Genomic DNA, 72,089 nt, shown 5'->3' on the forward strand with positions numbered 1-72,089 from the left:
AGTGTGCTTCAAACCTGTCAAGAAGAAAGAGCAACACTTTTAGCACCGAGATCAAAAGACACACCTCCAGTAAGCTATGAGCACCCCTATCAGTTGCAACCCTATGAAGGGAGAACCAAGAGACTTGAGGTGTATGTCTGTGAATGACCCATTTAGGACACTCCTGGGCCATGCCCAGCGATGTCATGCCTTCATACATGCACAGGTGATCTGACCCCAGACACGAGGTTAGACACAGAATAATAAAAAGTGGAGCGAACCTACTTGCACAGACAAATGCAGCAGTCAGCAAGCCAACACCAGTGTCCCATGTGCAATATTGCTAGTGCTGCGCAAGTGCTGCACCACTATAAACACCACACGAACAACACCAGTTACATTAATAGTTCAGTATTAACGCTTACATAACACACCACGAGTGGAGTTAATGAGCTGTGCTCACTCATAGACACAGGTACAACCTCATATGCAAAACAGTAAACACACAAAAGGTGATGGAAGGCTGCTTGCAATAAGATTAATCACTGGCAATAGCACGGGGTAGACCTCCAACCATCGTTCTTTTGCTCACTGTGCCACCTCTGCTTGTGCCAAGTCTCATCCAAATCAGTATTGACCCTGCTCCTCATGAGAACAGTCCAGCCCGAACTGCCAAGCCACGTCTTCCCTGAACGGGAACACAAGCAACCCAGGACAGGTTTCGTCCTATTTATGGGTTCATCAGCTGGGTACAGCTTGGTTCCAGTGGCACAGTGAGCATGGGACAGACGTCTGGGCATACCCATGCCACTTAGGGCGGTAAACGAAACACACAAAAGGTGAGGGGAGGCTCCTTGCAATAAGTCTGTCCACTGGCAATAGGTCGGGTAGCACTCCAACTCGCTGTTCTTTTGCTCACCATGCCACCTCAGATTGTGCACAGCCATGAGGCAAGATTTGACCCTGAAAGGCCTTCTTTTCTTTTGTCTCTCTGGGCAAACTGAAATGGGGGCCGCTCACTCCACGCCTACAGTGCCCTGTCTAAGCGGATCATATGGGCATCTTCCAGCCCATAAAAGGCATCCACTAGGTTTATCCCGGGCATCAACATCCCCAGGGCTCGGGCTTCAACACAGCCTGTCACCCTTTAAAGGTTGCCACTTCCCACTGTTTCTCACCAAATCACCATCAGGCATGCATGACCCCTTGGCTCTGCCATCGCTACCAAAGCAGGTAGTCCCCAGGCCCAAGGGTAGCAGGCATTAGCACTGCTTTCCAACAGCATTGCCTCATCACTCCTACCCATCTAGTTGTGCCCAGGTTCCTCGCCAGAGGCACAGAGAACCGCTCATCAGTAATCACAATGGCCGGGAGGGGTGTTCTGCAAGGACAGCGCAAGGGGTATGGCAGAGTCTCTCAAATTGCCCCTGGGTATGGCGCTAATAATTATAGCTCACATCCAGGGCTGCCAGCTGAGGCCCCTGCCCATGGTACCAGCCACCAGCCTCGGGCCTCCTCTCAACGCAAGCTGACCTTTCAGGGTTCGCCGTATCTTATTTTTTGTTAAAAGTTCCTCCAAGCCAACAACAGGTGCACATAGAGTCCAGGCCTCTTGGAGATCTCGGCCCCAGCATTCAGCCACCAGTCGTCAGGGCCAAGGCAGAACATGCAAGCTCCGCTTACTGCGAGCAGTGTTGCTCCATCTCAGTGGTCTGCCTCCCCGCATCCTGGCTCCTCCTCAAAGGAAGTGGACTCTCTGGCCAGTATGTACAGCATCTCAGAGGGACAAGATGCATCAGCAGGGGCATCGGAAGACTCTCCCAGTCTCAGCAGGCCCCATGTCCCACTGGCCATCTGAAGTCTCCAGGGCCCCCAGCCCTGCCTGCCGCCAGCAGACCCCTGGCACCAATCCAGGCCGCAATCTCAGCTGACACCCGAGGCCATGCACAAGTACGGGCCCACCACTGGCCCATCAGAAACATCCCACCATGCAGTACAGTGTTCGCCTGCTTTTATTGGAGTCTCCAGGACACTCTGTCTCCCAGGAGAGCTGTCTTGTGGCTGGCCGCATCGCAGGTGGGCCGGCACAGGAGCCCTTTCAACCACTTATAGCAGTGGGGGCATAGTTTTTGGGATTTTTGCGGGGTCCCCAGGTGCCAGAGCATGTGCACTATCATCAATGGGATTGTAGATATGTCAGGATAGGGCAGGATTTTGCTCTCCTTAGCGAAAACTACTACAGGGCACGTCTAGTCTTCCAGAGTACATGGCAACACCGCCCTACACCATCCAGACTTATATGTATATGTAAATGCCAGCATTTGTAAAGCGCACAGCTACCTCTGTCGGAGGTGTCCCGGCGCTGTGGGCCATCGGGAAGATTAAGCAAGCTATTGCTCAGAGTCACATGGCGCTGGGCTAACCTGCCGCCGGAGCCAGGGATCGAACCGTGAACCCTGTTGTCCAGAGTCAGGCAACCTGGCCGCTGCGCCACACCTCTTCCACAATATATGTCAAGTGCCTGAAGCTCAAACCAGCCAAATCAGATTTTCTGTTAGTTTGCCAAGAACAAGAAACAGTACAAACCCAACTCAATAACATCAATCTTGACAGCTTTGAACCCCAACTTTCACTGACTACCGAGTCATTGGATTTACCCTGGACAGCAACCCACTCTCATGGAACATTTTGTCAAAAACAGCCTGGTACCAGCTCTATCTCCTAAACAAAGTGAAACCTTTTCTTTCAGGAAGTGACTTCAGAACTGTTGTTCAAGCTGTCATACTCTCACATCTGGTCGGTGGTAAAGTCCCATTCAATGGCTCCCAGACTCCACAGTGACACTCTTCAAGGGTATCTTAAATGCCACAGCACGTCTCATCCAGGGCCTGTAGAAATATGATCATGATCATAATGGAACTCCATTGGTGCACCTTGATGTTCCAAAACATGTTCAAAATCTGCTGCATCATTCTCACAGCCCTCTCAACCAGCACCCCATCATATCTTGAAGACAAGCTCACATCTCTGGAAGTATCAGAACACTGCATCCAGGGCACCACCAAACTGCAGACTGACAAGTGTAAAAAAGAAACAACAAGGCTGCATGCCTTTCCATCTATGCACAGAGGATCAGGAACAACAACACACATATTAGGGATCAAATAGGGCTCCCTCAGTGCTGCTCCAGTTTAGGAAATAGTTGAAGATGCATCTCTTTAAAGAACTTTACATAATAATGCATTAATAGTCTACAAACCAGCTACCTCTCCTATCACTCTATGACTTTATGCTTGTCTTTGATGCTGGCCTGCGCTCCACTGCCTTTTGGCTAGGTTCAATCTATGGAAATACAATATACATACATTCATACTTACTTAAATACATACTTACTTATATACATAGACATTTACATACATACAAGGGTTATACAAGTTAATGTAATGCTTATTTGATTAATTTTAAATGATTAAGTGTTAGGTAAGGTTTAATTATTTACATAATGTGCATTCAATTTCAAATACCTAAGGGTTTGGTAAAATGTGAAATTAGGATTATGTTAAGGCCACTTGTCTATTTATCTTTAATTAATTTAATGTAATATATTTCTTTTATATAAATTACTTAACATGTAAATAAATTTGGGAAAGGGGAATGGTTAGCATTAGGGTCGGGTTACGGACAATTATGCTATGTAATTTAATTTACTGTAAATAAATCAATGGTTTGGTATTCAATTTTAAATAACAAAATATTTAAGTAGTTGTGTATTCTTATTTTACAGTTAATTTTTTTAAATACAATTTTATTTGTAACTGGTTAAGGTTAGAGTTGATGATGCTTTATAATTAAAAATAAACCAAAGTAATTGAACTTTAACTTAAAAAGATCGATATAGTTGTCGATTTGGGTGGTGGGAATATGTATAGGTGAACCGTGCTAAAAATGTACCTTGACGGTCTGATTGCTGGTGAGGTAGAGGTACTGATGTAGTGGTACCTCAAGAAAGTGTTTCTCAAGGTAGCAACATATACATTTGATTGGACATTTACAAGGGGTCATAAACTCATGTGAATACCAGCCGCACTAGATATGTCACTGGCAAAAAAAAACTGGCAGACCTGGGAGCAGTGGCAGTTGTAGTACTTCTAATAGTGGGAAAGCGGTACAACCAGCAACAGCAATAGCCCTAATCTTAGTGCCAGTAGGAATGCTAAAGTGATAGCGGGAGTATGAGTCATACGTGGAATAATGGTGGAGGCAGGCAGCTCTGCCGGGTTTGTACTATGTATGTATATGGGGAGAAAGTAAACAATCACCAAGCCTATAAATACATGTGCAAGGACAGAATTTGGATTTATTGCTGGCAGAGGATCTACGATCTGGATTTACTGGAATGGCCAGAAAACTAGTCTTGATAATGGTGATAAAAAGTGATCATGCATTCACCGTTCATCCCCCTTTCATAATGATTTGCAGAAGGCACTCGCCCGTCTCTGATGTCTCTTTCTATTTAAAAGCTGCAGACATTTCACAAAATGGAATAAAGTTCTTAAACTGAAATGACATTGCATATAAAACATTATTAACTGTGAAACCGACAAAAGTTAAAACAATAATAGTAAGGAAGAAAATGTAAAACTTTAAAACAAGGGTATGTTCCCTGAACTCCCTGTGCTGCCAGTGATGTGCAGAAGGGCCTTCTTGTTCTTGTTCGGTGGAGAGCCGCACAGAAAGTCTAGAAGCAGATGTCAGTAAACTGCAAGGTAGAGAACAATCTCAAACTGCTATTATCGAAGACCTAATGATAAAGGTGGAGGACCTTGAGAATCGGGGAAGAAGAAATAACCTCCACTTCTTGGGAATTGCAGAAGGGGCAGAGGGAAGTGACGCCAAGGGATATATTGTCAACCTTTTGAAGTCTTCCATGCCCGAACTTTCAAAATGGGAATTGGAACGAGAAGTTCATCGGGCTCATCGCTTTCCTCTGACACCCCCTAAGAAACCTATAAAAGAAAATCAGTACCCAAGAGCTATTCTGGTCTGCTTCGGAAATTTTCTTTTACGAGAAGCAATTTATGACTTGGCTAGACCAACGAGCAGAAAAGAATATCAAGGAAATAAGTTCTTTGTCCGCCCGGATTTCGCCCACGCAACGGTTGAACGTCGATGGAGGCTGAGACAACTCTTTACCCCATTTGAGAAGATTGGAGCAACCGTCTATCTGCTAAATCCAGCACGCTTAAGAGTACTCTACGAAGGAACATCAAGGAACTTTACAAGTGAGATCCAAGCTGAAGCTTACCTGAATGAACTCTCTGAATTAAGAAAATAGGAGGGGGAAAGTTAACTAGCTGAACCGTTATATGTTTAAAGACTTTTGCTATCTCAGGCGATCAAGCAAGCGGTGATGCTCGGATCACTAAGTCGCCCATACCTGGGGCTCCTCGGTCCCAGGATGCCTCACGGATTGGCGGGGGGAGGGAGGTGCGAGAGGTGGGGGGGGAGAAGGGAGAGAGGGAAAGGGAGGGGGAAGGGTGGGTGAGAAGAAGGTCAAAAATGGAAAAAGGAGGGAATGGTGCAGAATAGGTAATGGTCAAAGGATGCCAGCAAGGAAAAAGATTTCTGAAAGGATTTTCGATATAGGCTGTTACACTCAATTTGATGACACGCATTAATATTTGTACAATGAATGTGGGATGATTAAACGATTGGAGGAAAAGACAGAAATTAGCATACGTGGTAAAACATAATAGAATAGATCTACTCTGTCTACAAGAGACCCATCTCCCTTGGTCTAAGAGAAATTTGCTCTCCATAAATGGATTTGAATTATTAGCCTGTACTACTCAAACATCAACTATTAGAGGGGTCGCCATTCTAGGAAGGAAAAGTCTAGGGAAAGCGAGGAAAGTGAAAGTAGACAGAAATGGAAGATGGGTTATTATTGAGATGGAATTGGGTCTAACTATCTGCACGGTATATGGCTCTAATGAGGACGACCCTGAAATTTACGATTTTCTAGAAACAGAGCTTGCAAATTGGCCCTCTCCTCTGGTTTTTACAGGAGATTTAAATATCTCATCCGAATGGGGGATGGGCATTTCATATCAGGGGAGAAAACCTAGAGTATTCTAGGCGGTTCAATCTATGTTAGCTTCTCATGGGCTTCAGGATCTATGGAGAGCTAAAGAACCCTTAAATGCAGGTTATACTTACTTTTCTAATCCAGCCCAGAGATATTCAAGATTGGATTACTTTTTTGTCTCTGTTTTAGAATCTGAAAAAGTTAAGATATGTAGACTCCCAAGGGTCATTTCAGATCACAGCCCTCTGTTGCTAAACTACGTTATGGGAGGGTTAGAGCGGTCTAAGACAAACTGGACTTTTGAAAGAAGGTTGTTGGCAGATAGCAGATTTGTTGATCATGTGAATATATGGGCTGGTGAATTTTTAGCGGCAAATAGATACAGCACATCTCGGAACGGGGTCTGGGAGGCTTTTAAAGCTGCTTTGAGAGGAGAAACAATCAGCTGCGCCGCCAAGCTTAGAAGAGAAGATAAGAGCGAAGTAGAGAAATTAATGGATAAACTGGTTGAGGCGGAAGAACAACATATAAAGGACATTGCTTCAGGTAGCAATAGTGAGGCTAGCCAGGGTGTTCTGCTGGCAGTAAAAGTGGCATTGCAGAAGGAGGTTACACAGAATGCAGTAGGGGAGTATCAATACTCAAGGGCAAAGAGGTACGAAACGGGAGAGCAAGCTGGCAGAGCACTTGCTCTTCGGATTAGACAGGAAAAATCAAAGAATGCGATTGTATGGATAGAAGAGGACGGGATAACATATACAGAGATAAAGGACATTCTGTCGGTGTTTAAAAAATACTATCAGAAATTATATGATGAGGATCCTTTTAATAATGATCAGGAGAAGGGATGTATTGACAATGGACCTTGTTTGGATGATTTAACAAGAACAGCCCTTGATAAGGATATCACGTTTGAGGAAGTTTTATCTGCCCTGCGAGAGTTAGCGCTAGGGAAAGCATCTGGCCCTGATATTCTCCCCTCGGAGGTATACAAAGCAATGGAAAAAGAGATCGTTCCTCTTTTAGTAGATCTATTTAATGGGATACTGTATTCGGGGGTGGTCCCCGATTCGTGGAAAGAAACTAATGTTATAGTCTTTCATAAGAAAGGGAAACCAGCTGAGAAACCGGGGTCATATCGGCCTATATCCATAATAAATGCCAATACTAAACTATACTCAAGGATCTGGGCGAAGAGGTTGGGCAGGATCATAGGCGGTCTCGTCTCTCCATGGCAACATGGTTTTGTTCCTGGGCGTGGTACGACAGATCATACCTGCAGAGCAATTACTTTGTTTGATGCCCAGGAAGCCGTGGGGGGAGAGATGGCCATGATCCTGCTCGACGCAGAAAAAGCTTTTGATCGGGTGGGGTGGAGCTTCCTCTGGAGCATTTTGGCCGGGAGAGGTTTTGGTGGTCCGAATATCATCAGGGCTATCAAAGCTATGTATATAGATCCAGTGGCAACAATTACGGTTATGGGGGAGAAATCAGATACGTTTAAGATAAGTAGAGGGACACGGCAGGGCTGCCCCTGTTCCCCCATATTATTCGCTCTGTACATTGACCCTCTTATTCAGAAAATTTTAGAGTGCCCAAGAATATCTCCAGTGATCTATAATGGCTACAAAAATAAGATCCTAGCCTACGCTGATGACCTGGCGGTTATCACAACAAACCTGCAGCAGGCACTCCCAGAACTGGTACAGATGGCTAAAGCTTTCGGTCAAGGCTCTGGATATCTTTTGAATGAATCCAAAACCCAGATAATTTGCTCTAGGAACATACCAAGACCCGATCTAAGGTATTTTGATTCTGCTACATATTTAGGGGTAAAGATTAATGCTACAGTGGGTAAGATAGTGGAAGAGAATTACCCCCCCTTATTAAATTCATAGAGATAGAACTGAAAAGGATGGATGTTCTTCATCTTTCTCTGGTCGGGAGGGTAAATGTCTTAAAAATGGTGATGTTTCCAAGGGTGCTGTACCTATTTAGAGCCATTCCCCTATATATTGAGGAGAAAATTCTGAAGAAATTAGAGTCTGCCTTTATTAGGTTTATATGGCAGTATGGTAAGGTTAGACGATCAACGACCCTTATGTCCCTTCCGTGGGAAATGGGTGGGATGGCACTTCCGAACCTGAGACTGTATCATTGGTCTTGTCTCCTGATCCAGATGTCAATTCTGTTTCAATGTGACACTGGCGCGACTAATATAGACAATCAGGGTCCCCCTCCAATCTTCAAACTACTGATGGGGGGGAAAGCAACTGGTCTACTGTTGACGGAACTGGAATATAGGTTCTATAGGAAGGCACGATTTAAGACTTTACTGGGGGCATGGCAAGTATGGAAATCTATTTTAAAATTCTTTCATGTCCCTAAAATTAACCCTTCTCTTCTTTTGGAAAATTCGAGCCTTTTTCCTCAGTTAAGTAATGATGGGAAACTACAAATCTGGAAGGGCTTAGGGGTTAAGACTATTGGAGACCTAATGGTAGGAGACAAGATAAGTGGGTTTGAGGACATGCAAAGGAGATATGGCCTCCCTCTAAATAAGTGGCTTATATATGGCCAAATCTCGGGTATCATACAGGCTTTTAGGCCAAAACTTAAAACCCTTGTAGACTTCCCTGTGGTTGAGGGCATTGGAAGAAGATGTAGGAAGATAAAAGAGGTTTATAATATGCTGGTATCCAGATTACAGGATGATGTAGGAAAAGTAGAAAGTGGCTGGGCAATCAAATTGGGAAACCAGGATGTAGATTTGGACCTAGCATTATGGTTAAATAAAAAGATCTTCCGGGTGTCCAATTTACGGGCACAACATTTTAAAACAGTTTTTAATCTGTATCATACACCGGCCAAACTATTTTCCTGGGGTGTTAGGAATGATGATTGCTGCCCGAGATGAAATAAGGGGCAAGCAGACTTATTACATATGTTTTTTACTTGTGAGAGACTGGCCCCTGTCCTGGATGGAATAACAACATTTTGGGAGGGGCTGCTAGGTCATAAGATCGATCTATCCCCAACACTGATGTTATTTGGCTCAGATTCTAAACTGGTTTTAACAGAGGATGAGGCTGCTTTGGTTTTATGTCGCTGTGCTTAGAATCTTAATCTCGGCCGGATGGAAGGATGTTACAGCCCCCTCTTTTCAGATGTGGGTCTCCAGATTTTTGGGTATTTATTATATTGAGTCTTGTCTCTATGAATTTAAAGGTATTAAAAAACGAGAAATGGGAAGACGATTATGGGCCCCTGTTAAGAAATGGCTGGAGGACAGAATAAGAACTTGAAATGTATTGTATTGTTATATTTATTGTTAGATCTTTTATATCTTTTTTATCCCCACGTCAAAATAATGTGTTTTTAGCTGTTTATATACGAGTGATCATGTAATTGTATCAGATGTTCTTATACCTTGCTTGTGGATAATTATGTATTTTCTCATTGCACCATGAACTCCAATAAAATAAAATAAAAATTTAAAAAAAAGAAGGGCCTTCTTGTTCTTCTCTGAAGTCTCTTTCAATTTTAGGGACTGAAGACATGACACAAAATGGAGGACAATTCTTAAAATGAAAACAGAAACAGATAACGATTTTTAACTGGGAAACCGACAGCAGTTACAAGAATAATAGTAGGGAAGAATATTTGAATGTTTACACCAAGCGTGTCACCTACTCGCCTTTAAGCTTATTGAGTGAGACATCTTTGAGATAGTATATGATCCGCTGCATTAATTTACGTCTCATTGAAAACTGAATGTACAGTGCATGTTTGATGAGGCGGTTTTAAAGTACAGGCCTATTCACTTTTATTACGTGGTTACTGTTTTTGTGGGATGGAAGTATTTTCACGGGCGAGGGTACCGTTTTTACGGTCTAAAAATACATTATGGTCAGTCTACTGTTAATCAACCTACCTCTGTAATGAATTCTTTGACAGGGAAATGATTTTGCGGTGAAAACGTTCTGCACTAGATAAATTCTTAATGACGGAATCTAGGCCAAAGCTTTTGAATGCTGCTGCCACAGGAGTTTTTCAGTTTCAAAAGGCTTTCAAAATAATTCACCGTGAGCCACACGATTAGCTGAAATACCCCGGCAGAGCTGATGTAAAATAGCCAGAATCCTGAATAAACAGTAATGTTAAACGTAAAAAAGAAAATGGTAAATTAGTATCAATTGCAAAAAAATATCTCTTTGCAGCCAGGGAGTTTTGACTTGTTTTAATAATTGCTGTGCGATGCCTGTGTCAGAATAATAAAATGATATTCTGGGTTTCTTTTTTTTCCCAACAGGGGATCCATTATGAGTTAAAATTAGGCAGTTTGCCTTCTACAGCTGTCAAATCTACACCTCTCTAAAGAGCACGTCCACAGCAAAGGTGAAAACACGAAGCAGCAGGCATTTAACATTACTAGTCCTGTTAGAGTTCAAACAGCTATTCCTCCAATCAAAGTCTCAATCGCCGCGGTAGCCTCTATGGTCCATAATGAAACACAGGCAAAACCAACAGGTCTAGCTTTAGTGGACTAATCCATGCAAGCAACATTTGTGCCTTTCTGTGTTTGAATGCAGTAGCAAATTAAAGTAAACCCTATTGGTTTTCCTGATGCTTGTTCAGCTCCCAGGTTGCCGGTGCCCTACATGGCCCTTACTTCTAGCTCTGTGCCCTGTGTCCCACTTACCTTCTGTGCCTCCATTAGATACCCCTTTGTCATGCAACCTCCTAATTCCCCATGCTCTCATCTCCCACTGACTCCTCTGCCTACTCACCCAATGCTGCTGCCCTCTACACCCTTTCAGTCACTTCCCAGAACCCTTCTGTACCTACCACACACACACAATACTGTGTTTCTCTTCTCTCGTACTACCTTCCTTGATATAGGACAATGGGCCCACTTTTGCAATGTGGATAATTGATTTGTCTCTGGAGAATATGGTCCCAATGATCAGCCTCAATATATGTATTTCTAGTCTTCCTACCATTGTTTCCATTCTTTTTATGTGATAGGATCTTATAGATAAATTACTTTGCCATCAACTGAGCTGTGGGCACCTTTACTAGTTTTTCAAAATCTGTTAATGACCTAGTACCCCAATCCTTGGTATTGGGCAGCATCAACCAATGTCACTTATGTAGCTATGTGAATCACTCTTCCTACTTAAGCGCTATGTGTCCCTAAATTGGGGAAAATAATAAACGTACCCCATCCCGAATAAATCTCTCACTACAACACATCAACTCTTTCACCAACCCTGAAATATTTGTCATTCCACCCCAAGTGAAAACTCAGTAGTTCTTAGAAGCACATTGAAAAGTGAGGTGTATGAAGTAAGCTTTCCCTTAACCCCTTCCATGCTGGTGACGAACCCCAGCCGTCACGCTCTGCGGTGCTCGTGTGCGGATGTCGGCTGGGGTTCGTCATGGCCCCGCCCCGTTCGTTTGTTTACCGCACAGCGGCGGAAACGGCCAGCATCGAAGGGGTTAAAGAATCAAAATCATCCCAAATGTTTACAGCAGGCATGTCGCTGGAGAAAAGTTTAGCTGCGGTTCTCTCTGAGATCTAGGCAGTCATGCGGTTTATCATAGTGCCCTGACTGAAAGGGTAAGATCACAGTAGCACCAATCTTTTTGTGTGTCTATTTGGGACCATCCCAAAAAGAATCTCGGGTACTAAATCTTATAATATTGAATGAGGTGCAGTATGCCCTTTCACCCAATATGTGCACTTTTCTGTGGCCAGATATAAATACGTAGGTTTTATTGTTGGTTATTAAAAAAATCATAATTAAGAAATTAATTTCGATACAATTTAAACACAAAAGGTATATAGTTCCAAAAAAAGGTAAAAGAGTTACTCAGGCGCATTTTCATAAACTACCTTTTGTAGTAAATAAGTAGTACTGCAGTGGTGGGAGGAGAGTCCATGGTTGCCCCTTTATGCAAATGTGCAAATCACCTGTAATCACCCCCACTTGGCCCGCCCCATCAGCCTTAGAAGTATGCAAAGGTCTTCCCGCCCTTTGCCAGGATGATGGACAACTTAACAAGCGGCCTCCATCACATTCCCTGACGATTTTGGTGAGGAGTTCTTGATGCCGAGGATTAAGAGGACATCTCCATCAAACAAAGAAGCACTTACTTCAAATAGTTAAAAGAAAGGACCCTTGTGTGGCAGAGATTTACCTCTTTCTAGTCATGTTGTGTTCTTTAAAGGAGGATTTATGTTATCATATGTTTCTGGATAAAGATGCACCAGGAGCAATCACATTGCCAAAATGCACACAAGGTCACTGGTGACATTTCCTCATGCTTCATTAAGCAGCTGTGGTGCAGAATACACACTACACATTTATGCAACAAGGTAGCACTTAGTAATCAACCAGTAAAAAGAACTGCACCTAGATAGATATTTTGTGCACAACCGTGGTCTCTTGTTGGATAAAAGGGCAGGTCTGTTTGTTTATGGCTGAGCCACTCACCCAGCTATTGAGAACCCCACAGACACTTAGACACCAACTCACACACTAAGGCATTCACACACTCACTGACAGACCCACTCAGACACTCACGCACCCACTCACAGATGCACTCAGGCACTCACTTAGACATTCATGCACCCACTCAGACACATACACCCAATCACAGACCCACTCAGACACTCATGTAGCCACTCACAGATCCATACAGCCGCTTACGCAGCCACTTACAGACCCACTCAGAGACTCACACACGCACTCATATACCCACTCAAATACTAATGCACCCACTCATAGACCCACTGACAAATTCATGTACTCATTCACAGTATGACTCACACACTTATAGAGGCACTCACAAACCCACTGAGACACTCTCATACCTACTCACAGACTCACTGAAACACCCACTCAGAAAATCATGTACACATTCAGAGACCGACCCAGGCATTCACATGCCCAATCACAGACCCACTGAGACACACACCCACTCACACACCCATTGAGGCACTCACCCACTCCCTTACACACCCACTGAGATACTCATGAACTTACTCATAAACTCACTTTCAAAGTTTGCAGGTTACAATTAGGAAATAGAACTTTAAAAACTTGGAAATTTACTGAAAAAAACAAAGGTTACAGGGACATTATAGTTGGCAAATAGAATTAAACAAACCTTAGAAATTCACTGACAAAAAAAACAAAGGTTACAGGGACATTATAGTTAGGAAAAAACATTAAAAATAAACCTTAGACATTCACTGAAAAAAACAAAGGTTACAGGGATGTCATAGATAGGAAATTGAATTTAAAAACCTATGAAATTCACTGAAGAAAGAAACGGTTACAGGGATGTTTTAGTTAGGACATAGAATTTAAAAACGTAGAAATTCACAGAAAACAACAAAGGTTACAGGGATAATATAGTTAGGCTACTATTTCACTTATACAAAACCATTGAAATTCAGCTGTTATAGTTACCTGGGCTAACTATAACGTATGCCCCCGAAATGCACTGCTAAGGAGCTCACATATTCAGCACTCATGACATTGTAGGTGACATCACCAATGACGTCTCTGATGACATCTCAAATGACATGACTTTTGATATCATCCACTGAGTGTAAGAGTTTCAAAAACATTTCTGAGACTTACAAATATATACTAGACTACTGTCTAAGTTAAATTACTGTTCTTTTTGCACTACTAAAGTGTGATACTATTGCTAACATATGTCATCTGAGTGGGTTTGTGAGTGTCTGAATCCACCTGTGAGTGGCTAACTGGGTGTGTGAGTGGCTATACAGGTGAATAAGTGGGTGTGTGAGAGGCTGTATGAGTGAGTGAGTGTGTATGTGTGTGTGTAAGTGGCTCTATCAGTGACTAAGTGGATGTGCGAGTAGCTCTATGGATGGGTGCATGAGTAGGTGTATTGGTAAGGAGTGTATGTATGAGTGACTGTATGGATAATTGAGTGGCTGTTTGAGTGGTTAAGTGAATTAGTGTGCGAGTGGCTGTTTTGGAGAGTGAGTGTCTGTGTCAGGGGTTGTATGGATGAGTGAGTGGGTGTAAAAGTGGCTGTATGGATGTGTGAATGGATATGTAAGTGGTTATGTGGGTGTGTGTGTAGCTGTGAGTAGTTCTATGGGTAAGTGAATGGCTGTGTTGAGAGGATGTATGGGTGAGGTACTTGCTGTGTGAGTGGTTGTATGATTGAATAAGTGGGTGTGTGAGCAACTGTATGGGTGAGTGTGTGGCTGTGTGAGTGGCTGTATGGGAGAGTGACTGTTTATACTAGTAGCTGTATGGGTGAGTGAGTGTTTGTTTGAGTGGCTGTATGAGTGAGTGAGTGGGTGTGTGAGTGGCTCTATGAGTGGTTGTATGAGGTCTTGTATGAGTCTGTGAATGGGTATGTATGTGGTTGTGTGGGTGTGTACATGAGTGTATGTGAGGATTTATAGGGGGTGCAAATGGTTCTGTGGATGATATAAGCAGTGATGTCATTTGAGATGCCATCAGTGATGTCACTGGCTATGTTGTGAGTGATGTAATATGTGAGGTTATAAGCAGTCTATTGCGGAGGCATGAGCTATAGTCAGCTCAGGTAACTATAACTTCTGAATTTCACAGTTTTTTTACAAGAGAAATCGGTACCTAACTATAATGTCCCTGTAACCTTTGTTTGTTCAGTGAATATATATATATATATATATATATATATATATATATATATATATATATATATATCAATCCATAGTTTGCTGATAAGCAATGCGCGCACTCGGTGATACAGAATCAGATTAGTTTATTTCTCAAAGAAAAACGTTACGCGTTTTGACACAAAGTGTGTCTTGCTCACACGTTACCTAACACAGTGTTATGCTTGTCTAAATAAACACAGACAGTGGAGGATGTGATTGACAGTGAAAACGTCCCCAAATTAAGGCATGAAGTTAAACAGTGTAACCTGATCCGCCATATTGGAGTGGTGTAAAATAACCCTCAAATATACATTTCTGTATCACAGTAATGAAATTACATCGTATACATAGCAAGGAGCAGGTGCCTTTTTAACTATTATATCCACACTGAATTACTCTGTCAGCAAAATCAAGAACTAGTGCCATGGTCATGGAACATACAAGTGATACTTTTAGGATACTTGAGAACATTCAGAAATTCTGTAAGGTCTAGTGCCTTAATATTATATTCATATCTTGTTCCCAGATTACAACCATTGGTTTCTTATCACATTCCTTTCCTTAAAGAAGCGATAATGTTACTGTCAAGTCCCAGTTCCGTGTTACTTTTATACAAGTTCAAGGACCTATAAGCCATAAGCTCATACGATCCTACCATCTGTTCAAAAAACAGTGAAAAAGAAGTGAAAAAAAGTGAAATTGTGCTCCTTATCTTAACCAAGTGAGTGATTTCATTCTTCCTCGAAGAAAAGGGTAGGGAAGTTGTGCAGTACATTGTCGAAAGAGTGATGCCTCCCTCCCTTTTCTCCTGAAAGAAACCATATGCACAAAATTAAAATATATCTTTAAAATGAATCATTCTTCAATCAAACATACTTTATAGATGCAGTTCTGTACATACAAGTTCAATTATTAATCAGATCTAGGATTAAATGTAGATAAGACTAAATCATAATTTGCTATTCATACAAGTGGGTTGACTTACAAACTGTCTACTCCCTGGGAGGTATAACCTCCAATAATGATGTAGAACAGGAGGTCATGGGGGTGCGAGAGACAAGAACTGATAGAGCAGCTAACACATCCTTTAAGCCAAAATCAGTATTCTACCCTACTCTCCCTCACGATTCTATTGACACCTTTCATGAGGTGGTAACTAAGGAACTGACTAAACTCAAACATACTTGTCCCAAACAGAGGAGAGAAAATATTAATTTGACTAAAGAAGAGATGGATTTTATTTTTTCCTTGGCAGATGACAAGAATGTCGTATTGCGTCCTTCTGATAAGGGAGGAAACATTGTGTTATGGGGGAGAGAACTATACACACAAGAAGCACTCTTTCAATTAAATGGGGGAAGGTTTTATTGTACAAGTAATATGAATGAATACAATGAGAGCATCATAGAAACATGGGAACAACTCACAGAATGGCAGAATGAGGGATTACTGTCATGGCATGAATTCAAGTTCCTTAAAAAGGAATACCCCAAACTCCCCATTTTTTACCTTTTACCCAAGGTCCATAAAAATGCAATAGACCCTCCAGGTAGACCTATTATTTCATCGATAGGGAGTGTAAATGAGAACTTATCTAAATACATTGACCACTTTCTGAGGGAATTTGTGTGTCAATTACCTTCCTATACCAAGGATACCACTGACTTCCTGAATAAACTCGAAAGCATCCAGTGGTCGCAAGGCGCCTTGCTCATTACTATGGACGTAAGTGCGCTGTATACTATCATTGACCACATTCAGGGAATGGAAGCCAGTTACCACTATTTAAAAAAGAGAGAAATTGGTTTCCGTGAACACAAAAACATGATAATACAAATGATGAAATTATTTTTGAGAAATAACATTTTCATGTTTGACGGACAAATTTACAGACAAACCCGTGGCGCTGCTATGGGTTCAGCCTTTGCACCGAGCTTTGCCAATCTGTTTGTGGGTAAGTGGGAGGAGGAGCTGAGAAACGAGGCCATGCTAAAAGATGATTTTTCCAAAGTACTGACATGGATCAGATATATCGATGATCTGTTTATGGTGTGGGGTGGTACTAGAGAAGAAGCTATTTGTTTCATTGAAAAACTCAATAGGAACACATACAATATACAACTCACATACACCATAAGTGAAGATCACGTAGAATTCTTGGACACTGAAATAAATGTAAAAGATGGTAGATTAGTGTCCAGCCTACATAGGAAAGAAACAGCTGGCAATAGCCTCCTCCATGCTTTGAGTGCACATCCTGATCCCTTAAAATGGAGCATCCCCTATGGGGAATTACTCAGAGCAAAAAGAAATTGTAGTGATAATGAAGGATATATCCTAGAACAGGAAAGCATGCTATCAAGGTTTCGAGAAAGAGGATACCCTGAATGGGTATTGAATAAAGCTGTAAGAAAGGTCACAGAAGTAGTGAGATCAGATACACTCATCCCCAAACCCAAGAAGGATATCGAGACCAACACACCCAGAATCATAACCACCTACCACCATGAATCTGATAAAGTCCGCAAAATCTTAACAGATAATTGGAACATTCTTAAGGCGGATACTATCATAGGACCTGACCTGAATAATAGACCTCAGATTACCTACAGAAGAGGAAGGAATTTGAGGGACATTTTGGTCAAAGGTGACATATCAGACAATAAAAAACAACATGTGCAAGGACTTAAAGGATTTTATCCTTGTGGTCACTGCAGAGCTTGCAAATCAAGCTACATGGTAAAAGAGGTTGAGATTCCGGGCCAGACTGTGAAATGTAAGATCAAACAATTCCTCACATGCAATTCATGTTTTGTGATTTATGTTCTTGAATGTCCGTGTAAGATGAGGTATGTGGGCAGTACTACCTGTGCGGCTAAAAAACGCATTCAGGAACATTTGTGGGCTATAACCAATACAGATGTACACTATCCAGTTGCCCGACACTTTGAGGAAGTCCATCAATCCAACTCCTCTCTACTTAGATACTTTGCCGTTGAACAAGTCAACATTGGTAAAAGAGGAGGGAACAGAGTCGTAGCTCTGAGAAAGAGCGAGTCTAAGTGGATCATGGAACTAGAAAGCATATATCCTGGAGGCCACAATTTAGACGAGGAGTTGTCAACCCACTTGTATGAATAGCAACTTATGATTTAGTCTTATCTACATTTAATCCTAGATCTGATTAATAATTGAACTTGTATGTACAGAACTGCATCTATAAAGTATGTTTGATTGAAGAATGATTCATTTTAAAGATATATTTTAATTTTGTGCATATGGTTTATTTCATGAGAAAAGGAAGGGAGGCATCACTCTTTCGACAATGTACTGCACAACTTCCCTACCCTTTTCTTCGAGGAAGAATGAAATCACTCACTTGGTTAAGATAAGGAGCACAATTTCACTTTTTTTCACTTCTTTTTCACTGTTTTTTGAACAGATGGTAGGATTGTATGAGCTTATGGCTTATAGGTCCTTGAACTTGCATAAAAGTAAGACGGAACTGGGACTTGACAGTAACATTATCGCTTCTTTAAGGAAAGGAATGTGATAAGAAACCTATGGTTGTAATCTGGGAACAAGATATGAATATAATATTAAGGCACTAGACCTTACAGAATTTCTGAATGTTCTCAAGTATCCTAAAAGTATCACTTGTATGTTCCATGACCATGGCACTAGTTCTTGATTTTGCTGACAGAGTAATTCAGTGTGGATATAATAGTTAAAAAGGCACTTGCTCCTTGCTATGTATACGATGTAATTTCATTACTGTGATACAGAAATGTATATCTGAGGGTTATTTTACACCACTCCAATATGGCGGATCAGGTTACACTGTTTAACTTCATGCCTTAATTTGGGGACGTTTTCACTGTCAATCACATCCTCCACTGTCTGTGTTTATTTAGACAAGCATAACACTGTGTTAGGTAACGTGTGAGCAAGACACACTTTGTGTCGAAACGCGTAACGTTTTTCTTTGAGAAATAAACTAATTTGATTCTTTATCACCGAGTGCGCGCATTGCTTATCAGCAAACTATGGATTGATTAATGACATTCGGCACAAGGGTTCGCCGTTAACGCGCCACCTGACTACGGGAGCGGGATCCCGGAAGGACCCTATCTGGTGTAATGATATATATATATATATATATATATATATATATATATAGATATATATATATATATATATATATATATATATATAAATATACATATATATGTATTACCTACTGGCGGTCACCAGTAGGTTGGTATAGTTAGGACCTATTATCCATAGGAAATCCGCAAAATTCTATTCTATTTGGAATAACTTTGGCGCCGGTTGACGAATCTTGGCGAAATTCTCAAAACTGGTGGGGTGCTCTGGTCCGCTCCTATCCTAAAAGTCTCGGCGTGATTCATGAAGCGGGGTTGAGGAAAAAGGGGGTTCCAAAACATGCTATCCCCATGTAATTTTCCATAGGAACCGTTCATCGCGGCTATAGCTCGAACTGCTGAACAGAATTACACCAAATTTGGCAGAAAGGTAGACCTTGGTTCAGACTCGTGCCTTTTGCTTAAATGGTGTAACTCCATTCAGTAGTTCCTGAGAAAATCAAAATCAAAATCTCATATATATCTATGGCCACGCTGGATTTGCGCACACTAAGCGTACCCTGCCGTGCACGACCTGTATTCTAATTGGCTGTCAACACTCCAAATCAGGAAGTGTTGGCAGCCATCTTGTACCTCGGTAGAACTGAGGCACAGGAAACCTATTAAAAAAACGTGCAAAACGCGAAAAGGGGGCAGGGTAGAAACACCCTGACCCCCTAGGCCCAATTTTTAGTTTTTGTTAAAGAGCGGCAAAATCCGCGCAGGGTGCGGGCTCCCGCGCTTCAATGCTAATTAGCCCCCGGGGGGCCAAATCCCAGGTGCTTATTGAAAAGAAAGTGTGGGGGGCCCAATCCCCCCACACTGCCCCGGTGACCGCCACCCCAGGGCAAAGTATGACCAATTGCTGGGGGGCACACAGCCCCCCCGTAGCCCCGGGGACGCCACCCCGGGGCTTACTAATGTAATGTTGGAGGGCCTCTAAGACCCCCCCAAGCCCCAGGGACCGCCACCCCCTGGGGCACGACTTAATTAACATTGTGGGGGAACACTGCCCCCCCCCGCAGCCCTGGGGACTGCCACCCCCTGGGGCTTTCAGAAATCAATGGTGGGGGGCTCACGGCCCCCGCAGCCCCGGGGACCACCACTGCACGGGCTTTAAAAAACAAAAAACCCTGTGTGGGAGGGATCAAGCCACACATATGAAATGGGGGAAAACTCGGGTAGGATTTTGGCAAAAAAGATAAGACAAAAAGAGGTACTCAACTCTATTATTTCCATACAGGATGAGACAGGCCAGATTCATAATAATTCTGAGGAAATTCTGGAGGTCTTTCGTCAGTTTTATTCCAAACTGTATGAGTAGGATACCTTAGTATACTCCAGCGATTCTATTCTGAATTTTACTACTATTGATAACATCTTGAAATTAACCACCGCCCAGGCTGAGTCTCTGGTACTGATATCACATGGGAGGATATCGAGGCGGCTTTACTTTCTCTTGCTGTCGGCAAAGCCATGGGACCGGATGGTATCCCTCTGGAGTTTTTTAGGATATTTAGGCATGTACTAAAACAAGATCTGCTGGTTACCTTTCTAGAAGCACAGAAAGGGACTGCTCCAGCTTCCTGGAGACAATCGACTATAATGGCGTTTCTTAAAAAAGATAAACCTCCCCTTAACCCGGCCTCGTATAGGCCGATCTCGCTAATTAATGCTGACAGCAAGGTCTTTTAAAAAATTTTAGCCTCTCGAATCTAAGGCGTAATTTCTTGTATAGTGTCTCGCTTGCAACACGGGTTTATTCCCAACCGGGACACGGCAGATCATGTCCGGAGGGTTATTGCCCTAATGGACTGGGCACAGGGCACTAACACCGCCATCGGGATCACCCTGTTGGATGCCGAGAAGGCATTTCACAGGGTGGCCTGGCCCTACCTCTGGGATCTGCTTCTTTTGAAAGGGTTTGGCCCACAGATGATTGCTGCATTAAACGCTCTGTATAAGTCACCAATCTCTTGTATATATATTACCTACTGGCGGTCGCCAGTAGGTATATATAGTTAGGATTTTTTCTCTATGGGTTTTTTGAAAATTCTATGTCTAATAACTTTGGCGTTTGTGGACGGAATTGGCTGAAATTTTCAGGAAAATGGCACATTTTGTTTCTGAGCAGCCCCTGAAAATTGGGGGGGGGGTTCGTCCAGGGGGGGTCGAGAAAAAAGGGGGGTCCCAAAACGTGTTTTTAACATTGAGTTTTCCATAGGGCGGTTGGCCTCACTTTTAGCCCGAACGGCTGAATGGATTTGCACGAAACTTGGCAAAATTGTAGGGACTGGTAGCCCGATGTGCCTTTTGTAGGTCTCAATATATGTGCTACAGTGGATTTTGAGAAATTAACGTTTAAAAAAAGATATATATCTGTAACAGCGGACCGGGCAGCGCTCCAGGACGCGTACTTTTCGCGCAACGGAGCTTTGTGAAGCGAAGCTGATTGGTTCTCCGGCGTCTGTCAACATTCCAAACAGTCCGTAGCGGCCGCCATCTTGTCTCTCGGTAGGATCGAGAGACAAGAGGAGGCCAAAGCGAAGGGGCAAATGACCATAAGGGGGAATAGTAGATCCTCGCTGACCCCCTAGGTTTGATGTGGAGGTTTTAAAAGGGCCCCGCGGGGCAAAAAAAAAAAATAATAATAATAATCGAACGGCTGAATGGATTTGCACGAAACTTGGCAAAATTGTAGGGACTGGTAGCCCGATGTGCCTTTGCTAGGTCTCAATATATGTGCTTCAGTGGATTTTGAGAAATTAACGTTCAAAAAAAGATATATATCTGTAACAGCGCACCGCTTCGCGTACTTTTCGCGTTACGGAGCTTTGCGAAGCAAAGCTGATTGGCTCTCCGGTGTCTGTAAACATTCCAAACAGTACGTAGCGGCCGCCATCTTGTCTCTCGGTAGGATCGAGAGACAAGAGGAGGCCAAAGCGAAGGGGCAAATGACCATAAGGGGGCATAGTAGATCCTCGCTGACCCCCTAGGTTTGATGTGGAGGTTTAAAAAGGGCCCCGCGGGGCAAAAAAAAAAATAATAATAATAATCGAACGGCTGAATGGATTTGCACGAAACTTGGTAAAATATTAGGGACTGGTAGCCCGATGGGCCTTTGCTAGGTCTCAATATATGTGCTTCAGTGCATTTTGAGAAATTAACGTTCAAAAACAAGATATATATCTGTAACAGCGCTCCGCTTCGCGGAGATAAAATTATATCTGTATTACCTAGCTGTTGCTAACACCAGTTAGCGACGGCTAGTAGGAGATAGCGACCATCTTGGGCCCCACTTTGCATGTGAGTGATATTTATCACTAATGACATGCAAAGTGGGCATGCCAAGATGTTAGCGACTGGAAACAGTCGCTAACATCGCTATCTCCTATTATCAACTTTTGGAAATATTCGAGATAAGCGCGAATATCTCCAAAAAGTAACAGCTGCCCTGAGCAGTTCTTAGCCATGTTATGCAATGGGAGGTGGATAACATGGCTAAGAGCATTAGCTCGGTAATGCATGAATATCGCTGAGTTTTCAGCGATATTAATGCATTGCGGTCGTTTTTTATCGTATTTGCGATAAACCTTGATAATAGCAAGGTTTATCTGCGATAATTTCTGACGGTAAAAAAATCTTTGCAATGCATCGTTAGGGATAAATATCGCTTAACTTTGGTAATATGCCCCAACGTCTGTTAACGTTCGATTCGAAGGAAATCAGGAAGTGTTGAAAAACATTGTCTGCGCCATCTTGTCTTTTTTCAAATGCCACACTTTTGTCGTGCACGGCAGCCATTTTAGATGCCTTGACCAGACCCACTCTGTGCACGCTGTCGATCCTTAGCATGGCTCCCCACCCTCGCAAGCATCTCACCCAGGCAGTGGTCACCCCCGCTCTCTGTCTTATGCATGGGTAATAAACCTCCCCCCATCTGCGCTGCTCTTCCCTGAGAATCACACCCTGTGCCCGCCCGACACCTCCCTTTCGCCCTATTCACTACCGCACCCTCTGACACTCCTTTTCCTCTGTGTCCGATTGTCCAGGCCGGTCCTAGGCTATCAGCTAGCCCTGCAGATGTAGTTTATGGCCACAGCTGTAAAGAATCACCCCTCTTCAAAGGAGTTATAGTAGATCAAGGCCCACACTCGATGAGATCCGTCACAGCAGAAGCGTTGCTATTATCTGAAAACCATCCTGTATTGTGATTGGGGAGGGGACCGAGCGTGAAGCGGAAGATTCCAGGGATGACTCTTTGTACATCAAAGTTTTTACAATTATGTGTCACATTAAAAATATATAGCACTCCGACAAAGTAGTAAGATTATAAAACTTTAATAATTTATAAATATATACAAGAAAAGAAAAATAGTAATAACATATAAACATTTTTAGGGAAAAACAACGAAGTAGCGGTCGGCTGTGCGAATAGTCCCAATGCAGCACAACGTCCAGATTTCCGGCGTGGGGCGTCGCGGGGGGTGGGTCATCAGTAGCAAACTGTTGTGCGAATAGTTCCAAGGCAGCAGAACGCGCCGAAATCTAGATGACACGAAAGTGATGTCTAGTAAGTTGCCACCCAGCAAATAACGGCGTGGGGCGTCGCGGGGGGTGGGTCATCAGTAGCAAACTGTTGTGCGAATAGTTCCAAGGCAGCAGAACGATGGCACCAAGGTGATGTCCAGTAAGTTGCCGCACTGGTTTTGGTATCCTACAATGCTGCTCCGAATAACGGCGTGGGGCGCCCCGGGGGAGGCGGCGTGAACGGGCCTCTCCAGGTGGAGTGTCATCTGTTGTAGTGGGGCGCCCCTTTACCGTTTCAGTTGCCATTCCGTCCGTTTTTGGTCCACTGTGTCAGAAGCCGCAATTCAGCTGAGTTGCGCCCACTCTTGCGGTGCAGCGATAGGCGGCTGTCACAGGACTCTCAAAATGGCGGCAGGCTCTTTCCTTTTTGGGCCTGGTCCACTGAAATGGCCCTGGGACACCTTGGAAATCGGACGCTTGTCTGCTAGGTCTTGGACCCCATTCTCGAAAGCGTCCCCTCCGCCTTGAGAATTCATCAAAAGTTTTGGGGGCCCCGACTCCTGCAGGCTTCTGGTGGGGAGCGGCTGCCATGATTGCTCGCGGAATGACCACGACGGAGCTACGAGATGGTGGTGCTCTCATGCTGACGCCAGTTTAGTCTGAAACATCCAGAAACAAGGTGGGGCTTTCATCGTTTGGGGAAAAAAAAAAGTTTTCATCCAATGAAAAGTGTTGTTTTTAGGTCATATGATCAAGCCTTCCATCATTAGGAAACCAAAAGTAAAATGAACCAATGAAAAGTTTTATAAACAAGTCACATGACCTGTTATGCGGCATAGGGTATAAAATGCGGAGAAAATACGTTGGCACGTGAGGCGGCGTCAGTAGCGGACCGATGTGCGAATAGGCCGAAGGCAATACAACGCGCCAAGATCCGGATGGCACCGAGGTGGTGTCCAGCAAGTTGCAGCACTGGTGTGGCCATCCTACAATGCTGAAAGTCGGCGTGGGGCGCCCCGTTGGCCTGTGAGTTTGCGTCAGTAGCGGACCGATGTGCGAATAGGCCGAAGGCAGCACAACGCGCCAAGGTCCGGATGGCACCGAGGTGGTGTCTAGTAAGTTGCCGCACTGGTGTGGCCATCCAACAATGCTGAAAGTCGGCGTGGGGCGCCCCGTTGGCCTGTGAGATGGCGTCAGTAGCGGACCGATGTGCGAATAGGCCGAAGGCAGCACAACGCGCCAAGATCCGGATGGCACCGAGGTGGTGTCTAGTAAGTTGTCGCACTTCTGTGGCCATCCTACAATGTTGAAAGTCGGCGTGGGGCGCCCCGTTGGCCTGTGAGATGGCGTCAGTAGCGGACCGATGTGCGAATGGGGCCAAAGGCAGCGCAACAATATTTTCTGACTGACACCACAAGGCGCTGAGATGCCAAGATCCGGATGGCACCTAGGTGATGTCTAAGTTGCGGACTGATGTGCGAATGGGGCCAAAGGCAGCGTAACAATATTTTTTGTATGGAAGATACCACTAGGCGTTGAGATGCCAAGATTCGGATGGCACCGAGGTGATGTCTAGCAAGTTGCTGTACTGGTGTGGTCATCCTACAATGCTGAAACTCGGCGTGGGTCGCCCCATTAGCCTGTGAGATGGCGTCAGTAGCGGACCGATGTGCGAATAGGCCGAAGGCAGCACAACGCGCCAAGATCCGGATGTCACCGTGGTGGTTTCATAGTTGAGAGGCACTTCATCTGCAGTGGGGCGCCGAGATCCGGATGGCACCGAGGTGATGTCTAGCAAGTTGCTGTACTGGTGTGGTCATTCTACAATGCTGAAAGTCGGCGTGGGGCGCCCCATTAGCCTGTGAGATGGCGTCAGTAGCGGACTGATGTGCGAATGGGGCCAAAGGCAGCGCAACAATATTTTCTGAAGAGAAGACACCAAAAGGTGCTGAGATTCCAAGATCCGGATGGCACCAAGGTGGTGTCTAGCAAGCTATGCAGTTGAGTTGTGTGCGCACTTGCGGCGAATAGGTCGAAGGCAGCATAACAATGTTTTTTGAATAGAAGACATCACAAGGCGTTGAGATTCGGTTACCACCGAGGTGATGTCTAGCAAGTTGCCGCACTGGTGTGGCCATCCTACAATACTGCTCCGAATAACGGCGTGGGGTGCCCGAAGGGGGGGGGAGCCGGCGTGAATGGGCCTTCCTAGGTGGAGGCTCGTCTGCTGTAGTAGGGGGCCCCTTTACCGTTTCAGTTGCCATTCAGCTGAGTTTCGGCTGCTCTTGATGCTACAGCGACAGGCGGCTGCAAGAGGACTCTCAAAATGGCGGCCTGTTCTTTGGATTTGGGCCTGGTCCACTAAAATGGCCCTTGGACATCTTAGAACTCGGACGCTCGATTTTTTTTTCCTTTCCTGTACATGCAAAAAAAGGTAAATGCCCGGTACGTTACACGCTTCATCTGCCACGATGAACTCTCCAGAGGAACCGAAAAAAAATATAGTTGTGGTAACTATACCATGCATCGTCATATGGAGAGGTGGCACCAATTAATTATAGTGCTGCATAAAAGAGAGATTTGGAGGAGAACCCCTGACCTGCTAGTACATTCATCAAAGAAGTGGCACTGAGAGCTTCAGAGGCAAGGGAAACGGTCCCAAATATTTAGAAGAACTTTGGAAAGATTAAAATGACATGTTTAGATTGTGGCAAATTAATTTCATGTGGACAGATGAGTGTTACTCTAATAAATACAGCATATAAACATCATCATAGTCGATGGTTGGTAGAGACATTTTGACTATATCCTGGACCTGCCCGTCCTCGCCCAAAATGGCGCCGGAATAAATGGGACTCGTAACTCCTTGTTGTGTACTGGTTGCAGAACCTTGAAATCACGAGATACGTATGCAGTTTTGAAGCACATGGCGGGCGGGGACGAGAATTGATTGACTATTTCGACATCCCTATTGATATTAAGTTCTGATGTGTTATTGATTACTGTACTGTTGAAAGTTCGAATTAACGTCACCCATGGTACTTGCCCGCAAATGTATATCTAGATAATTTTATTGTAACTGGCCCTGTCGTATTTTAATTATAAAATGTACGTCCACCGATTCCGTAACTGTTAGACACCTTAGTTCTTGCAACCTAATGGCCCGCCCGTTACGTTCCTCTACAGTGTAAATGTCTATTCATCATATACGATTACAGTTTGCTCTGTGGCAGGCCCACGTGGTTATAGGCTCGTATTTGTATAATGAAATTTTCACAATAAAGGTTTTTAAAAGAAAACATGGTAGTAGTATATACATTGGTAAAGTTTTTAATAATAGTGACTGTTTTAGAATTATTAAAAGGCAAGTGAAATAAAGCAGACCAATTACATGAAGGGTAAAAGGTATAATACGAAGGAACGCAGTAAAGATAAATGGTCAAGGGCTGTTGTGTTTTCTATTCCTGCAACATAAAGTGATCGATAAGAATCTCATATTCAGGCGTATCGGCGACTAAGACAGCAGGTCGACCCTCTTTTGCTCAACGGCTCCGTCATGGGACGAAGAAACGCTCTTTTTCTCGAAAAAAGAATATATTTTACTTGCAGGACAGTTGTAAAATTTCCGGGAAAGTACATTAGCCTGGAACATTATAACATATATTTAAGAAAAAATAATGTTCGGAAGTAATGAAAAGCGTAATTTTTAGGTCATATGACCAAGCCTTTCATCATTACAATAAGAAAAGTAAAATGAACCAATGAAAAGTTTTATTAACAAGTCACATGACTTGTTATGCTTACGTTACGCGCTGCGCGCCCCGGATGACTTCCGGATGCGCTAACGCGGCGCGTCATATGACGCATTACGCGACAACGCAGGTACAGAATATAGTCAAAATGTCTCCACCAACCAGCGGTCGGAACACAACCCCTTTCAGCAGGCTAAATAGTTCTGTTAAATGACAACAGAAGGGACAGGCAACAAGAACTATCAGTCAAAGAGGGGAGGGCTAGTTCTTCTCTACCGGGTTACATTGGGGCGCTACCGGAACTGATCGAATTGGTAGTCTACAGTGTTTCTGGATGTTTCAGACTGAAGCTGGGGTTAGCATGAGAGCAGCACCATTTCGTAGCTCCGTCGTGGTCATTCCGCAACCAATCATGGCAGCCGTTCTTTATCGTTATTTTGGGCGGGGTGGGTGGCGGAGCCGAGCTGTTTTGCAGCCATCATTGTGTGGAGTTCAGTTCATCTCACTAGTTTTGTATTTGTCATGAGGGGTTGTTCCTAATGTTTCTATTTTAGCGAGGTCAAAAAGAGATCCCATTAGTGGCCTACTGATTTTGCTCGATTCCTTTTCTTTTTTTTTTACACGATTTTTCGTTATCTGCAAAGACTAAACAGAGTATTGCGACTCTGTGTTTGTTTGTAAATAGAGAATGAACCAAAGAGAACTAATTCTAAAACAGTAAATACTTGGATAACAATCAATCAAATGGAGAGAGAAGCAGGCACGACGGATTACAACGGGGGCAAAGGCCTGCGTTAACTACCTTTCACTATCTGCAAAGAGAGAGTACTCCTAATAGAAATGAGGGGGGGGGCACCATTCAAAGCAGATCAGTGTGCATAAACACGAAAATGTTTTCACTTACCACGTACTTGACATTCGACAGCTTATGATATTTGCTATTAAAAAACCATTGAAATTCACTGAAAAAACCATAGGTTATAGACCATATATAGTTAGGAATTAGCATTTACAAAACCTTGAAAATTCACTGAAAAAACCATAGGTTATAGACCATATATAGTTAGGAATTAGCATTTAAAAAACCTTATTTTACTCACACAAAACCATTGAAATTCCATATATAGTTAGTTGCACTAACTATATATTGCGCACCCGCAATCCACTGCTGATCATGTCACATATTACATCATTCATGACATGGTCAGTGACATCACTGATGACATCACTGATGACATCTCAAATGACATCACTGATGACATCACTGATGACATCTCATTTGACATCATTCTTGTGCTAATACGATAAACCTCTTCAGACTCTAATATAACCTTAGATACACTCAGTGTATACAGACACTCACACACTGCCACTCATCCATGGAGTTACTCACACACCCAGTCAGTCATGCAAAGAAACAATCTCACCTCCATTTCTTCAACTATACAGTTAAACACACCTTACTTATTGAAACATATACTAACACATATTTACTCTCTTATACAATCCCTGATACAAGTTCACAATGATCGATACAACCACTCACTCATTCAGTGGCTCTCATGCACAGTTATTTATATATGCCAACTCTCACATGTACTGTGTTTTACATATGTACTTACTATGACATGTAGCATTGAGATATCCATTCACTCATCAATACACTCATGCACACAGTCAACTGCCCATGTAGCTGTTTCCACATGCACTCTTGAACTCATACACCTAGTGAATAAACTGCTCACACATCTATGCATAGAGTCACACACCTTCCAGCCACCCCCACACAAACTCAATCTCCCATAGAAATACTTGGGCAACCAATTAATAACACATATAGCCTCTCGTATAGCTAATGATCAACACATGCAGCAGTTTACAGAACAACAGACATAATGATGCACAAATTAAGACAGTTTAGTTACTAACCCATGCATTCAGTGAGACACATTTAATCACTCACTCATACAGTCAGTCACGCACCTACTAAATCCTTCATCCAGACACTTATACATCCACTCATTCTTCAATATGTAAGACATATTTTAACTTTACAGAAACATACAGTCACTGGATGTTGTCATCAGTGATGTCATCAGTGATGTCATTTGAGATGTCATCAGTGATGTCATCAGTGATGTCACTGACCATGTCATGAATGATGTAATATGTGACATGATCAGCAGTGGATTGCGGGTGCGCAATATATAGTTAGTGCAACTAACTATATATGGAATTTCAATGGTTTTGTGTGAGTAAAATAAGGTTTTTTAAATGCTAATTCCTAACTATATATGGTCTATAACCTATGGTTTTTTCAGTGAATATATTTATATATATATATATATATATATATATATATATATATATATATATATATATATATATATTCACTGAAAAAACCATAGGTTTCACACCAGTTATAGTTAGCTGGACATTTTACTCATACAAAACCATTGAAATTCCCCCGTTATAGTTAGTTGTACTCACTATAACTCGCGCGCCCGCAATCCACTGCTGATGATGTCACATATTACATCATTCATGACATGGTCAGTGACATCACTGATGACATCACTGATGACATCTCAAATGACATCACTGATGACATCACTGATGACTGGAAAATTGAAAAATGGCTGTGCACTGCTAGTTGTATGCCAAGTTTTAGGCGTACTTCGTGCTCCTAAGTTATTCTCCCCGCTCAGGAGTGTATATGAAATGATTGAAGACAGCACTGGCACGAATTGTGCAAGTGTCACTTAGGGCACAGAAACTATATGCTGCAAAATCCAGCTATTGTGTTTCAAAATCGTTCATAATAAAACAGTTTTTGGAAATCAAATTTCTTTCACTTTTGTGTCTTCTTTAGTATTTTATTCGTACTATTGTTTTATGCGATATGGTATATTCTCCATATACAATTCTTATCCATTTCATCAACAATGGAAAACCACAATTTTTTCTTCCAATGCATTTCGGCCTAAAAGGCCTTCATCTGGGAAATCTGTGAAGCAAGGACATGTATCTATCACTATTACTGTGTTATGTAAACATTAACACAAAGAAATGTACCACGAATGTTCATAGTCAAAATCCAAAATGCATTATGATAAGTGTAACTCTTTACACTATGACCTACGTTTATAATTGGAAAATGTCTTCACATTTAATGTCCGCTAGTAACCCTCAATCTTAGTGTACAAAACAGGAATACATTTCATAAAGCGCGCCGTCAAACCAATGTTCAATCGGTGTTTAAAAAACCCATAGTTGAAACAATGTTACGCGCATATCATCTGTCGTTTCACTCGCATTTCTCTGTGAACTGCAACATACTCAGTAGCTTAATTACTCTACCGCGCACAAGCATTGCTGCGATGAATCTATCGCTTACCGTGTTTTCGCTGAGGAAACTTACAGAACCGTCTCACGGGAAACTGTGTGTGATCTGGTAACGATAGCGTGTGACGCATAGGGTGTGGTTTGAATTGTGAGAGTTCGCGCGTTTACTTTGAATGCCGAAAGCTTAAAGGTACAGACCACATTATCAGCATACATGTGAAAACTTAAAAAGCGCACTGGGACAAATATAACAAACATCGCTAGTATCCTATCATATTGAAACATTTGTTGACCGTGTCATGAAGGTATATAAATTACAAAATGTGTCGTTTAAACAAAAAAACTAAATGAGATGAAATAAACATAAATAGGTTATATGCTCAGCACTGAGGTTAAATGGATATTTTCACAGTTCATAAATAACAACTAAATTCTGTCCGTTCATTTATCCCATTCGGGACCAAGGACTGTAAATGGTATATCCAATAGTTCTCTCTTTTTAGAAGTGTTTTTTTATTGTCCCTTTCTTCCAATCTCTCCACCACTTCCAATATACAAGCTTTAATCTGATTCACTTGGTGGTTGTGTTCAGTGAAATGAGTTGCCACTGCTGATTTTAACACTTTAGTTCTGATGTTGCTTTTATGCTCTGTGAGTCTTACTTTGAGCTTCCGTTCCGTTTGGCCGACATAGGCTTTACCACAGGGACACTTTATCATATATACAATGTTTTTAGTATCACAGGTTGCGTTTACTCTTAATTTGATTTTATTCCCTCTCATAGGGTAAGAAATTGTGTTCCCTTCCATTATGTTGTTACAATGACTACAATTTCTGCATGGGGTTGTGCCCTTGAATTTAGTGTGAGTTTTGGTAGATGTGGGATTTTTAAGAATTTCCCCTAGATTTCTTGCTCTGGTAAATGCAAATGTCGGTTCATCCGCAAAAATGTTGTTAAAATCAGGTTCAGTTTGTAACATTCTCCAATGCTTTTTAATAGTCCTTTTGAACAATGGACTCATTGTTGAATACTTGCTTACGCACGTTATCTTGGGTTCTTTTTGAACGTGGGTTGTGGATAGTAATGACCTCTGTCTTTCAATTGCATTCTTTCCAATGCTGAATTTAGTACTGTTTCAGGATATCCTCTTTTTCTGAAGCGTGCTAACATGTTCTGTGCTTGTGTCTTTGATTCCTCAGGGTCTGAGACAATTCTCTTCACTCGAAGAAGCTGAGAATATGGTAAGTGTTGTTTAAGAGGACTTGGGTGGAAGCTCTGGTATGATAGTAAGTTATTGCGGTCTGTGGTTTTGGTATGTAAGGTCGTTTCAATTTGGTGACCTGTTTTCTTGATGGTAACATCCAGGTAACTGATTTGATTCTCTTCAATTTCATACGTGAATTGTATGCGTTGGTCTATTCCATTTAATTGTTGGATGTTGCAAATCAAATTTTCCTTTGAGCCTTTCCACAAAATGAAAATGTCATCAATATATCTGAGATATAGGAACAAATCTTTTTTCCATTGGTCTTGTTGCAAGATGTGTATATTCTCATATAGATGCATAAAAATGTTGGCATATGACGGGGCTGCCGGATTTCCCATGGCAGTGCCCGACTTTTGGAGGTACCATTTGTTTTCCCATCTGAAATAGCTATGCATTAATGTAAAATTTAGAAGTTTCAGTAGAAATACTTTCATAGGTTCTTCGTAATCCATGTGAAGTAATGCTTCCTCAACTGCTTCTAACCCCATATTGTGGGGTATGGAAGTATACAGTGCCTGAACATCTATAGTACACATGATGATATTTTCTTCTTTTTCCAAGTGTAGGTTGTGTAATTTCATCAAGAAGTCTGTGGTATCCTTGACATATGACTCCATTTTGGTGACATAGGGTTGTAGATATTTGTCAATTAGTTTTCCCACTGGTTCATGCACGCTCCCACATGTGGACACTATGGGGCGGCATGGAGGAGTGGTGAGGTTCTTATGAATCTTGGGTGTGAGATAAAATTTGGGGGCTTTAGGGTGAATGGTGGTCAGGTATTTCTTCATTTTGTCATCAACACATCCTTTGGAAATAGCATTAGTTATGATGGTTTGAAGGACCGTTTGTATCTCATTGGTAGGATTCGAATCCAGTTCCATATATGTGTTGTCGTCATTTAAATGCACTGATGCTTGTGCATTGTAGTAGTCTTTATTCATAATTACTAGAGCGCCGCCCTTGTCTGCTCTTTGACAAATGATGGTAGGGTTGTCTGCAATGGCTTTTAAAATGGCATATTCTTTTTGTGTCATGTTTTTCTTCTTCATTTGTTTTCGGTAATTAAATTTTCCTAGATCCTGTTTTACTAATTGTTCAAACACATCTAATGTCTTGTGGCTGATAGGTGCCATAAATGAGCTTGGAGTAGTTAAGCCTTTTAGTGGGTCATCTTTCTGTTCTTGTTTGTCTGTTACAATGTTAGTGAAAAAATGACGGAGTCTGAGCTTTCTCATGAGCTTAAAGAAACTGATGTTCAATTCCAGGTGATTAGTGTGAGATGTTGGCACAAATGAAGTTCCTTTTTGTAGAGTTTTAATCTGTAGTGACGTAAATTTGACATTAGAGATGTTAATTACCAAGTTGTCTACCGATTCTTCTTCTTGTCTTTCTTGTTCGTCACATTCCGAGTTTGTGGTGGGTCTTTTTCCTTCTCTGTCTCGTGGCTTTCTTCTAGACCTCCTTGGTCGTCCCCTGTGTTGGGGCGTACTCCTAAAAAAGGCTGTCCTGATGTTTTATTGGAACTTGTGCTTGGTTTTGATGCCATAGGTATTCTCCTGGATGTTTCTGATGTGGCATCTGTGTCTGAGGAAGACGTGTCTGTCTGTTGGGTATATGGCCGGTTTTGTCTTTTCCTTGCATATATTTCTGCCCAATTGTAAACTTCATCCAGTTTGTAATCAATGGTATCTCTGCGGTATTTGCGGAGTTTTCTTTCATTGACTTCTTCTGTGTGTTTTGCCAATTGTGTTTTTATATCTTCTAATGTTTTATTAAGCTCTTCAGTCGTCATTAATTTTCCAAGTTCTTCTTTAACTGTTGAAACATCTTTCTCTAAGTCTTCCAGGATTTGTGACAATTCTTCAATAATTAATAGGATCAAGTCTAAAGAACATTTGTTCAAGATTGCATACCATTTGTCAGTAAATTTCTTTGAATTTTTACATAAAGAGGGTTTTAATAATATTCTCAGTCCTCGCGGAATTCTAGACGCTTTGTGGTATCTCACCATTGTGCTGGCATGTAACCTTTGATTGATTGATGATTTTCCTTGATAGATACATGAGTTGTTTCATTTGTTGTTCTTTGGATTTAGATGAAGTGCTCTCTATGACTTCCTCTTGGATCAATGAATATATTTTAGATGATTCCGCATCAGAGTATGCGAAAGTGTCGGCTTTGGTTTCCGTTAGTTTGGTGATTTCGTCGTATTGCATTTTTCGGCGTGCTACAGTCAGGGAGCAGGATGAAAAATAGAAAATTGAAAATTGGCCAGTGCTGACATCACTGATGACATCATCCATTTGACAATCAAATACACCTCATCACACACTAGTATAATCTTTCATCACTCACTGTAAAATAGAAAGTGCCATATTTGAAACCATTGACACACCAATAGAAATTTCTAAACACCCACTCAGTTATTCATAGAACTATACACACATCTAATCACTTACCTATAGATTCAGTGTTATATGCAGTGAAAAATCAACAGAACACTATCAAATATACTTATACACCTATTTCAACATTACACACCAGCACACATTGTATTCACTTATGAAGACATCCTTCTGACTTATGCAAACAATTGATTATACTTACATTTACTCACCTACACACTTATGCGAACACCACTTCATCTATTTATTTAGGGGCACATTAGGATGTCGGGCGGATTTCCTCCGCCAGGCTGGCGGTGGCTACCGCCAGTCTGGCGGAGGAAATCCGCCCGACATCATCAGCCCAATTCCCCCCGCCAGATTTGGATGGCGGTAGGGTTCCGCAGCGGTGTAAAACACCGCCTGCCTGTTTTCCGCCCCGGTCGCATAGCGGCCGGGGCGGAAAACGTGTAACATGTTGGCGGTGTCTTTTAGACACCGCCCGCCATATTACAATGGGCTTTGCACAATGCATTTCTGTGGTGGCAATGCCACCACGGAAAGGTATGCGGGGACTCCCTGCGGGGTCCCGTTGCGGGCCCCCTGGGAGTCCGTGGCTTGGGGGGTGCACATGGGGGGTACCTATGGTACCCCCCGTATTTCAAGGTGCAACATGGCAACATGCGGCGCGGTGCCTGTCATGTTGCGCTTTGAAATGCAAAAGGTGCATTTTTACCATTTTTACCATTGCTGCGGGCGGAGGTTTCAGCTCCGCCCGCCGAAATGGTATATATACAGAATGCGCCCGCCTGTGCGGCGGGCGCATCCTAATCCTCAATTTGGGACCCACGCCCTTTAGGCAGGCGGTCCCGTTTACCACTAGGGTAGCGGGCGGGCAAAGCCCGCACGCCATCCTAATGTGCCCCTTAGTGTGTTATAAAATCTTAACCTCATATACCTGCTGAATGAGCTATTCACACATTTTTTGGCAACCACACCCCCCCCCACCAAACCACATAGACATTCATTTACCCATACAAATACTCAGTTAAGAAACCAATAACAAATATAGTCTTTAACATAGCAATTAAGACAAAGCAATACTTTCACACAGTTTAGTAACTACACATTATATATAGTGAGACTCTACAAATTAGTCAAGGAAACAATCAATGACAATGTTACTAAAGCCACCATCCACAAATTTATATTTATATATCCACTCATTCTTCAATGCAAAGAAGTGTATTTATAATACATATTTAAATATCAAAGCAAACCACATTCACTGGATGATGTAATCAGTGATGTCATCAGTGATGTCACTGACCATGTCATGAATGATGTAATATGTGACATCATCGGCAGTGGATTGCGGCGCGCGAGTTATAGTGAGTACAACTACCTATAACGGGGGAATTTCAATGGTTTTGTATGAGTAAAATGTCCAACTATAACTGGTGTGAAACCTATGGTTTTTGCAGTGAATTTGAAAGGTTTTTTAAATGCTAATTCCTAACTATAACGAGTGTGAAACCTATGGGGCCTTATTTACGAGCCCCTTGCGCCGATATATATATGAGTGATATTTATCAGGCAGGACTAAGCCACTTTTTGTGGCGTAATCCTGCCTGATAAATATCAGTCCCTTTAACGCAGTGTCCTGCGTTAAAGGGGCGTGCAATGGGTGTTGCTGGGGGTGTTCCCAGCAGCATCCATGGACTTGAGTAATTTATAGCATCCTCAAAGTCAGTCTTTCAAAAATTCCAAAGTATAGGACATGATAATCCAAATCCAAATGTTTCTCAAGAAAAGTCATAAACCGTGTCCGTGGGTCATATCTGCCCAAACGCCGATATTCCGAACGATTGAAAATGACTTCCAAGGTTTTTTAAATGCTAATACCTAACTATATATGACCTGAAACCTATGGTTTTTTCAGTGAATTTGCAAGGTTTTTTAAATGCTAATTCCTAACTATATATGGCCTGAAACCTATAGTTTTTTCAGTGAATTTCAAAGGTTTTTTAAATGCTAATTCTATTAGCGGATAACGTTTAAATATATTAATATCCTAGTGGGACCACCTGAGCAGCCTTAGGGGGTCAGGGTGTTTCTACCCTGCCCCCTTTTTCCTTTTTGTGTTCTACACGTTTGTTTTTCTGCTTTCTTGTGCCTAATTCCTAACTATATAAGGCCTGAAACCTATGTTTTTTTCAGTGAATTTGCAAGGTTTTTTAAATGCTAATTCCTAACTATATAAGGCCTGAAACCTATGGTTTTTTCATTGAATTTGCAAGGTTTTTTAAATGCTAATTCCTAACCATATAAGGCCTGAAACCTATGGTTTTTTCAGTGAATTTGCAAGGTTTTTTTAAATGCCAATTCCTAACTATATATGGCCTGAAACCTATGTTTTTTTCAGTGAATTTCAAAGGTTTTTTAAATGCTAATTCCTAACTATATAAGGCCTGAAACCTATGTTTTTTTCAGTGAATTTCAAGTTTTTTTTTAATGCTAATTCCTAACTATATAAGACCTGAAAGCCCACCAGGAATCTCCAGTATGCACCAGGGGACTGCATTGCAGAGAGGTGTAATTAAGCCACGGCCCTTTTTACACCTCTCTGCAATGCAGCCCCCGTGCATGTTTGAAGAGGGGGAACTCATTCCCCCTGCATACTGGGGTCCCCTGGGGGCCAACTAGCCCACCTGGCACCTCCAGTACGCGCCAGGGGGCTGCATTGCATAGGTGTAATGAGGCTATGCCCCTTGTTACACCTCTCTGCAACACAGCCGCCTGGCGCGTTTGCAGAGGGGGAACTAATTCCCCTTGCATAATGGGGGTCCCTTGGGGCCAACTAGCCCACCAGGAGCCTCCAGTATGCGCCAGATGGCTGCATTGCATAGAGGTGTAATGAGGCCGCACCCTTTTTTACACCTCTCTGCAACGCAGCCCCCGTGCATGTTTGAAGAGGGAGAACTAATTCCCCTTGCATACTGGGTGTCCCTGGCAGCCATCTTGTGCCTTGTTAGAACCAAGGCACAAGAAAGCAGTGACACAAAGGTGTGAAACTCGCAAAGGGGCCAGAGTAGAAACACCCTGACCCCCTAGGCCTGCTCAGGGGGTCCCACAAGGACCCCCAAGGCAAAAAAAATTATATATTTTTTTTTTTTAAAGTCGCGGGGTACAAAAAAACAATAAAAAATATAAAACAACAATAAGAATAAAAAACCAGTTCTTTTCAGAACTACTTCCAATTTATATAAAAATGCTACATTTTTAAAAAAACTCTGTCTTTCTTTTTTTCTCCAGGGTACGTGTACCGGTACGTGTACCAATACGTGCACCGGGGCGTGGACCCCCTCAAAAAAATAAAAAAAAAATAATGAGTGTGTGTGTGTGTGGTGTGTGTGTGTGGGGGGGTGGGTGTGGGTGTGTGTGTGTAGGATGTGTGTGTGTGTGTGTGGGGTGTGTGTGTGGGTGTGTGTGTGTGGGGGTGTGTGTGTGTGTGGGGGTGTGTGTGGGGGTGAGGAATGTGTGTGTGGGTGTGTGTGTGTGTGTGTGAGATGTGTGTGTGTGCGTGTGTGTGTGTGGGGGGGATGTGTGTCAGAGGTGTGTGTGTGTGGGGGGTGAGGTGTGTGTGGGGGATGTGTGGGGTGTGTCTGTGAGGTGTGTGTGTGTGGGGGGGGAGTGAGGTGTGTGTGGGTGGGGGTGTGTGGGGTGTGTGGGTGTAGGTGGGGGTGTGGGGTGTATGGTGTGTGTGTGGGTGTGGGTGTGTGGGGTGTTTGGGTGTGGGTGTATGAGGTATGGTGGGGGGGTGTGGGGGGTGGGTGTGTGTGGGGTGTGTGTGTGGGGGTATGTGTGTGGGACACCTCCTCAAAAAAATAAAAAAATAATGAGTGTGTGTGTGTGTGTGTGGTGTGTGTGTGGTGTGTGTGTGGGGGGGTGGGTGTGGGGTGTGTGTGTGGGGGGGTATGTGTGTGGGGTGTGTGTGTGTAGGATGTGTGTGTGTGGGTGTATGTGGGGGGGTGTGGGTGTGTCTGTGTGAGAGGAGTGTGTGTGTGGGTGTGTGTGTGTGTGTATGTGTGAGGTGTGTGTGGTGTGTGTGTGTGTGTGTGTGAGGTGTGTGTCAGAGGTGTGTGTGTGTGGGGGGGTGTGAGGTGTGTGTGGGTAGGGGTGTGTGGGGTTTGTGGGTGTAGGTGGGGGTGTGGGTGTGTAAGGTGTGTGTGTGGGTGTGGGTGTGTGGGGTGTTTGGGTGTGGGTGGAGGTGTGGGTGTGTGAGGTATGTGTGGGGGGTGTGTGTGGGAGGGGTGGGTGTGGGGGGTGTGTATGTAAGGGTATGTGTGTGGGGTGTGTGTGTGTATGAGTAAAATGTTCAGCTAACTATAACTGGTGTCAAACCTATGGTTTTCTCAGTGAATTTCAAAGGTTTTTTAAATGCTAATTCCTAACTATATAAGGCCTGAAACCTATGGTTTTTTCAGTGAATTTGCAAGGTTTTTTTAAATGCCAATTCCTAACTATATATGGCCTGAAACCTATGTGTTTTTCAGTGAATTTCAAAGGTTTTTTAAATGCTAATTCCTAACTATATAAGGCCTGAAACCTATGTTTTTTTCAGTGAATTTCAAGTTTTTTTTTAATGCTAATTCCTAACTATATAAGACCTGAAAGCCCACCAGGAATCTCCAGTATGCACCAGGGGACTGCATTGCAGAGAGGTGTAATTAAGCCACGGCCCTTTTTACACCTCTCTGCAATGCAGCCCCCGTGCATGTTTGAAGAGGGGGAACTCATTCCCCCTGCATACGGGGGTCCCCTGGGGGCCAACTAGCCCACCTGGCACCTCCAGTATGCGCCAGGGGGCTGCATTGCATAGGTGTAATGAGGCTATGCCCCTTGTTACACCTCTCTGCAACACAGCCGCCTGGCGCGTTTGCAGAGGGGGAACTAATTCCCCTTGCATAATGGGGGTCCCTTGGGGCCAACTAGCCCACCAGGAGCCTCCAGTATGCGCCAGATGGCTGCATTGCATAGAGGTGTAATGAGGCCGCACCCTTTTTTACACCTCTCTGCAACGCAGCCCCCGTGCATGTTTGAAGAGGGAGAACTAATTCCCCTTGCATACTGGGTGTCCCTGGCAGCCATCTTGTGCCTTGTTAGAACCAAGGCACAAGAAAGCAGTGACACAAAGGTGTGAAACTCGCAAAGGGGCCAGAGTAGAAACACCCTGACCCCCTAGGCCTGCTCAGGGGGTCCCACAAGGACCCCCAAGGCAAAAAAAAAAAATATTTTTTTTTAAAGTCGCGGGGTACAAAAAAACAATAAAAAAATATAAAACAACAATAAGAATAAAAAACCAGTTCTTTTCAGAACTACTTCCAATTTATATAAAAATGTTACATTTTTAAAAAACTCTGTCTTTCTTTTTTTCTCCAGGGTACGTGTACCGGTACGTGTACCGATACGTGCACCGGGGCGTGGACCCCCTCAAAAAAATAAAAAAAAAATAATGAGTGTGTGTGTGTGTGGTGTGTGTGTGGGGGGGTGGGTGTGGGGTGTGTGTGTGTAGGATGTGTGTGTGTGTGTGTGGGGTGTGTGTGTGGGTGTGTGGGTGTGTGTGGGGGGGGTGTGTGTGGGTGTGTGTGTGGGGGTGAGGAATATGTGTGTGGGTGTGTGTGTGTGTGTGTGAGGTGTGTGTGTGTGCGTGTATGTGTGTGGGGGGGGTGTGTGTCAGAGGTGTGTGTGTGTGGGGGGTGAGGTGTGTGTGGGGGATGTGTGGGGTGTGTCTGTGAGGTGTGTGTGTGTGTGGGGGGGGAGTGAGGTGTGTGTGGGTGGGGGTGTGTGGGGTGTGTGGGTGTAGGTGGGGGTGTGGGGGTGTATGGTGTGTGTGTGGGTGTGGGTGTGTGGGGTGTTTGGGTGTGGGTGTATGAGGTATGGTGGGGGGTGTGTGTGGGGGGTGGGTGTGTGTGGGGTGTGTGTGGGGGGGTATGTGTGTGGGACACCCCCTCAAAAAAATAAAAAAATAATGAGTGTGTGTGTGTGTGTGTGGTGTGTGTGTGGTGTGTGTGTGGGGGGGTGGGTGTGGGGTGTGTGTGTGGGGGGGGGTATGTGTGTGGGGTGTGTGTGTGTAGGATGTGTGTGTGTGGGTGTATGTGGGGGGATGTGGGTGTGTCTGTGTGAGAGGAGTGTGTGTGTGGGTGTGTGTGTGTGTGTGTGTGTGAGGTGTGTGTGGTGGGTTTGTGTTACTATCCTTGTGGGGACTTGGGTGTGATAACACACTCACGCTGTGGGGACTTGATTGCACTGTGGGGACCTGAACCCAGGTCCCCACAAGGCAATGTCTTCTAAATGATAAAAAATGGTGTCAGGAACATCTGTATCAATTTTTACAACTTTTAAAAAAATTGCCTTGTGGGGACCTGTGTTTCATAAAGTGTGTTTATATTTCTGCTCGCTCTGTCCCTGTAGACAGGAGGCGGTACTGCAGGCTGAAACACACTTTGCATTTTAAACACACTTTGCTCACCAGAAAAACAGAGTAGAAGCACAGGACAGACCTTTCAAAGGAAAAGAAGCATAAATCTGTGCTTTTTCAAATATTTCTAATGTAAATTAACATTTTCTCTTTTTATTAAGATAAAAATATATTTACAATATGCCATTGTATTCTGTTTGTGGCTGAAACTTGTGAGCAGTTTTATAAATATTGCTAAAAGCAACTAGGGTCAGATTTGGCTCGCCGAATACTTTACTATTGCCATTTTATCTTTAACTTCAAATAAAGAATGAGTGTCCACTGCGCTGCGAGCCAACATAAACTGATTTTTACCCTGTGCAGCCCAGCTGGAGAAGTTCTAAAGCAACCAGCTCTCTTGTAGTAACGGCATTACTGGGATTAACTGAAGCAGTTCTGTAGCCTTATTTGCCTAATTTCCTTTTTTCTTATTTGGCATTATGAATATTTCAAGTAATGGAAAGATTTGTGGAACACAGTACAAAATAAATGTACTGGCCATGAATCTAAATGGTTCACAGATTTAAGTGTTCCTAACTCTTGCAGTCACGTTTCAGAGAAAAAAGAGAGCAGAGGTTTTTACTGTTTTAGTAATATTTTTATAAGCAGCAGCTCTCCGCAAAAGCCAAGCAGACAGCCAGGCTCAAAAACTTTGGCTTGGAAATTAATCTCAACAATAGAATGCATGGGGCAATATAGATAAGGATGGCATGAAGCAACACTCTTGTTGGGGTGCTCCAAAATCGCTGACATTGCTGACAGTTTGGAGGCTGAGTTCGTAGCAAAGCACGCTCAGCAGTCTGTTTGTCTGCAGCTACGTTTCTTGCGACATTTGCAACTAGAGAGTTTTACATATCATGAAGTCAATATCTGAATAAAGCATATCCAAGGGGAAAACGAATTGCTGTGGGATGTTTCCATAAACTGTCCAGTTTGGGAACTGCTAGAAATAAACAGGTTCAGATTTGTATTGCTCATCCCTATCTTTGGATGAAGCGGCAGCATTAATACTTTGTTAAATGATAAAATAATCACCTCTGCCATTTGTCCGTTATAGTTACATGTGCACCTGTAAGTTATTGTTGTAAGCCTTAAAGTGCGCTGAGCGAAAGTCTGTTTTTGGAGACAACTTCTATTTAGAGGCCTGCGATCCTTTCTGCCTCCTGACAGGGCCTCAGGTCAGGTGAAGCACGTGATACTGCTCTGTTGGAAGTTGTATCCTTTATAGGAGGCGCCCATCCCCCCAGTAAGGAAGATTGCATGACTCTAGTGGTTTCCAAGCCCAGGACACTGGCCTCTTGACGTGGTAATGGCTCTTTTGTAATGCACAAACGAACGTTCACACTTCTTTGACTGTTAATCCTTCTGTCCTGCCATGAGTTTCTTTTGGTGTCAGGTAGGATTCCCCTTGAAGGGATGGGGAGTATGTCATGTCAAAGACATTGATCTCAAGGCAGTAGATTTTTCAAGGTCGTACATCACTTTTTAAGGTCTGATAATTTACATTTTAAAGTGTGCCTTATTGCCCCTTAGGGAAACGTACTTAATAAATGTAACGTACTATACAGCGCTTAATGGGTTTTTCTAGTAGAAAAGCGTGTTTCCAGAGGTTCTGAATACAGTGAGCAAGGGCAAAAATGTTTTTTAAAGATGAGCTTCAAAGCATGCCTGGGGTGTGTGGAATAAAAGAGGCACGCCTCATTTCAATTGTGCCCCTGTATGTTTCTTTTCTGCTGAGTGTATGGATCAGTGTACAAGGTTAATCCACAAACTTTTTTACTCTGAGAACTTGGAAAGGACAGCATTAATAAAACCGTATTCCTGATATTCCATTCAAGACAAAACAAATAACTGCTAATGGATCTTTTTGACTAACATCGATAGGGGAGCTAAACGCATACCACTTAACTATGCAACTATAAATGGGCATGTACTATCCGGTACGGAGCACCTGCGCTTCTTTAATTTGAAAGATAGAGGAGCTACACTTCTCTTCACTGCTGTTATACATTTAATGGCAGAGAATCAGTAATTAAAATAAGCCGGTATTTTGTACAGCGCAAACTAGTCACCCCTAAAGGTCTCAGGCTCTGGGGATATCAAAGAGATTAAGTGAGCTATTGCCCAGAGTCACATGAGGCTGTGCTGATCTGCCACTGGAGCTGGGGCTCGAACCATGAGCCCCACGCCCCGAGGTCAGCCGCTCTAGCCCGGCGCCACAGCTCTCCCACTTCTCAGGAGCAGACAGGTCTCCTAATTGGTGAGTACCTCCACTTTCATATTTCCATTGAAAGCTTTAGAGGACGTGATGCATGTTATACTATTTAAAGGGCTTAGAAGTCTAATATTATGTGTCACATAAGTCCACATTTGTAAAGCGCACAATCACCCGTAAGGGTCTCTAGGCGCTGGGGGCTGTCGGGAAGATTAAGCGAGCTATTGCCCAGAGTCACATGGTGCTGGGCTAACCTGCCGCCGGAGCCGGGGATCGAACCGTGGTCCCCAGATTCCAGCGTCAGTCGCCCTGGCCGCGGCGCCACACCTCTCCCACTATTCTCCTTCTGAGAATATACTTAAATCTTAAGATACATACCCTGTTTCTAAAGCACTACAACCCTTTCAGGTTAATTATGTTGTATTGTCAAAAGGTACAAATGTCACAGATTGTGCCACATAATTTCATTTTAGTTGCACAGTATACAACAGGTTTTGCTTTTTCCATCATATTAATAACCCTAAAATTATCCTTTGCACCCCAAAACCCATACTCACCCTAAACCCTAAAATTACCATTGCCACCCCAAAACTCATACCCACCCTGAACCCTAAAATTACCTTTGCCTCTTAAAAACCCAAACCTACCATGAACCCTAAAATTACCCTTGCCACACCAAAACCAATACAAACCCTGAACCCTAAAATTACCCTTATCACCCTAAAACCCAAACAAACCCTAAACCCTATGGGCCTCATTGATGAGGACTTTCCAGCACTTTTGCGCCAAAAGAACGTCACTTTTTTGATGTTCCGGTGGTGCAATGTGCCACTGGCATATTTATACGGTAACATAAAGCCACGTTATGTGGCTCGTCACAGTCTTAATATGTGCCCCTTTCACGTAGAAAGAATTACTCTGTATGTTTCTCCAGATTCAGAACTACAGCATTCTTTAAAATGTACATACATTAAACTGATACTAATATCTCGAGTGCAAAAAATGACTAAAACCTTTTTGTGAGCTTAATTTCACACTAGAGATTCTGTTTTGTATTCTTTTTGTTTGCAAACTTACTAACACTCTCACATGAAGGAGCGAGACACCAAGGATTTATGAATTATTTGAGAAAGTTTATGGTGTGACTAGAGGTGGGCGGGCCAGAAAATGATGTAGGGAGTGCCGAGCCAGCTCTGAGCCAAGTGTGGGCTTTGGCTTTAAGAGCCAGTGCACCAAACCCTAAAAATAGCTGGCATATAAATCATGCCACAAACATCATGTTAGAATATGATGAAGTATCTTCAAAGTTTTAGAAAGTGTTAACACACACTGAGAAACATACTTATCCCTATATGGTGACTATGCTGCTAGTGAACTAAGAGGTAAGTCAGTTGTCAAATATACGCTTTATTGGGTCAAGATTCTTATAATAGGTGGCACAACTTATATAATAAAACAGTTTTAGTATCATTTTATTTTTGAAGTTCTAAACGCTGAGTCTTGAGGCCATTGCGGGGGCTGTCACAGAGGAGGAATGTGGGCCCTGCTGTTAGTGCACATGTGGGTTTGGTCTGCTGTGTTAGGGCACAACAACTGCTGGCACAGGCTCCCAGTCTCTCTGAGAGTCAAATCCAGTGTGCTCTGGCCAATCACGATGCTGCTCTCATGCTGCCAACAGCATGAGGGTAGTGTCTGGATTGGCTGTAGGGAAGTCTGGGAGCCTGTGCTGCAGTGGATGCAGATAGGAGCAGAAGTGCGGAAATGCAGGGTGTGGCAGGTAAGTTCTTATTTTGTTTGATTTTTTAATTGTATTTTCTAGTCATGCACCCCCCCAGCCCACCCCGCAACTCTGCCCTGATTCCGGAGACTTTTGTACAGCACACACCTTGAACTCTCATCATTAAAGGTGCTCATTTATGTGATAATTACCAAAAATGAGGCTTGGTGAAATAAAGTATTTGTCTAATATCACACAATTTTGGCAAGCCGGAAAGCTGTGATCGATTCCACATTTTCCGTTTTTGCACTGTAATTCGACCACGATATTGGATTTTCTTACTGATGTCAAACTTTAAAGCTTTGTCATTCAAGGGCACACAAAGGCAAAAGGTTTTTATATGACGGAAACCCCGCCTCCAATAGTATTTCAAGGCTTTTCTGTTATTGCAGGACAGGTCGAATAAATGTTTAAACACAGTACGACCCAGCTCTCTTGTATTTTTATATTTTTCAAGGCAGATGTATGAAATATGCTTGGAGCGGTACAAAAGGGGGTGGTGATGGACGGAGCATCTGAACCAATCAAACACTCACACCCAGTCAACAGATCTGGGTTTAAACCATCACCGTTCTTTAGCCCACTCTGCCACCCCAGTTCAGACATGGCCATATGCAAATCAGTCTGACCCTGTGCCTCATGGGAACAGTCCAGCCGAACTGCCAAGCCATGCCTTCCCTGGAGCGGAAACAAGCTTCCTAGGACCGGTTTCTGGCATTTCAGCCGTCTTCAGCCAGGATAGCTTGAATACAGTAGCAAAGATCAGTTGACTGGGGGTGAGTGTCAGAGTCAGAGTCAAAAACACTTTATTCGATTACTTAAAAATCATAAAAGTATACTATACAAATACATGATATTATGCAACCGAATTTTTTTTTATAAAAAACATCTTACAAGGATAATATTTAGTGTACATTTAAAAATCAGTGGCAACTACATATAGATCATCACATAGTTAACAGAATAATCAAAATTAGTAGCAAATATTTCATAGTTCACAACAGCAATATTTAATCTGGTACATGGAAGTTAATTTATACTATCTGGTGCAGAGTAAACATTTACCGCAACCCCAATTGTATTAATCCGGAGTCTCTTCCGTCTAGCACGGATTGATGCAATCAAAAAATTGGCTACACAAAACATCACTAAAGGAGTTTCCATTAGTTGAAGATAAAGCAGTGCAGGTTTAAACTGTACAAACCCATTTTCCCTTAACAGTGGATTGATAAATTTTTTCCTACTTTCCAAAAAGAAAGGGCAGAAAAACACAAAATGTATCTGATCCTGATCAGAAAAATTATCACATTCACATGGCACATTATCCTTTGGGGTACACCACTTATCATAGATACCCAGCAGAAAATGTGCCTGATTAAATCTAAATTTTGTTAGAAGCCACCGATAATTGGGTCTAGTAACAGTAGTCAAGTAAGGTTGTATTGACATTGAAGTGATCAACAAATAGTGTGACCTTACTGTTGGCTTAATGATTTCTCTCGCTTCTCGTTCCAATTCTCGGATTTTTATAAAATTCGTTTTTACCCAGTTAATATCTTCTTTGCTCAGATTTTCCGGTTTCGAATATAATTCCGGTCGACCCAGATCTACTGCTGTTTTTTTAATAAATGTCAACCACTGAATATCAGCCACTCTGTCCTGCCCCATACAATCACTAATAATTTTGTGATTCAGTGTAAGGTTGGGGTTCAGCCAAGTTCTGATCCATACTAAAAGCGGCGCCATATTTAACATATCTACAATGTACCCTATCCCTAACTCCATGTGGGCTGCAAAAGATGATGTAGATTGGGGGAGGCCCAAGAGGGATCGCAGAAATTTGTTTTCCTCTCTCTGTATCAGAGCTAGATCTTTATGGCCCCAAATTGCTGCCCCATACCTAGCTATGGCTATAGGTTTAGCTCTATAGATCGTCAGGATGGCCTCAGCTGGTTTCCCACCCAACCTTTTCGCAAAGCCTAATATAGCAGCCGACGATCTTTTCACGGCCACTACTTTGTTAGCGACTCGGGGTGCCCAGGACCCTGTGTCATCAAACACTACGCCAAGATAGGTGAAGACTTTTACTCTCGATATTACTGAGCCATTACAAGAGAGAGTTTTAATGTTATTTCTTCCTTTCCCTATGGACATAACATGCGATTTCTCTGCATTTATCACGAGGTCCAGATTTTGCATAAAATCCCCAAAGGAATTTAAGAGATGTTGTAAGCCTATAGGGGTCCTTGACAGCAGCACCGTGTCGTCAGCATATAATAAAACAGGCAATGGGGTTCCCCCCATGCACGGAACATCGACGGATGCTGCCGCCAAGTTAGCTCCCAGTGAATTAATATATAGAGAAAATAGCATTGGGGCCAGAATACACCCCTGGCGCACTCCACCGACAGACTTGAGATCAGCAGTACACTTCCCCTCTTGTGTCATACGTATAACCGCTGTCAGATCTCTGTGCAACTCTGCTAAAAAGTTCACCAAGGCCTGATCTAACCCCAGCTCCAGGAGCATTGTCCACAGCTTTGACCTATTAACTAGGTCAAAAGCTGTGGACAAGTCCATAAAAGCCAGGTAGATTGACCCTTTTGATGCAACAGTATATTTACTCACTATTAAATGTAAGTTCAGGCACTGATCTTCGGTGCCTCGCCCAGTTCTGAAACCATACTGCGCATTACACAAAATATCGTTATTAGATGCCCATGTTGAGATCTTTGATAGAATAACTTTCCCTAGTATTTTAAATGACGAATCCAGTAATGATATAGGCCTATAGCATCTTGCGTCCCCCCTCTGGCCCTTCTTAAAAATCGCGACTATAATAGACCGTGACCAAGATATAGGCAATCTAGTTTTATCAGTACAAGCTATATTAAAAACATTTGTGAGGACAATTGACCATATATTAGGATTTGATTTAAACATGTCGGCTGGTACCCCATCTGGGCCAGGGGCCTTATGACCAGCCGTGTCCTCTATAGCCTTTTGCACTTCTTTGATTGTAAATCTCAGTGGGGGCTCCAGTTGCTCGCTCACTATAGGTACAAAGGGGTCTACTGAGAGGTTGCTACCATAAATTTTTTCAAAATGGTCTAGCCATTCTCGTTCTGATATGTTAAGTTCTAGCGGGGAGTTTTCTTTATCATTAAAAAGTGGAGTATTTACAATTTCCCAGAATTTGGAGCTATCCCTCAGGGTAGTCCTATCATAAAGTGAGTCCCATGCATTTTTTTTAATGTCATTCTTACGAGACTCAACAATAGTTTTATAATTTTTTCTTAGTCTGGCCACTTCCTGGTTGTCTCGAGGTATCTTTTTTAGTTCAACCAATAAGTCTCTATGGGCTTTGGAGCACTTTGAGTCAAACCACCCATGCAGTTTTGATTCCCTATGTGTCGTCTTATATGTTAAGTGCACAGCCACTTGCTGGCAAATTGTTTCAAATGAGGTGATGATATCCCCTCCATGCCTTAGCGGATCTGTACAGGTATTAATTTCCTTGCCCACCTTCTCACTAAGTGTAGTATAGAAATCCTCTGGTATGATTTTACTCCACTTTACCCGTCTCCCCTGGTCTTGGACGGCTAGCTCCATGGGAGTTACTGTATTTATTTTTTCAGAAAGTAGGGATGGGTTTTTATTACGCAATTCCAATACCACTGGGTTATGGTCACTAAATGTAGTTTGTATAGCATTATAAAAAATAACATTTTGTAGCAAGCCTGGTGAAACAAATATAAAGTCTATAATAGTATTACTGTCCCTAGCACTATATGTTGCTACCCGGTCATTGGAGTCAAAAAACTCCGGCTCGGATAAATCAACATCTGGCAGTAATTCTTCTAGAGCAGCCCCCTTTGTGGTATGTTCAAAATGGGAATGGAGCAAACAATCTATATCTGAATGAACCCTATATTGGCAATTTAGCTGACACAAATGTATATTAAAATCCCCTAGAAGAATTAAAAAAACAAAAGTGGTTTGACCCTCCTTATAATTGATTAAAAACTTTGCTAATGCATTAATATTTTCATTACAGTACGTACCGTGTGGGGCATTATAGAAGTTGACATACAGGATTTTATGCTTGTTAGGCAAAGTTAATTCCAAGGCTAGAAAGTTGGGAGATGTGGTGATTAAAGTTTTCACATATCCCATGTGTTTGACAGAAATTAGGAACATAAGCCCCCCTCTGTCTCTCCCTGAGCTTGATGCTTGAGCAGCTTGGAAGTATGATAAGTACCCATCTACCCAGAAAGTACATTCCCTATCCCAGGTCTCCTGAATTACCACTCCCTCATAATCCTTGATTTGTTCCAACCATATTCTGTCATCCCTCTTGGAGCGGAGACCTGCAATCTTCCAGCTCATGATTTTAACTGTGTCCCCTGCTTCCCTTTCTATGGTAGAAGTACAATAGATCTGACTTTTAGGGGCAGCATAACGGGTCAGTCAATCATTTTCGTCCAAGTTTGATAGGGCAGTGAATCTATTTGTTAACTCCAAAGTAGCCCTGTTTGTTGGTCTAGTGGGAACAGTATGTTTAGGGGTAAAGCCTGGTGTTTGCAGGGCCCAAGATGACAACCCGATACTCCGTCTTGGTGCACCTTGTTGACCATCATTACCTAGAGGCAGCTTGGGGGGGTTTGGCCGTGGGTAAAAATAACCTAGAGGTACAGCTCGGATCCTTCCTACCTTTACATCAGTAGCATCCCAAAATAAACGGGCAGCCTCGTGGGGTCTGTTAAAATTTACTATGATGCAGTCACCGGGTAGACTTTTTACCGTGTGCCCCAACCAGTCAACTCGTCTCCCCATGGTGATGTGAGTGGATATGTCCCTTGGGCCTGAGCAATTTTCATCACACCATGCTTTAATATTCTCTAATAGAGTGCCCTGGGGCTCCACCTCCTCTGGGCTCAAAGGTGGGATGTTTACTAAAACAGCGACAAAAGGGGTTGCCTCAGGTGGTAAATTTGCACGGGGCTTCACACGCTGCCTTCTTTCCCCCTGTGGGACTCTTCCTTTATATACAGTAGTTTTAACAGCGGGAGTATTAGTACAACCCCCATCATGGCCCAGAGCCGATAATTCAGTGTTCCTAGCTGTTGTAGTAACTGCTTTTGGAGGTATTAGACGTATTGGCTTTGGTGGGACTGGAGGCAGAATAGGTACTAATGGGATAACATTCCCTAACCCCTCCATAAGTGGGTCATGTTGGGCGGTAGCCCCAAGTGTATTAGGTGATGGACATTCAAGCATTTTCGTTGATACCAACAAATTTAACCGATCACATTTCCCTAGTATTTCTGCCACACACTCTTTCAGAGTCTCAATAATGTCATTTGAGATCTGGACAAGGGTAGTTTCTATTTTATCAATAAGGACTTTTTCTACCATGTCCTTCATGCATGTTTCAAAGTTACTTGTAACTGGGCGCGGTTTTGTAGCATACAGCGTGGCCTTCTTTTTTGGTCTCCTTATCAACCTTTTAATGCGCTTGGTAACTGGGGTTACAGTCTCTCGAATGGGACCTTGAGCAATGTTTATACCCGGTGGATTAGGCTCATCGGGGCCTATTGTGTTGCATTGGGCTTGGGGTAACATGTAATTAACTGTGATGATTTGAACCGCAGGCTCCAAAGGTATAGCTTGCCTGCCGATCAATGGAGGCACCATTATGTCTGACAATGTTTTATCAAGCCCCAGTTCCCGTTCTTTCTCAGCGATCTCTTGATTAAGTTTTCCCACAGCAGAGGTAAGGTAAGACATGATGTTAGCAGATGTTGAGGCTTTACGGGGAAATTTAGTTTTCCCCGCACTACCGGTGATGGAGGTTTGCAATTTGCGCTTACCCATGTTGATGTAGAAGGCATAGGGAGGGAGCCCGTCCCGTCCCTCTTCATCCCCGGACAGCCACAGACGGCCCGCTCTCTGCCCGGGCTCCGCCCGGCGCAGTCCGCGCGTGTCCGCGACATGGAGGAAGCTCCGTGGTTTTAAGCGCCTCCGGGCGCGCGAAACAGGAAGTGGTCGTGAGTGACCGCAAGGGACGCTGGGAACCGTAGTTCCTCCCCTCGGCGGCCCGGATGGAGGTTGGCACCGGCGGCGGGAGAAAACAGCGGTGTCAGCAGCACAGCGCCCAGCTGTGATCTTCTCTACGACAGGTAAGCTCCTGCCTTGCCCCCAGCAGTATTGCGGTCAATGTCCCCGCTCCTTCGAGGGAGCTCCGTGGTTTTAAGCGCCTCCGGGCACGCAGAACAGGAAGTGGTCGTGAGTGACCGCAAGGGACGCTGGGAACCGTAGTTCCTCCCCTCGGCGGCCGGGATGGAGGTTGGCACCGGCGGCGGGAGAAAACAGCGGTGTAAGCAGCCCAGCGCCCAGCTGTGATCTTCTCTACGACAGGTAAGCTCCTGCCTTGCCCCCAGCAGTATTGCGGTCAATGGGGGTGAGTGTTTGATTTGCTCAAACGCTCCGTCCATCATCCCCTTTTGTATCGCTTTGAAATATGCTTGGAGCTATATATTTAGTTTTTCAGATTGCAAGACATCCTCACTTTCAGATGTAAATTTGCCAATTTGCCAATTTCTGTGATTTTACCTTCACTTTTTATTATCAGATGTGTATTTAGTTTCAACGTGACGGACGCAGTTCTTTATTTGTAAAGAATGCAGTAGGCTTGGTATCGTAACCACTCATCTATTTGAGGAACAACTTTTATTAAGCTATTACCATACTCAAATGTACTTGTTTTGTTTGCCAAAATAAGTGAAAATCCGAGCAGGGCAACTATGGATGGAAAACTATGATCTGATTATGTTATTGTGACTGAAACTTGCAATCTGTGGGGTAAAGGTATATATATAGACACCAAACTCCTTGGGGTATATTTACAAAAATTTTGCACCAGGTTTAAAGGCACAAATTGACATGAAATGTTTAGTTAAAATATACTTTCCAACACAAAAACTTGTTTTGTGCTGGAAGTCACCAGAAAGTAACGCAGCCTAACTCTGCTTTGCATTACTCAGTGCCAAGGGGACATTCCTTGGTTGGTATATGGGCTCTCCCATGCAACCATCCTTGGTTTTTGATGCATACTTATGAACTAAATAAAGCGCATTGGGTGTTGCATAAAAAAATAATACTGTTTTGACATTGGCCTTATCAAGGACAAATTCTATTGATACTCCAATCTTTTCCGGCTTTTCATGTGTGCTCCATTGTACAGGACACATACAAACAAAGAAATGTTTAAGTCAACCAAGCATAGTATTTTGTACTGGAAGGGATCTCTTCTGGTACAAAATGTAAGCTAGACCTCATGCATACACTTACACTAAGGTGCAAAGCTGTGTGTGTGGCGCTGTCGGACTGATTGTGTGTCAACACTGGGGAGAGAGCAGGACAGTGCCATATATCTCCCTCTCACGCAATGCATCAACTTTGTTTGTTTCACTATGTTACAAGACAATCTACGTGCGGCTTTGCTCAGACTACCAGCATGACTATGGCACGCCTATGAATCGCCGTAGATGTAATCGGGCCCGTAAGGCTCACATATGATCCTTAAAAAAGCAGCACCACCACTGCAGGAATCCAGCAGGCGGTATGACTACAAGTTTGATGGTGTCGCAGTGGGGCGCTGGCATGGCGGCCCGCTGCAACACTGCTAAACTAATAATAAGACCTTTACATTTTGCCGACCATGAGATTTAGCAAATTGCAAGGTTTACAAACACGAATTGGCTCTGCACATCCCGCCATTAGTTTGAAAGGAGTGTTATGGTATAATTTCACATAAAGATGCAATTTTAAAGAGATATGATTTAAGGTAAAAGGAAAAGACTCTGCAGGTTAACTCTTGTTATATTGATCTATGAAGTGTATGTTGAGCATACAAAATATTCCAAAAGAGCAAAATCTGAACAGTTAAGGGGTACTTTAAGAAAGCATTGTTAGCAGAAAGGTTTAGCCTTATTGCAGCTAAAACTTCTGCTAGTTCTTCTGGGCTCCATTTTGCCCAATTCTACTCTGTTTTGCCTTCTCTTCTTGCTAATTTTTCTGCTAGTTTTTGTGCCCCGTTTTGCCTTTTCTGATCGCTCATTTTCTACTCTCTGCTTTGCCTTTTTCTGCTTGTTTCTTCTCCTTTCCTTCCGTTTCGTCTAGACATGTAGCAGGAAGAGTTGGCATGATAAAGACCTCGCACACCAGTGCCCAAATACCGCCAGGAATGACAGGGCTGAAAGGGCTCTAGCCCCTGTCAGCTGCTGTAAGAGGGGCTAAATGGACCACAGTAGATTTACCAAAGGTCACTCTAATCCTGCTTGAAGTCAGAGAACCATTTATATTTTTACTTGCCTCTGTTTAGTTTACTTCATGTGCTTTCGTTTACTAAATAATAAACATTCATCTGGGCTACATAAGTTGTCCTGGTGTCTAGGTTTGAAATAGCAGAGACCAAAAATGTTAAAAAAAACAGCTGGTGTAGCAATCCAGGGTCTGACCTGTGTATTGTGCCTTGCATGCTCTCATTAAATCAAAAGCAGAAAAGGGAAGCTACTATCAGTATGAAATTATGGCATAGCCAGCGATGATAATATTCTGAAAAGAGTTTTACTTTCCAAAGAGAAAGAAAACTGCCTGTTACACTAGAACATAAATCTTAATAATAGTCTGTATGTGTTTTTTAGTAATGCAGGACAGTCATAATTTGTGGCACTATTTCTTCTTGAACTGTACAGATATATTTTACATTCTAGCTTTGGGTTGTATATAGTACACGTAGTATGATGTTACATATCGGTAAGGAGTGGCCCAAAGTAATCTTTGCACGGAGCTAGCCCGTATCTAGAGTAAAAAATGGACATGAGGGCATGCCTTGAGTACAAGAGCAAAAAACAACAAGTGATGGACTGAATGTGGATCAATGTCACACACTCCCCCAGTCAAAAGATCTGGGCCCAAATCCATCGTTTTTTTGCACTCCACACCACCCTGGGTCAGATAATGGCTTTATGCAAATCAGCTCTGACCCTGTTGCCCCATGGGAACAGTCCAGTCCGAACTACAACAGCCATATCTTTCCCAGACCGGAATCAAGCATCCGAGGACCGGACCGGTTTCGAGGTAGCACCTCTCTTCAGCCCGGCTAGCTTGACTCCAAGTGGTGTGGAGTGCCTGGGACCCACGTCTGGGCATCCCCAGCGCACTTAGGGCGGCAATTGCAAAAAACAACAAGTGATGGACTGAATGTGGATCAATGTCACACACTCCCCCAGTCAAAAGATCTGGGCCCAAATCCATCGTTTTTTTGCACTCCACACCACCCTGGGTCAGATAATGGCTTTATGCAAATCAGCTCTGACCCTGTTGCCCCATGGGAACAGTCCAGTCCGAACTACAACAGCCATATCTTTCCCAGACCGGAATCAAGCATCCGAGGACCGGACCGGTTTCGAGGTAGCACCTCTCTTCAGCCCGGCTAGCTTGACTCCAAGTGGTGTGGAGTGCCTGGGACCCACGTCTGGGCATCCCCAGCGCACTTAGGGCGGCAATTGCAAAAAACAACAAGTGATGGACTGAATGTGGATCAATGTCACACACTCCCCCAGTCAAAAGATCTGGGCCCAAATCCATCGTTTTTTTGCACTCCACACCACCCTGGGTCAGATAATGGCTTTATGCAAATCAGCTCTGACCCTGTTGCCCCATGGGAACAGTCCAGTCCGAACTACAACAGCCATATCTTTCCCAGACCGGAATCAAGCATCCGAGGACCGGACCGGTTTCGAGGTAGCACCTCTCTTCAGCCCGGCTAGCTTGACTCCAAGTGGTGTGGAGTGCCTGGGACCCACGTCTGGGCATCCCCAGCGCACTTAGGGCGGCAATTGCAAAAAACAGCAAGTGATGGACTGAATGTGGATCAATGTCACACACTCCCCCAGTCAAAAGATCTGGGCCCAAATCCATCGTTTTTTTGCACTCCACACCACCCTGGGTCAGATAATGGCTTTATGCAAATCAGCTCTGACCCTGTTGCCCCATGGGAACAGTCCAGTCCGAACTACAACAGCCATATCTTTCCCAGACCGGAATCAAGCATCCGAGGACCGGACCGGTTTCGAGGTAGCACCTCTCTTCAGCCCGGCTAGCTTGACTCCAAGTGGTGTGGAGTGCCTGGGACCCACGTCTGGGCATCCCCAGCGCACTTAGGGCGGCAATTGCAAAAAACAACAAGTGATGGACTGAATGTGGATCAATGTCACACACTCCCCCAGTCAAAAGATCTGGGCCCAAATCCATCGTTTTTTTGCACTCCACACCACCCTGGGTCAGATAATGGCTTTATGCAAATCAGCTCTGACCCTGTTGCCCCATGGGAACAGTCCAGTCCGAACTACAACAGCCATATCTTTCCCAGACCGGAATCAAGCATCCGAGGACCGGACCGGTTTCGAGGTAGCACCTCTCTTCAGCCCGGCTAGCTTGACTCCAAGTGGTGTGGAGTGCCTGGGACCCACGTCTGGGCATCCCCAGCGCACTTAGGGCGGCAATTGCAAAAAACAACAAGTGATGGACTGAATGTGGATCAATGTCACACACTCCCCCAGTCAAAAGATCTGGGCCCAAATCCATTGTTTTTTTGCACTCCACACCACCCTGGGTCAGATAATGGCTTTATGCAAATCAGCTCTGACCCTGTTGCCCCATGGGAACAGTCCAGTCCGAACTACAACAGCCATATCTTTCCCAGACCGGAATCAAGCATCCGAGGACCGGACCGGTTTCGAGGTAGCACCTCTCTTCAGCCCGGCTAGCTTGACTCCAAGTGGTGTGGAGTGCCTGGGACCCACGTCTGGGCATCCCCAGCGCACTTAGGGCGGCAATTGCAAAAAACAGCAAGTGATGGACTGAATGTGGATCAATGTCACACACTCCCCCAGTCAAAAGATCTGGGCCCAAATCCATCGTTTTTTTGCACTCCACACCACCCTGGGTCAGATAATGGCTTTATGCAAATCAGCTCTGACCCTGTTGCCCCATGGGAACAGTCCAGTCCGAACTACAACAGCCATATCTTTCCCAGACCGGAATCAAGCATCCGAGGACCGGACCGGTTTCGAGGTAGCACCTCTCTTCAGCCCGGCTAGCTTGACTCCAAGTGGTGTGGAGTGCCTGGGACCCACGTCTGGGCATCCCCAGCGCACTTAGGGCGGCAATTGCAAAAAACAACAAGTGATGGACTGAATGTGGATCAATGTCACACACTCCCCCAGTCAAAAGATCTGGGCCCAAATCCATCGTTTTTTTGCACTCCACACCACCCTGGGTCAGATAATGGCTTTATGCAAATCAGCTCTGACCCTGTTGCCCCATGGGAACAGTCCAGTCCGAACTACAACAGCCATATCTTTCCCAGACCGGAATCAAGCATCCGAGGACCGGACCGGTTTCGAGGTAGCACCTCTCTTCAGCCCGGCTAGCTTGACTCCAAGTGGTGTGGAGTGCCTGGGACCCACGTCTGGGCATCCCCAGCGCACTTAGGGCGGCAATTGCAAAAAACAACAAGTGATGGACTGAATGTGGATCAATGTCACACACTCCCCCAGTCAAAAGATCTGAGCCCAAATCCATCGTTTTTTTGCACTCCACACCACCCTGGGTCAGATAATGGCTTTATGCAAATCAGCTCTGACCCTGTTGCCCCATGGGAACAGTCCAGTCCGAACTACAACAGCCATATCTTTCCCAGACCGGAATCAAGCATCCGAGGACCGGACCGGTTTCGAGGTAGCACCTCTCTTCAGCCCGGCTAGCTTGACTCCAAGTGGTGTGGAGTGCCTGGGACCCACGTCTGGGCATCCCCAGCGCACTTAGGGCGGCAATTGCAAAAAACAACAAGTGATGGACTGAATGTGGATCAATGTCACACACTCCCCCAGTCAAAAGATCTGGGCCCAAATCCATCGTTTTTTTGCACTCCACACCACCCTGGGTCAGATAATGGCTTTATGCAAATCAGCTCTGACCCTGTTGCCCCATGGGAACAGTCCAGTCCGAACTACAACAGCCATATCTTTCCCAGACCGGAATCAAGCATCCGAGGACCGGACCGGTTTCGAGGTAGCACCTCTCTTCAGCCCGGCTAGCTTGACTCCAAGTGGTGTGGAGTGCCTGGGACCCACGTCTGGGCAACCCCAGCGCACTTAGGGCGGCAATTGCAAAAAACAACAAGTGATGGACTGAATGTGGATCAATGTCACACACTCCCCCAGTCAAAAGATCTGGGCCCAAATCCATCGTTTTTTTGCACTCCACACCACCCTGGGTCAGATAATGGCTTTATGCAAATCAGCTCTGACCCTGTTGCCCCATGGGAACAGTCCAGTCCGAACTACAACAGCCATATCTTTCCCAGACCGGAATCAAGCATCCGAGGACCGGACCGGTTTCGAGGTAGCACCTCTCTTCAGCCCGGCTAGCTTGACTCCAAGTGGTGTGGAGTGCCTGGGACCCACGTCTGGGCATCCCCAGCGCACTTAGGGCGGCAATTGCAAAAAACAACAAGTGATGGACTGAATGTGGATCAATGTCACACACTCCCCCAGTCAAAAGATCTGGGCCCAAATCCATCATTTTTTTGCACTCCACACCACCCTGGGTCAGATAATGGCTTTATGCAAATCAGCTCTGACCCTGTTGCCCCATGGGAACAGTCCAGTCCGAACTACAACAGCCATATCTTTCCCAGACCGGAATCAAGCATCCGAGGACCGGACCGGTTTCGAGGTAGCACCTCTCTTCAGCCCGGCTAGCTTGACTCCAAGTGGTGTGGAGTGCCTGGGACCCACGTCTGGGCAACCCCAGCGCACTTAGGGCGGCAATTGCAAAAAACAACAAGTGATGGACTGAATGTGGATCAATGTCACACACTCCCCCAGTCAAAAGATCTGGGCCCAAATCCATCGTTTTTTTGCACTCCACACCACCCTGGGTCAGATAATGGCTTTATGCAAATCAGCTCTGACCCTGTTGCCCCATGGGAACAGTCCAGTCCGAACTACAACAGCCATATCTTTCCCAGACCGGAATCAAGCATCCGAGGACCGGACCGGTTTCGAGGTAGCACCTCTCTTCAGCCCGGCTAGCTTGACTCCAAGTGGTGTGGAGTGCCTGGGACCCACGTCTGGGCAACCCCAGCGCACTTAGGGCGGCAATTGCAAAAAACAACAAGTGATGGACTGAATGTGGATCAATGTCACACACTCCCCCAGTCAAAAGATCTGGGCCCAAATCCATCGTTTTTTTGCACTCCACACCACCCTGGGTCAGATAATGGCTTTATGCAAATCAGCTCTGACCCTGTTGCCCCATGGGAACAGTCCAGTCCGAACTACAACAGCCATATCTTTCCCAGACCGGAATCAAGCATCCGAGGACCGGACCGGTTTCGAGGTAGCACCTCTCTTCAGCCCGGCTAGCTTGACTCCAAGTGGTGTGGAGTGCCTGGGACCCACGTCTGGGCATCCCCAGCGCACTTAGGGCGGCAATTGCAAAAAACAACAAGTGATGGACTGAATGTGGATCAATGTCACACACTCCCCCAGTCAAAAGATCTGGGCCCAAATCCATCATTTTTTTGCACTCCACACCACCCTGGGTCAGATAATGGCTTTATGCAAATCAGCTCTGACCCTGTTGCCCCATGGGAACAGTCCAGTCCGAACTACAACAGCCATATCTTTCCCAGACCGGAATCAAGCATCCGAGGACCGGACCGGTTTCGAGGTAGCACCTCTCTTCAGCCCGGCTAGCTTGACTCCAAGTGGTGTGGAGTGCCTGGGACCCACGTCTGGGCAACCCCAGCGCACTTAGGGCGGCAATTGCAAAAAACAACAAGTGATGGACTGAATGTGGATCAATGTCACACACTCCCCCAGTCAAAAGATCTGGGCCCAAATCCATCGTTTTTTTGCACTCCACACCACCCTGGGTCAGATAATGGCTTTATGCAAATCAGCTCTGACCCTGTTGCCCCATGGGAACAGTCCAGTCCGAACTACAACAGCCATATCTTTCCCAGACCGGAATCAAGCATCCGAGGACCGGACCGGTTTCGAGGTAGCACCTCTCTTCAGCCCGGCTAGCTTGACTCCAAGTGGTGTGGAGTGCCTGGGACCCACGTCTGGGCATCCCCAGCGCACTTAGGGCGGCAATTGCAAAAAACAACAAGTGATGGACTGAATGTGGATCAATGTCACACACTCCCCCAGTCAAAAGATCTGGGCCCAAATCCATCGTTTTTTTGCACTCCACACCACCCTGGGTCAGATAATGGCTTTATGCAAATCAGCTCTGACCCTGTTGCCCCATGGGAACAGTCCAGTCCGAACTACAACAGCCATATCTTTCCCAGACCGGAATCAAGCATCCGAGGACCGGACCGGTTTCGAGGTAGCACCTCTCTTCAGCCCGGCTAGCTTGACTCCAAGTGGTGTGGAGTGCCTGGGACCCACGTCTGGGCATCCCCAGCGCACTTAGGGCGGCAATTGCAAAAAACAACAAGTGATGGACTGAATGTGGATCAATGTCACACACTCCCCCAGTCAAAAGATCTGGGCCCAAATCCATCGTTTTTTTGCACTCCATACCACCCGATGGATGGATTTGGGCCCAGATCTTTTGACTGGGGGAGTGTGTGACATTGATCCACATTCAGTCCATCACTTGTTGTTTTTGCAATTGCCGCCCTAAGTGCGCTGGGGATGCCCAGACGTGGGTCCCAGGCACTCCACACCACTTGGAGTCAAGCTAGCCGGGCTGAAGAGAGGTGTCACCTCGAAACCGGTCCGGTCCTCGGATGCTTGATTCCGTTCTGGGAAGGACATGGCTTTTGTAGTTCGGACTGGACTGTTCCCATGGGGCAACAGGGTCAGAGCTGATTTGCATATCGCCATTGTCTAACCCAGGGTGGTGTGGAGTGCAAAAAAACGATGGATTTGGGCCCAGATCTTTTGACTGGGGGAGTGTGTGACATTGATCCACATTCAGTCCATCACTTGTTGTTTTTGCAATTGCCGCCCTAAGTGCGCTGGGGATGCCCAGACGTGGGTCCCAGGCACTCCACACCACTTGGAGTCAAGCTAGCCGGGCTGAAGAGAGGTGTTACCTCGAAACCGGTCCGGTCCTCGGATGCTTGATTCCGTTCTGGGAAGGACATGGCTTTTGTAGTTCGGACTGGACTGTTCCCATGGGGCAACAGGGTCAGAGCTGATTTGCATATCGCCATTGTCTAACCCAGGGTGGTGTGGAGTGCAAAAAAACGATGGATTTGGGCCCAGATCTTTTGACTGGGGGAGTGTGTGACATTGATCCACATTCAGTCCATCACTTGTTGTTTTTGCAATTGCCGCCCTAAGTGCGCTGGGGATGCCCAGACGTGGGTCCCAGGCACTCCACACCACTTGGAGTCAAGCTAGCCGGGCTGAAGAGAGGTGTTACCTCGAAACCGGTCCGGTCCTCGGATGCTTGATTCCGTTCTGGGAAGGACATGGCTTTTGTAGTTCGGACTGGACTGTTCCCATGGGGCAACAGGGTCAGAGCTGATTTGCATATCGCCATTGTCTAACCCAGGGTGGTGTGGAGTGCAAAAAAACGATGGATTTGGGCCCAGATCTTTTGACTGGGGGAGTGTGTGACATTGATCCACATTCAGTCCATCACTTGTTGTTTTTGCAATTGCCGCCCTAAGTGCGCTGGGGATGCCCAGACGTGGGTCCCAGGCACTCCACACCACTTGGAGTCAAGCTAGCCGGGCTGAAGAGAGGTGTTACCTCGAAACCGGTCCGGTCCTCGGATGCTTGATTCCGTTCTGGGAAGGACATGGCTTTTGTAGTTCGGACTGGACTGTTCCCATGGGGCAACAGGGTCAGAGCTGATTTGCATATCGCCATTGTCTAACCCAGGGTGGTGTGGAGTGCAAAAAAACGATGGATTTGGGCCCAGATCTTTTGACTGGGGGAGTGTGTGACATTGATCCACATTCAGTCCATCACTTGTTGTTTTTGCAATTGCCGCCCTAAGTGCGCTGGGGATGCCCAGACGTGGGTCCCAGGCACTCCACACCACTTGGAGTCAAGCTAGCCGGGCTGAAGAGAGGTGTTACCTCGAAACCGGTCCGGTCCTCGGATGCTTGATTCCGTTCTGGGAAGGACATGGCTTTTGTAGTTCGGACTGGACTGTTCCCATGGGGCAACAGGGTCAGAGCTGATTTGCATATCGCCATTGTCTAACCCAGGGTGGTGTGGAGTGCAAAAAAACGATGGATTTGGGCCCAGATCTTTTGACTGGGGGAGTGTGTGACATTGATCCACATTCAGTCCATCACTTGTTGTTTTTGCAATTGCCGCCCTAAGTGCGCTGGGGATGCCCAGACGTGGGTCCCAGGCACTCCACACCACTTGGAGTCAAGCTAGCCGGGCTGAAGAGAGGTGTTACCTCGAAACCGGTCCGGTCCTCGGATGCTTGATTCCGTTCTGGGAAGGACATGGCTTTTGTAGTTCGGACTGGACTGTTCCCATGGGGCAACAGGGTCAGAGCTGATTTGCATATCGCCATTGTCTAACCCAGGGTGGTGTGGAGTGCAAAAAAACGATGGATTTGGGCCCAGATCTTTTGACTGGGGGAGTGTGTGACATTGATCCACATTCAGTCCATCACTTGTTGTTTTTGAGTACAAGAGCAGCACACAAATCCAACAGGAGACCGGTTTCGGGAAAAATGTATACCTCTAATGAGACACTCCATGTAAGGCATTTTATGATGATATTAGTGTCCTCTGGGCATAAATAAGAACACATTTGCACTCATGACATGCCAATACATTTTTCATAATGTACGTAAACAGAAAATGTGTGAATTTCATAAGAGATGGTCTATGTAACACAAAATGTGCCAAAGTCTAATGGGGGTATATGGTCCACTAGTGACTTTTGCAGAAATCTGTGCCCACCCTGTATGGCACAATTATTAATTTCAGCAGGGGATTCACAGCATTTCATCCTTCTTACATTTGTAAAATGTGTATCAATGAACAGATGGAAGAAATCTGCTGGAGCAAGTGGTACATAAAGCACAGATCACCATGATTGTGCAATCAAGAAACATGTCTCTATGGAAGTTTTAAAAGAGATAGAAATAGACAGAGAAACCAAGACAAAAAGGTATTTACGTTCCTGTTTAAAAGAGGTGCCAGCATAAAAAGATGCACAAACCCCTTGATAATGCAGTGAAAAACGTACAGTTGCAGTGATAGAGGCGATCGCCTGGCATTTAACAAATAAGCCTAAAGAAAAACGAACACTTTTGGATTTTGCGTGTGGCAATGAAACTATGGCTGTTGTAGGCACACTAGTCCAAAACCATGTTTAAAGTAATAAAGGTTTAAAAAAAAACAATGAACAAAATATTTAAGATGTACAATTGAACATAATAGAAACGTTTTCCTCGAATTAGTTAAAAGCCTTTACAGAAAACAAACTGCAACACACGGAATCATGACTTTCACCTATTACACAGAAATAAAAAAGTTAATCACTGATACTTGTGACACCAGAAAATTCACTCAACTGCCAAGCATTCATAGGAAGCATTACATATCTATTGTGAACGGTTCATGTTATCCCTTCAATTTAGCAAAGTCCAATCGTCACATCAAACCGTTACGTAGCAAAGCTAAAACTTGAGCAAAATATTCAATTTTATATTAACAAATAAAGGCCACAAATACCTCCTAAAATGAAAGTAATACAATTACATTGAAGCGTGCTTCATTTTAACTTTCAACATGTAATTACACATGTATATCTGAGCAACAACTGACCTTAGAGTGAATTTTCTTGGGCAGTCTGTTTATTGCTCTGTGTACTTTTTTCAAAAACATTTACAATTTCATGTCTAAGATTTCACTGCGGTTTACAATTAACTGTTTCTTAGGCTTCTTCTTAAAAGGATCTCAAAGACTCTGCCCCGCGTTCTTAATGGGAGAAAGAAAGGTAGTCACGGCGCTGGCCAAGGTCAGCCAAAGATGTGCAAATGCACATTCCTGCATAACAAAGGCCGGCCGGTCAACCTGCTCTGCGGAAACACCTCCAGACAGTGACTGCCACAGACTGGGGGATGGGCGCAGATGCAGCAGAATACACACACCTTGGCCCAGGGAGCAGACAGAGCGCCAGCAAGCAGCAGGTTTGCCAGACCTGAACCTTCAGCAGCAACAGACAATGCGGTTGAGCACTTAAGACTGCTTTTCGCGCTCCCAATAAAAATAAAAACGTAATAATGCCATTTTAAGCGAAGCACATGCAGTGAAGCATTTTCATTTCTAACACTGATAAATGTTGTGAAGTAAAGAGTGACCAATGTCAAGGCCTCCTCAGAGGTTAATGGGAGCGCTGTACTCTAGCATATTTGTCTGTCATAACAGCACATCCAGTTCACCTGTACAAGTGCAGAAAGTTTAAAAGCAACATTTGCTACATTTCATAATGAAAACAAAAAATCTATTAATACATTTTTGGGAATCTACATTTTATTTTTCCTAGAACATTTCAAAATCATTTATATGATTTTAGATGAGTTTTAAATGCACGGGAGGTGGCTACATTTCATTACTCATTTTTGAATCACCTTCTGCTGATACATACAAATTGACCTATCTGGCAAAAGAGGAGGTTCACCCCGGTTTTGTAAAACTGAATATCTTACTTGACTTAGGCAAAACTGAAGATATGTTGGTGAAATTCTGGATATTTAAATAATGCGAAATTTGTAAAAATGTATATTATACAATTAAAGATATGGTTTATTTGTGGGAGAAAGTTTTGCACGGAAAACATTGTCTGCTCAAACCAATCTCTTCCTGCTGTCTCTTGTGACATTTATCATGCCCTCACGCAATATACTGCAATGTAATACAATTTCTAAATGGAAGGAAATGCCACATTCTGCATGATCACCCCCAAAAGTTTGGACTGATGTGGCTGGTTTTTGACTCAGAGGGTCCATTTTCAATCGTGTGACGCACAGCAATCCAGTGTCTTCCTGTTGCACTGCTGTGAGTCAAAATAAAAGGGCAGGTATGCCCCATATCGAGAAGATATGGTGCTTTCCTATCCTTCTCCCATGCGCCGGCGCACAATCAGCAGACGTGCTCCGCCGCAGACCTCAATGTGTCATTTTGCAATGCTTCCTGCACTAAGGAGAGGATTGTTTTTTAATGATTAAATGCATTTTCCTCTTTCTATGGATGTTGCAGAATGCAGCACCCATAGAAAGAGGAAAACACAAGGAGAAATAAAAGTATTTCTCCCCCATTACGCCTTTTTACACCCCCTCTGGGGATGTGTAGGACTCTGATTTGTAATCTGGGAATGTGTCAAGCTCCTTGGATCTTGCGTGGGAACACCCACAGCAACACCTATGCAATGCCATTTTCACGCAGAGTTGTGCGTGAAAGGGAAACATATTTAGGGCATGAAAAGTCACGTCACAGTGACTTTACAAGGCCTTGTAAATATGTAGAAGCCATTGCACTGCTGGTGGCATGCTAACCAGTCCTTAATGCCAGTGTTTTCCCCCCTTGCAAAGTGTATGTTGAATTGGCTACCCCCAATCTTTTTCTGCATCGACTTCAAATTACTATAATTCACGCACCTCCATACACAGTGTTGTGAACTCACTAACCACACAGTAGATAAACTATAACTTGCGCCTTCTCCATGCACACCTTATACGCTTTCATATAACATCATGTATACTTTGTTAAATTACATAATTTATACCACTCATCACATTTCCAATTATATCTTTTATAAGAGCACTGTTCTTGGCAACAGGATGACCTATAGATAATTTACTGTGTGGTTAGTGAGTTTACAACACTGTGGGCGGAGGTGTGTGAGCTTTAGTAATTTAAGGATGGTGCACAAAATTAGAAATTGAATGTATAATTCGAACTTTAGAATTTCTAATAATTTTGTAGTTTCAGTTTGGTTTCTATAGAAAGAATACAACCTCTTTTCCGAACTATAAGATTTAACCTTTGTTTTTTTAATTGGATTTGCATATTTGTTTTATTCATTTAGAGCCAGATGTAGGTGAATTCAATGTTGCTAGTCCTTAATAGCGATTTTTGCCAAATCGCTATTAAGGACTCGGAAAAGTGAGTGTAGGTAGGAAGCGCAAAAATATTTGCGATTCCTTAATATTCCTTAATTGTGAATCACAAATTGAGATTTGCAATCAAGGAATCCCACCCCATTCATTCCTAGTGGCCAAAAGGCCCATAGGAATTAATAGGATTTGTGCCCGCAATTTGCGAGTAACCAAGAAGCACTCGCAAATTGCGGGTGCAATTTCAAGGGTCCAAGGGTTCCAAAAGGACACCCTGTTGCACCCCTGAAATGTGCGTGAGTGAACGATGCGCACATACATGCAAAAAGTGCATGTATGTGTGCCACATGGCACTCTGTAAAAAGCCAAAAAGGGCTTTTTGAAATGAAATCGCAAATTACCACCAACTCGAACTTGGTGATATTTTGCGATTCCTTAAGGCAAAATCGCAATTTGCGATACCTACCAGCTTAGCATTTAGGGAATTTCAAATTGCGATTCTCTAAATGCTTGCGCAAAATAAGGAATCACAATTTTTGCGATTCCTTATTTTACGCGCGGGCATTTGCCTACCTACATTGCTCACAGCCAAATTGCGATCGCAAACGCTGAAATTCTGCAATTTTCTGTATTTACAATCACAATTTGGCTTTCAACATCTGGCCCTTATTTATTTATATTTGTTAATTATCACAAAGTAAATCCATGCAGTAGAGTAGAGGGAGTTAGTGAACTGATGTACTGTGTCTATGAGTAGAGTGCAGTGGGATAAAGTGAAGTGAAGTGGTGTGGACAGAGTGGTGTAGAGTGCAGTGATGGAGAGGGTGGTGGCTTAGAGTGGAGTGGCGTAGAGTGGAGTGTTGTCGAGATGAGTAGGGTATAGTGGAGTGGAATGGAATGAAGTGGAGTGGAGAGCAGAGAAGTGGCTTAGAGTGGAGTGGTGTGAAGTGGAGAAGCATAGCGTGGAATAATGTAAAGTGGAGTAGTGTAGAGTAGATTGGCCTGGAGTGGCTTGAGTGAAGTGGCGTAGAGTTGAATAGTGTAGAATGGAGTCTCATGATGTTCTGCCTAAAGTAAATGATGTATGATTGCACAGCAATAGAGAGAGGAATGCAGGCTTTACCCCGCACGACCTGTTTAGTCAGGTAAGTACCACGCTAGCCTTTTTTGGTACCTTTGCCATACAGTAGTTTAATATACAAATAAGTATTTTTTTTAATGTCACAAATATTATGTTATTAAAAAGGGGGTGTTAAGGGTAATGGAATGGGTAAGTGTTCAGGGTGATAAGAGTCTTAAAGGGGCTTTTAGGGTTCCAGGGTGGGATAAGGTACAGGACAGTAATTATAGTAAACGGTTTTTTAGTGTTCAGGGTTGGGTAAGGAAATAGGGTAATATGAGTTTTAAAGCGTTTTTGAAGTTTTAAAGGGTTTTGAAGATGCCAGTTCTTCTTCACTGTCAATAGCAGACCACGAGAGGGTCACATCCATGCCAATTCATTTAGCATTTGGGCTGCTGTTTCCTGGAATAACTTCATTGCTTGCATTGACTATGGACCATATCTGAATAATTGTCTTCGGGCTCTATCCAAGACCCGGTTGAGTCCACCACCTTAATTGGCTGTCTATATGATTTTCTGCCAGCCCTGATGAAGACCCTCTGTGATGTTTTTGCAATAACAAATACATCCGGGGTCGAAACGTTGATGCACAGCCATTTCATGTCTTGAGTCACTCCCCCAATATAAATCATTGTGAAACCAATATCGGGTTGGAGTTGAACTACACTGAATCTAAAACACGGAACACCATGAATTTTGTGTATTTTTTATTTTGTTGTGAAATGTGAATTGTGTTGCACATGTCATTATTTATGTCGCAATTTTCATTTGGCTTAAAACCTTTTCTCCATATATTGTTTGTTATGAATTTGATTGTTTAGCAGCCATATGTAAGGTAATATATTCATATAATATATAAATGTTGTAATAAGTATACTGTGTGGTGTATCTTTGATTCATTTTGTCTGATGAGACCAAATACAAATTATTATCGTTATAAAGCAATTGTGAAACCCAACAGAACCTACTGTAGTACTTATCTACTATACCCAGGTTCTGAGGGACAGAGGGCTGCCCCATTACATGTAAGCATTGTAAATGTAGTCATAGTTGTGGATGCGCGGTAGGTATACTGCATGATGTGTGTGTTTGTTGAGGTACCGAATATTCTTCCCTGTTTTTCTATGGTACATGATATCTTTTGGTTAGCAATACCAGTGATTTTTCCCATCCCCTAAAGATTAAAAAGACGCACAGAAATAAGTCTTAAAGCAAGTGCTCCAACATTGATAATAGCATGGTTTCTTACACATCAACATGGAAGGGATGTAATATCCTTAGCAAAGAAGAATACCCGCCCTTTTCTGAACAAGAATGGAAGAATCTTCATAGCTGCAAACTTTTCACAAAAGACTAACTAAAAAATTAAGCACATTCCTGGCTATGCTCACTCAACATAAGAAGTGGGCGTTGTGTACTGATTAGTAGAACGCACTGCTTAATTTTAAAATATTAAGTGCCAGGGCTCTGACCAGGAAGCCACTGCAGCTTGCACCACCCATCGCCCTTGTCATTGCTACCAAAACAACTACTAACTATCTCTCTCACATGTAAATGCGACCGTTCAGATTATTCCAGGTCCCCAAACCAAAAGGAACGGCTAGGGATGCAGGTATGAGCAAATTTAAAGAATATTGTATTCCTAAATAACCGTTGTTCTGCTTAGCTCTAAATTAGATGAGCAGTGCCACCATGTGGTATACTGTTCTAAGTATGGTGTTGACAATTAGGTGCCAGTGCCAAACACTAGAAACCAATTAAGTGGCGGTGCTGAGCACCGGAAAGTACTGGCTCAAATTAAGCACTGCTAGAACGGGTCACAAGGATAGACGACAATAGATGACAAGAATAGCAAAGTCCATAATTCAAAGGATCTGGAGAGATTCCTGGATTCAAAGGAATTGACAGAATGGATGCTAATTCTAAGGACTCCAGCAGAGAGCCAAAAGATGAGTGAGCACACCTCAATGGAAGAGGATCTACTGCCAGAGAGCGTATGATTGGATACTTTAATGCGATGATGGGCTAGGAATTAGATGCCAAGGGGGTGTCTGACAAGTACAGTGAGTGATCAGATTTGGTTCCCATCTGAAGGCCATGAACTATATGAATTATTGTGTGTTTAACTATGTATGTGCATGTTACATTCTCATTTAAGTCCCCCTTGTCCAGTACAAATGCCGACTTGCCTACGGGGATTTGCCTTTTTATATTACATTGGGACATGCTTACTTTTCGATTTGCATAGATAGTTGTATATTTGCTTCCCTGTTTACCAATATGTGTTTTCTGGGTGAACTTAGGCTGAGTATGTTATGCCGTTGACATGGCTAGGAACCATCCCAATGCAAAAGATATAGCAGCGCCATGGTGGGGTTTATGGGTAAAGCTCACTTGAATAAAGGAACGGTTTGGGAGAAATGTTTTTCTCTTCTGCAGCTGGAATTTAGATACTGTTGTAGCTATTCACATTTTGTTCACCATTTTCTGGAACATTCTCTAGAATGGCTTCAGAGTCTTCTAGCTCATGGATACTTGCAAAATGTTTCCCTGGGGCCACAAAATATGGTCTGTGGTGTGCCCAATGGCCTTACTGCTGCCAGCAGGGTGGGAGTGGGGCTCTGTGGTGGCTAGGGAGAAGGTGGGCATTGGAGATGCAAAGAATGTGTATGGTGTAGTCAGTGAGTCATTGAGTTCAATTCAAAATCTTTATTCCGGCATTACGCCATAAAAGAACAATTTAAACATTACAATTTAATAAAAATAAATGACGATCACTAAAAAGATAAAATACATTCTATGTAACTGTGCAACACATGTTGGAAAGTACTTGGAGCATGGCAATAAAAATCATATGAGATAGGAGGACACCTCAGTAATTCTATAAGCAAATTCAATTGTGTAGTGCTATTAGTGCTAATATGACAAATTCAATTCCATAAATTAAAACCAAAATAATAGAAATTCGGTTCACAGCTGAAGGCCCATTTTTTTCCTACGGTAGCAAATAGAAAGTAAAAATCTACTGACACTAAATATTATCTGTTGTGAAGTGTTAGTAGTCAAAATTCTCAGAGCCTGATTGCAGGACCTCAAGCCTAATAGAAGGCATATCGGTTTAATCCATCTTTTTCTTTCGTGGGCGTAGATAGGACAGAAGAAAAGAATGTGCTGCTCATTCTCAATTTGGTTGTTTTCACAAAGTGAGCAAGCTTCATCCAATACCTCAGCCGATGGATCACGGTTCCTTGCCCAACGTGCCAAAGTTGATTTTAATAAAAGATTTCCATATCTAAACTTTAGAAATAGTGTCTTGGCAAGTGGGGGCTCTATTTCGTCCATAAAGGACTCATAAAAGGGTTCGTCCTTAAAACGTAAAAATTTTGAGACTAATGAACCACTAGTACTAATGTTTACAGTCATATTTGCTACATAGGACCAAAAAGCTTTTTTCAGGACTAATTTGGGATTAGATGGTAACAGCTCAGGATACTCCCAAAAGTGTTTCAGGCCTATAAGATTAAGCCAAGTCCTAACATGTGTGAGCCAAGGGATTTTTTTGTTACTATCCAACCCCATGATCTCTATCAGCCCTTCTCTGTATGCTTGAAGCTCAGAAACGTGCCACAATCTTACCCAGAGCATAAGCGGTCTAATAAGAACGTGATGGTCTGTTCTTTTAAAATCAAGGTCCAATTGCAGAGGTACTAATGGGGTTCCTCTCGGAACCCTTACCAAGCTTCGCATAAAGTTGTTATCGTGGATACTGAAGGTCTCCTTGGAGCCTGGCCCCCACAATTCAGCACCATATAGCACTGATGATTGAACCTTAAATTTAAAAAGTTCCATAACTGGACGCACCGCTTTACTGGTGCTTAAGCTTTGCTCTCTGAGTATCGGTTTAACGTTCTGAGCAAATAACAATTTGCTTTTTTCCAATTGTGCTTTCCAGGTAAAGTTGCAATCAAGCGTCACCCCTAAGTAAGAAAAGTGAGGCACTGATTCCAACTTTATCCCTTTTAAAGTTAGGCAACCCTTGTCTGGTTTGGTTGGATTTAGGGCCATGTATTTCGTTTTCTTTACGTTAATCTCTAGCCCCTTTTGACAACAATAATCGTTAAAAGTGTTCAGTAAAGTCTGCGAGCCGTTTTTTGTTTGGGATATCAGAATAGTATCATCAGCAAACAATAGAGATGCTACCCTTTCGCCATTCAATTTAGGTGCGTCATTTTTACATTTGTCTAAGTAAGAGGGAATATCGTTCACGAAAATAGAAAAGAGAGTGGGGGCCAAAACGCATCCCTGGCGAACTCCACGTTCAATTGGAATTTTCCGTGATAATTCGCCATTTTGTCCCCATCTAATTCTCGCAAAGTTCCCATCATGTAATTTTATAATTTGAGCTACTATATTGTTTGGCATACCCGCTGCACGCAGCGTCTTCCACAGAAGATCACGTGGCACCAGATCGAATGCTGCCCTTAAATCAACAAAGGCAACATATAAGTGGGCCTTCTTTATCATTACGTACTTCCAATAGAGGCAGCAGAATCTAAAGCACTGATCTATAGTGCTGACTTTGGTTCTGAACCCGGCTTGAAATTTGGTCAAAAATGAATTTTCATCCAACCAGTTACTCACTCGTAATAAAATATGGCGTGAGTAAATTTTCTGAAGGATGTCCATTAAGCTTATTGGGCGATAATTACAGGGATCCTTCCTGTCTCCTTTTTTAAATATTAAAACAATTTCAGCTCCTTTCCAACTTTCAGGAAATTCTAAGCTTTGAGATAGTTTGTTGCATAGATAATTGATATATGGTGCCCATATTTTCAAGTCATGCTTGTAAAGATCCCCGGGGATTTTATCCAGACCTGGGGCTTTCCCAGTTTTTACTTGGCTTATGGCCAGCTCTGTTTCCCCCAAGGTAAAAACCAGCGGATCTACTGGAAATTCAGGACTTGCTGCAGTGGATGCTGTATAAGAGTCGTCATATTTCCTATACAAATTGGTAAAATGGGTTACCCAGGTTTGCTCGTCTAGGAAAGTGTCTTTAACCACCCTTCCTACCTTATTCCCATTTGCTATCAACTTCCAGAAAACTACATTGTCTTGAGATCTTGCAGCTGACAGCAATTCCGCCCACTTTTCTTCCTCCCACGCAAATTTCGATGTCCTTTGGGCAGTTTTATAGTTACTTCTACCTTTTTTAATATCCAGTTGCGACTTGGATTTAATAGCAATTAACAGTTCCCTCTTAGACTCTCTACAGGATCTGTCATACCAAGGCTTGCTGTGAGACAAGTTCTGAGTCTTCTGCTGGGGTTTTTTAGGCATTTTAGTCATTGAGTTATTTTGAGGGATTCATTCTATCCCACTCTCTAAATTAAGCCCCTAGTCTCTAGAAGAGTCATAGATTTGACACTAACAGTGCGGTGCCAATCAATCAAGGATTTATAAAGCATGGGCAATTACCCGTGAGGCTCTCCAGGCGCAAGAATTGCAGACTGCTTCGCGTTGATCTGCTCATTCGAATCGCCAAGTTGTGAGTCCTTTCCTGAGTTCCCAGAGCAATGCGGCATTCCTGAGGTGTAGGGGAAGGTTTTTCCAAGCTTTGACTGCCAGGTGTAAGAAGGAGCGTCCTTCGCTGTGGCATTGGCGGATCAGGGGGGTAACTTCAAGGAAGATGGAGGCAGATCGTAGTTGTCTGGACAGGGTCATTGGTTTGTTGATGTATGCTGGTCCTTCGTTGTGCAGCGCCATTTGTGTGGGTCAACATCTTGAACTGGCACATCTTCTGGACCTGGAGACAGTGAAGCTTATTTAGGTGCAGTGTGATGTGGGAATGTCTAGGGAGGTCAAGGATGAGACTTGCCACTTAGTTTTGTATTGTCTGTAGTCTCTTCAGGAGACGTGCAGTGATTGCTACATAGAGTGTGTTCCTGTCGTCCAGGCTGCTGCTCAGGCACAGGGTCAAGGCTGTTTTGCATATAGCCATGTCTGACCTGGGGTGGTGTGGAGTGCAAAAAAACGATGGATTTAGGCCCAGATCTCTGTACTGGGGTGAATGTA

This window comes from Lissotriton helveticus, chromosome 11 (genome assembly GCF_964261635.1).
Source record: "Lissotriton helveticus chromosome 11, aLisHel1.1, whole genome shotgun sequence".
NCBI lineage: Eukaryota > Metazoa > Chordata > Amphibia > Caudata > Salamandridae > Lissotriton > Lissotriton helveticus.